This window comes from Stenella coeruleoalba (genome assembly GCF_951394435.1).
Source record: "Stenella coeruleoalba genome assembly, chromosome: 3".
Lineage (NCBI taxonomy): Eukaryota > Metazoa > Chordata > Mammalia > Artiodactyla > Delphinidae > Stenella > Stenella coeruleoalba.
Window position 1 is genome coordinate 143,186,619 of NC_137148.1, and position 72,089 is coordinate 143,258,707.

A 72,089-nucleotide genomic window follows, 5' to 3' on the forward strand; every position below is an offset into this window, starting at 1 on the left:
TGTATCTAACTATTAGGAAAAACATGGATGGGGAAGGGGAACACATTAAAAATCTTTTATGTAAAGTAAAGAAAATTTACTTTAAAAAATGAGATTATATCTGTACAAACACAAGATTGAGAAAACGGTTTAAATGGAAGGAAATGTAAGATAATTGTTTTGCGTTACATTATCCTCCTCCCTCCTTGCCTAGCTAGTGTTTTCTACAAATAGATTGCATTTGATCTTGAAATGTGTATGAATACCTACCTATACGCTCCTATCCCTGTACATAAACACATATTTATCAATTTATATATCCACGTACATATGGATCACAACTTAGGAAGCACAAGGTAAACTTATTTTTCCTACCACCTACTATTCCTAAAAGGACATTCTCATACAGAATGCCTGCAACTAATATTTTCACTACTACATCACAGGAATAAAAAAAAGTTTTATTCTTTGATGTATTGACAGTGAGGATCATTACTACTTTACACTTAAGTAAATGATTCTGGGCTATTTTTTCATTGTATGTTTCAATGCTTTCTGTAAACTGAAAGTCTGAGTATATATCTACACTTGAGAAAAATAATGGCCAAGATAAGAGAAAATATATAGAAGTTAAATTCTAATGCAATAAAACCTCCCCTGGAAATAAACTTTTACCCCTGTTCAATTACCTGCTTGCCACCATAGATTTTTTAGGTGACATTCCCAATTTGGAAAAGTACAGTAAGTGGTTTATACCCACAAAACAGCTCATCATGGATGGACTCGCTATATTTACATCTGAGTTACAAACACTTGAAGTTTGCAGCATGAAGCAACCAAAGATTGAAAAGCAAGGGTGTTTCATATCACTCTAAATTATCATTTCCATAGATACAACCTTTATCATTTCTTCTCTGCACTTAAAAAATAAAAACCGGTTAAGGTAACCCCACTGCATAGTCTTCTTCTGCTTGTTGTACACTTCACTGTTACAGAGTGAATCAGCTTGGCTAAACGTACTCATTAGTGCCCAATTTGTTTCTCTTCGTCTCTTTAAAGAAACCTTGCAAGCAGTTGGAGCACTTATTTTATTTTGATTCCACAGTGGAAAATGGTATTCACATAAGTAAGCATATACCAAACAAAAATAAATCATTATTTCTTAGATGACCAATATCAGCAGGAATCTCATATACTTCTCTGCTGGAGTTGATTTCCAAATTCATTGAATAATTATTGGTGCTGCTTTTCATAAGTGAAAAACATCTTTCCCTTTCTATTCTGGTTAACTTTTAAATGCTACCTTTCCTCCTCATTTCCTCAACACTTCTGAGAATTATTTGTAAAGGAGGGGGGAAAATGAAACTTCATATTCAGCAAATGTTAAGGTGGTTAGATAGAGTATAATCCATAACAACCACTCTCCTAGCCCTGAAATTTAAAGTTTTTCTTAGCAGCCTTCAGACAAAGAGTGTCAAGTTAGACTATCAATAAACAGAATCAATACCAATTAATGCCATAATGTTTTAAGGTAAATCTGGAATTTATTAGACTGTTTTAAAATATAGCACTTAGATTATTAAAGTTCTATTTTTCGTTTGCTCTGCCAAGAGAAAAAATACATTGTTGTTTCACTTCCCAAAGGATTAATTGAATTTTGCTAATAAACCTTGAGTAAATTTGGAACAATAGGCATAAGCATTTCTATATTCCCCCCTTAACAAAACTTATTAACAGCAGGTAACTCATATTCCTTGCCTCTCAAGTGAATTTATAAGACGCTGATTGGTTTCAAGTCAGTTTTACTACAGATTAGACATTGTGGCCACGTTACAGAAACTGAGAGTTCTCTACTCGGTTTAGAACTTGAATGAACATTTTTAATGGCTGCTGTGTACAGTGTATTGTATTAGGCACTATTATTGAGAAAACTACCAAATAAGACTTTAAAATTAATTCCAGCATTTAGACTCAGGAAGGGTAACAGTGGCAGGTTGAGATTCTGTCTAATGTTTAGACTCTTTCTGTATGTGCTATTGCTCCTTTGAGGAATTTTTCTCCTTTTATGCTTTTGGTTGATGATCTTACATTTTTGAGCTGCTAATTAGAAGGGAAGCTGAAGCAATTTAAGGAATGATTTTTACCAAGTTAATTTTTTTCTTGAGGTAAAGCCCGAGCATAGTTAATACCCAAACATAGAGCAATGTAACATTTGTACTATTTGTATCTTTCCAGCAAATAGATATTTATATTTATTTCCATATTTACCTATTTAGCTCCTAAAGTGAAAATATAATATTAACATAATTCAAAAAATAGTAAGATAAAATCTAAGAAACATTTTGGAATAAAATATCATAATGCACATTAGTCATTGCCCTTTTATTGAAAAAACTCCTTATTGTTAAATCGATGTATTTGCAAAAAATACAGTCCAGTCCAGATCTATGAACCGTCCAGGACTAACTCAAATATGTCTTTTTTGAAATTAAAAAAAGGTCTATGTAACTACAAAAAAATCAATGTGATAACATACCTTTGAATTATTCTGCCGTGGAATCCCTTTATCTCTTTACCAAGAAAAAATTTTCATATGAATATGAGTTTTAATTAACATGATGGACAGGGTACTTTACAGATATTCTAAAATATCTTAATATAAACTGTTATTAAATAAAACATATTTGAAATTATAATAATGCATTAGATAATCAAATAATTTAATAATACATGAAAACATTTTCAAACAAAATATATTTTCATTAATATTTTACTCATAAAATACCCAAGCCAAATTGTTTCTAAATAAGTAATTATTTCATATTTCAGATATAACCTGAAAAAATGAATTTATGTTCAGTTATTGAACTTTTGAACCTCATAAAAAATCATTTTAAAAAAGATTAAGAAATCTGCAACACAGAATGGCTTACCCCTGAATTTTATCCAGATTTAGTATAATGGAGGCTCTAGAAGTATTGATGGGACATATAATTCATGATTTCATATTCATAACATAGCTGAAATTTAGAATATATTGTTATTTATTGGCAATATCTACTCAAACACAAAGAGACTATTATATAGTTAGGTCAAATTCTATGAGTTTCTCTAACCTTATGGGGGAAAAAAGATAGGAAATTATAGACAAGATTTAGATTAATTTGAGGGTTGAATTGAATATGCTATATGACCCATCTATTTCCTTGTCCAAAAATTAGCAAAATAGCAGATAGAACCACTTGGCTAGAGAGAATGTATTTAGTAGTTGAATGCAAACATGATAGCCATATACGTAGGTGCTCCAACCTAGAGTAATCTTCCATGTGTGTCTCACTTATTGTGTCAATTGTGTATTATTTTAAACAATTTTCCAATAAGCAGATCAACTTCCTAATGTGTGTCTTATGAATTTTTCATGGGGGAAAATGAAAGGATAGTATGATCAGAGAGATTTGGGGAATGTTCTCCATATTTGATACCTTCAGTACATGAAAGTTCTCAGGGTTCTAACAGAGAAGACATCTCTTTATCACAGTGTCTCCCAAAATACCATTTACCAAGCATTACTTATTAATATTTCTATAGAATAACATAGTGTGTGAAATCCCGCCGTATAAAATGGAGTCTACTACTAACTACCTGATAATCCAGTCTACCTTCAATTTCCCAACTTTAGTTTCATCAGGAAATCTGTACAGCAATCAGAATGAACTATGTATTTTTCCCTCCATGAATCCCCAAGATGTTCCTTTCGTGTGCCTTTGTTCACATTATTTCCTCCATATGGAATGTCTATTACCTCTCTCTCTTACCTCTGTAGGTTCAAATCTAAGTGTCTAGTAGGTGTTTCACACATACGCTCACATAGATGATATGCCAGTATGAGATTCTACGTGTGCAGCTATGCAATCAACAATATCAGATGAAGCTTGAACAAACATTTTTAGTGCCTCTGAACATTGTGTATTATGCCAGGCACTATTATGAGGAAACCAGCCAAGCAAGGTTTTTTCCATGTACCACATGAGAGAATTAGCACTGCCGTTTTCACAGGAGGCAGAGAGGATCAAGTTAGACTTAGAGAGAGGGTAGGACATAAGTTGTGTCTCGATTAAATAATCTACCTGTTAACTTTCTTGCAAATGTGAGCAGAAGCTCTAAAATCATAGGCCCCCTGTCTGTAGTGAGTGGGAAGACTTAGAAAGGAGATGGTTTGCTTTGTAGACATGCTTCACCTGCTTTTGCGACTAAGAAACAAGAATCTGTGTGGGTTGCTTTCTAAGCTGTGATTCAATGAATCAACAACTGTTAAGGGCACTAAATCCTATGGTGAAAACACTTTGAATTGAATCCTGTCTCTGCTTATTGTGATATTAGGAAACTTACTTAACCTTTCTAGGCTGGTTTCTCCCTCTGAAAACTGGAATAATAATACCAATTTCCTAGAGTCCATGCATGAGTGAATAATGAACTGTATATAAATACTCAAAAGATTGGCATGTGGTTAAGTTCTCTATGTGTGGAAATATTATTAATAACATTACCCTTCTTTATCCTTTTGCTACTCCTTCCTAAGTCACAAAGAATTCAGTAGCCTTTCATGAATATTCAACACTTTGTCTGAGACTCATGAAGCATTCTTAACCATCTATATTCTTCTTGAAAAGAATAAGATTCTAAATCATTACCAAGGCCAAATTTTAAAAGATGGAACATTTTATCTATAATGCATAATTGCCAATTCTAATTCAGTTACAGTATAAAGGCATTATTTAATTTAATTTATACCTTTGACCATCTCCTATGGCTGGAAAATAATGTCTTCTTTTACATGGTAGTTCTAACCTTTCCCCAATTACCACTGTCTGATGTTCTCAGACATAATTTGTTTTCAGTAAATAGATTTTATTTTAAGAATGTCTATCCAGCCCTTTATATGTTATAACCAGATCTTATTTTAATAACTGTAGATAACAGGGTCCTATTTTTTCGTCTCTTCAATAGTATATTGAGATCATTCTACTTATAACAATTTAATGAAAATAAATGTTTTTGTGTTATTGAATAGAATTTCCATAATACAATGAGTTTCCTGAGATAAAAGCTTCAAGGCTAAGTGAAATGTAGAACAAGGACAATGATTCTAATGGAGAGATGGCAAAACAGTGTTTATCTAGGGTGCCAACTGCGACTCATTGGAAATGGCTTCCAGGATCCCTATATAAAAAGGATGATTCAGGCTTAGGAACAAAGAGTGCCATGATGGTCCTAAGTCTAGGAGCAGGATATGGTGGATCTTGAGCTTATATTCATTTTTTCCTGTCCAAATTAAACTTATGTGTAATATCTGTAGTTACTGGGAAAATGTAAAATATATGAAATACCAAGAATATTTTCCCTTCAGTATTTTAGTGACTCTTCAACCCCCTGACAAGAAAAAAGTACTATATGTAATATTAATCGTGGGCAGACTTTTTCCCTCTTTTAATTTTTTTCTTATGTCTTCTATCTTCATCCTCTCTCCCATTCTTCCGTCTTTTTCCCTTTCCTGTTCTGCTTTTAGATTCCCTTACTTTTCTTTTCTCCATCTCTTTCATTTTCCTTCCTTCTTTAAGCTTTTTTAGCATCTACAGTGTGTGCTTACATATGAATCCAGGTGCCCAGGTAAATCAAGAGTCTGTGCCACATTTGAACAGTAACATTGTTTGGTTGTATCTAATTGCTCAATTGTAAGTAGTCCTGATCACATAGAGGACTCCAGGTAGCTTTTCCTAACCAGGGTATGGATGTTCCAAACTGCTCTTTGCTAACCCCTCCCTCAACTGCCCAGCAAGCTAATGACCCAGGAGGCATCTGTTTCCCACCTGACTCCTCAAGGTCATGGAGAGCTGGCTGCTTTGAAAATGCTTACGTGCTCACCCACCCATATCATCTTTCCAGGACTGCTCTCCTTTATGGAGAGTGAATTGCCTTTTGGTATTCCTAGATATTAATCCAACATCTACTTGAATATTAACACTTTCCAAGCCCAGACTAAAGGCAATTTTTGCCATAGTGTTGACCATATTTTAAAAAGTAATATAGCAGAGGTTATTTTTTGTTTGTTTGTTTGGGCGGGGGGGGGGGCAGGAGGACAAGTAATATTTTAAGGAAATTTAGCATTAGCGACCGACTAGTACCTGTCTCTACGGTAACCAAATCTTAATAATTTTCTATTCTTTGCATTCAGTCAACTCTTTATCTTTCAAGTAAAATTGCTGTGTAACTCTACGGATGTTTTCGGAACTCACTCATCAAACTATATTGTTGTATATCTTGTATACTCTGTTAGCATGCACTTCCTTGAATATAATTTTTTCAGCGATTTTTCTACACTTGTATCAACTGAACTCTGTAAATCCCCTTTTATCAAATTCTAATGAGGAAAATCAAATGCAAAGTAATTTTGTTCCCCATTTCATCAATGGATAAGTTACTGTTACTGATAAATTGTTCTGTGATATGGTCTTAACCCTTCTTCTCAGGTAGAAATGGGAGCGAGAAAAATTATCTCTACCTTTCATATGTTATGGTGGTAAAGGGTGTGGGAAGCCTTTCTCTATTGAACAGTTGTTGTTTTTTTACTCTGCTGTATAATAATTTTATTTTTCCCCTTCTGAAAATGAGTTTTGTGCTCTTCTTGTGAAGATGGGTAAGGCAGTGGAGGAAAGTTATTCAATTTTCTTTTGGGAGAATGTTGTAGCTACAGAGAAGGGTCACAGCTAGAGCATCATTTGGTGAGTTTCCCTAGAATCGGATGCCTTCTCTGCCATTTACTTGACATGTACCCTTTGGTCAATCTCTTATGCTTTCTGGGCCTCAGATGTTTGTTTCAAAACTTTAGTTATACCAAAGGAGAAAATAATGGAAAAGAGCATACTCTTCTCAAAAAATTGAATATTATTAAACAATTTCTTCCACTCTGAAAACCCTACATATGGAAACCCAAGCCCTTTCCTCACTTCCCCACAGGTGATCATTTTTATAAATTCCTATCATTTTTTACTTGCTTTTCTCATCCAGTGTTTTCTGAGATGGGGTCATACACATCGATACATGACTAGATTTCATTCCTTTCAACTGCTTATAGCATTATATTACATGAGTGAATCATTTATTTGACCATTTACTAATGATGAATGTCCATGTTATTTGCAATATTTTGTATTACACAAAATGATATGATAACCATCCTACGTACGTGTGGATATCTCTCCATTGGTTGATAACTAGAAATGGATTTGCTAGAGTACAAGGATGTCAGTTTTTAATTTTAGTAAGTATTGTCTAGTTGCCCTCTAAGTAGCTATATCACTCGAGCTTCCACCAATAGTGTAAGAGATGTCCATTTCCCTCCAGTCTTAGCAACACTTGATACTATTGATCTTATGAAAGTTTGACATTTATCTGCCAATTTTATTAGAAAATATTATATCATTTTACTAACATTTCTTGATTCTGTTTTTATTTAAATCGATACAATGAGAGACTTAGGTTTCTAATAAAATAATAATTAATTAATTTTAAAAGAACTTAAAATGTATTAGAGATTTGAGATCTTTGAGGCATTTTTCAAAAATAGCACTATTTGCTTATGTCTTGGAATTATTAGTTGGGTAAAAAGGGAAACTGTATAGTATGGTCAAATTTCATTGAGAGCTCTCACCTCTAACCTTCTCAGTGCAAAGGGGCCTGTTATCTGTGTAAGCATCCCTGTTGAGTTTACCATGGGCTGGTTATGAAGGTGTAGGAATCCTACCCCAATTATTCAGGTATCTTGACTTGGAGTTGTGCAACTTGCTTATATAGGAATGGTTTATGAAACATTACCGTTTCTGGGCTAAAAATGAAGTTGCTGTGCATACAGAACTTTGAAAATGCACAAAATGTCACACTGCCTAATGGCCTTTGAAAATTAGCCATTTAGGTCAAGAGGGAGATGACGATAAGTTTTGTAATTCTGTGAAAGTCTTTCAAGTGGTCAGGACATTTCAATAGCTTGACATTTTCTCCATCTGTTCTACGTTTTGAAATATGAAACCCAAGAAAGTGAGCACCCATGCAGTTCTGGTTGGCTTCTGTATGGACTTGGTAATGCTGGTCTAGCAGTGGTCCGGAAATTACCATGTAGGTGTCAGATTCACACCCAAACTTCTTTTTGTTAATAAAGTTTTTTCAGGACAACTAAGAAAAGCCCACTTGTTTAGGTCTTGTCTATGGCTGCTGGCCCTACAAAGGCAGAGTTGAGAAGTTTCAACCGTGAGGCCATCTGATACAAAGTAAATTATTGGCTGCCTGGCCCTTTACAGTAAAGGTTTACTAACCCGGGGTCTACTACACACGTGATCTGAGTAGACTACATTCTGAAAGTTTGAGAACTAATTTGTGAATAGATACACGGATCCTGTGTTTTTATTACATTGAAACATTTAAAGGACTTTGAATAAATCTCTCAGCAGATGGATTATAATGGTGGGAAATTTACAGTGAAATTTTGTTGATAAAATATTTTTTGTTTGTCCTAAAAACAGGTGAGGATTATAGTACAAGTACTTCTGAAAAACATCTTAACTGGTGGAAAGTACTAATTTAAACAATGTCTTTTGTTTGCTATTATTTTCTAGTATATTCCTGAAATAGTATCCCCTTTAACTTGAACAAAGGAGCTTATTATACATGGTGACTCTTTAACTTTTAAAAGTTAAAAAAAAGACAGCTAAATTATGGTTTATGGATTTTTGTAGTGTTTAACGGTAAAAAATCTGTCTTCTGATTCCTCCAAACATACCCCAGTAAGTTAATTCATTATGTTCAAAAAGGCTTACTTAAAATAGCATTAAATATTAGTATATTCATTGGCAAATAAATGTTTAATAATTATATTTTGTATTTCCTCAATTCATAATGACTGGTATTATGGCAATAGATAAGTAAGGTAGTCTCAAGAGATTTTAGTAATGCAAGAAAATAACGCCAGCCTCAAATTTTATCAACATAGTCAAACTATAATCAAAGTCTTATTTTTTTATATTTCTACACATCCAGTGTCCAGTAGACTTGTCTCAAAGTCATACATATGTACACACACACACACACACACACACACACACACACGCACGCACACTGTCCTGAACTCTGCCATGGTAAAAGAATTACGTTGGTGACTTTCATATGTAATAGATGAGTAAGCTCTCAACCAAGAAAAGTCAGACATTTGGGGACAATCAGGTTTCAATATGAAACTAATGAAATGTCTGGACAAAAATCAGAAACTACTGTTAGCAAATACCTAAAATAAAAACAGAAGTAATCACACCTCAAACAAATGAAAGTTAAAAGAAGCATCCCAGCTTCAACCTCATGTAGAGAAAGAACTCACCCAGAAGTAGGTTACTGACCCGAAATAAATAAAACCAGATTTCTATTCCAAAAGTTGCAACTCTCCAACTTCCACTAGTTCCTGTCATGTTGTTGGCAGTAATTTTCTTCAGAAAACACACTATTAAGAGTTTATGCTGACCAGGAATAGGAGAGGAACTCCGTGTCTTTTCTAATCTATAACCAAATACCTTGTGCTAGGTAAAATCTCACTGAACTTTTGCAGTAAATGAACATTTCGGCAAATATTAAAACAAATTATTGTACTGAAAATGTGTTTCTAGAAAAATAGTCACAATATCAGTATTATCAGATTCAATGTGTACACTGAATCATACATATTTTTCCTTATTTATATTCAAGTGATCACTGGCACAATTTCCCTGTGCCTCAGTTTACCCACTTGGAAAAGTGTATATAATAATGACACCTACCTTATAGGGTTGGGGAGACAATTAAGAGTTATTACACATAAAGCACTTTTAAAAGTCCTGGTATATAGTGTTCCATCAATTTCACCTGCTTGTAGTAGTAGTATTAGTAGTAGAAGAACTAGTAATAGCAGTTAAAAGCATCTTCAGATGTCCCAAATTTCCCAGTTTAGAGTGTAAACAAATGATACCAATATTAACAGATGCACTGTCCTGAGTCTTCGTTGTAAGAGAAAGATGTAAGCCATTCATTTGTTTATTCATTCTAGAACCACTAAGCAGGCTTTGTCCTAATTCTGGGCAGATATATTGGACACAAGCACAGTTGCACAGTTGTCTCTGCTCTCAATGAGTGTACATCCCAGGAGGGGAAACAAATTAAAAGCAAATAATTTCAAAGCAATTCTATCTAAGACAGAGGTAGGAACTATGAGGAACTTGGTAGCAAATAACTAAAAGCTGTTACAAAGGGACTTCATACATCCATTTTTATCCCCCCAGCCACCCTGCAGGGTTGGTCTTATCATCCTCATTTTTCATATGAAAAAAACGTGATGGGGATGTCACTAACCTAGATTCATGCAGCCAGGGTATGGCAAAGGCAGGATTGATGCTAGGTCTTCAGGGACCAAAATCCATGGTTTTGCAATCCCTCAGACTTTGCTTGCCTGGATCAGGGTACTGAGAGTGTTGGCTAGGACATTGCTTACTCCATGGTGTGGCTGCCCAAACCATCCCTAGTCTGGACGCCACAAATGGAGCAGAAAGAAACATGGAGAGAAGCCATTTCATTTTAGGACTCTTGACTGCAGCCTGTTCGTCTGGCGTGATTTCTTCTCAGTGCTTATGTATATGCTAATCACTATGGCTCAATGTGTCCTTGTAAATAACAATGCTGTGGTGAAATGTTTAATCTTCCCTGGGGTTGGTGGACCTCTTCAGCAGTTGGTCTAGTGATAAGCTGAGCAATGGGAGTGTAGCTTCTTGTTTTCCTGAAACCACGTGTTGACAAGAGTAATGAATGACTGATACTGAAATACAAGTGATTTGAGTTGGAATGAAAAAAATGTAAACAGTTTGAATTCTGTTTTTGGCTGAGTTTTCTTTTTCTTTTTGTTTTCCTCTCGGACTTTAAACTTCGAGGGACCGGTGAAAGGCCATCTACTCCCTTTCTCGTCTGTTGACTGGATCTCTTCAGACGGAAGAGAATAATAAATTATTATTCTGAAAATAAATAATAAAATAAATTCTGAATAGTCCTCTTTAGCCCTCCCTCCTGGTGCCCTATCTCTAAAGCCTGGACAAGAGCTACAAATATAAATAGTGGCTCCTTGCCCCAGTTTCTGTATTTGTTTGGCATCGATTAAATCACTCCACCTTCTAATTTGGAAAGTTTATCATTTAAAGCTCCATCCACACATCTCCTGGGCCAAAAGTGTGTTAATTTATTATACTATTCTAAATATATGACTTGGAACTGATATTTCACTATCCACCAGCAGTGTTTCATGAAGTCTGGAAACCTACCTTCACCTTCTTCTAATTGCCTTTTGCCTGAACTATTATCCTTAACCATTTCTCAATGTTTTATTATGACTGCTTTCAAACACACAATAATGTTGTAAGAATTATTACCTAAACTTTTTGGAGAGTTGATACCCATTTAATGTCTAACTTTGGTAACACAGCTATCATCTTGATTTTTGCACTCACCCCATCTCAGTCTTTAAAACAAATCCACACACACACACACACACACACACACACACACACACGGAGATGCTTGCCAGGGATTAGAATTAACAAACGGTCAGGAATGTGGGCTTTAGAACTTATTAGACCTGGTTTTAAAGCTTAGCTACATTAGGTAAGCCTCAGAACCTCTCTAACTTCCTACTCTATGGAATGAGGAGGGCAAATCCCACTTCAGAGATTACGTGCAGATTACGTAAGGCAACGTGTATTAAAAATCTGGCACCATCCCTGGCCCATAATAGGTACTTAATAAATGGTAGGTGTTTCAAATAATTACTACATGATATGTACTTAGTTATAAAAGTAAGTTGAAATTGCCTATAAATTGGTGTATGTAAAATGTGCTAAAATAGTTTAAACTTGAGTAATTTTTTTCCTAGTTAATTTAACGAGCATCTCCCTTGATCCTCACTGAGCTACTGAGCTGTTAGGACCCAGAGTTGAGCGTGCATCTCTGACCTGAGACTCAGCCAGTAAAGTTTTATCTCCAGTAAAGAGGATCAAGGAATGCTTTGCAAACATGAGCAGCAGCACCTGACCCCACTGGAATCGCATGGAACTGCTTCCCGCAGAAATTCTGGGCTTCCTCCCAAATGCTCCATCTGAAGGTGAATGCCTAGTGCAAAATGCCGCACATGTGACTGTCTCCTAAACAGTTAATGCAGAATACTGAAAAGAGCCCCTGCCCAGGCTGTCTTTCTTAATGAATTGTGACAGTGCACTAATCTAAGCACAATTGGCCTGGTGTCTCTCATTGTGACAGCAGCATTTCCACCAAGGAAAGCAGCAAGGGTATTCTGAGATTGTGGCTTGTCCGGCGCTGAGTTTGATTTATGAAATGAGACCTAGGTGCCTGGATTGAACAGATTGGCTTGCAAGAGACAGCTGTAGTGGAGGAGCTGCTGCCAGGTATGGGGAGTGGAAATAGAGAAAAATGAACAGTGGGATAAAAGTTCCTTTCCCAGTCCCCACTTATCAACATGAAACATCTGTTTCAGCTACAGTGGTTCCCAGTGGCAGGCAGAATTATTGATACGGTGAAATCACCGCCTCTATGCATCACAATGGTTTGCCCCTACCCCACCCCAGCCGGCTGCATTGTAATAATTCATTACTGTACTAGTGCTACCAAAGACACCGTGCACCATTGAGAGGGGATTAATGCCACGGCAATTGTGCAAATGGGGAGGGTCGGGAGGAAAATTTTCCCCAGGAGCAATAAATTCCTGCCCACTGTTCTGTTTTATTGTGGATGAACACAGCAATGATACTGGTTGGAAAATGAGCAATATGCTTCTGCCTGTCTCCAGTTGTGTTTAATATTCTTTTTAATGGGAGAACATAGCTTTTATTTAAACTAAACATAATGAATGCATTTGAAGATTTGGATCGGTGTTTTAAAAAATCTTGCTAGCTCATATGTTATGTAAGCACATGCTGCTATAAATAGGAAAACAAATATGCTTAGTTCAGCTTTTTGTTAGACGAAATTTGATTAGGGATGTGCAAAAGTTGATGCTGTCAGCCAACACGTAGCACCGGGGGGCCATACATACCATGTTAGAAGGAAAATGAAATGCATTTATTATGAAAGAAACTGATTTTGCAGAAACATACCAGGAAAGTTTACATGCCTAAATAAGTAGGAACTAGGATGCCTTAATTTCAGTAATATCACTTTATAATGCAAGGTGGCAACCTTGCATGAGTTCGTGTGGCAGCTGAAGAACAATTAGAAGGTTTATTAACCAAGTTCTCATGGTTCTTAGCCTATTCTAAGTAGCAGAACAATGCAAAAAGAAAAAGAAAAAACAAGAGCGTATCACTTGTGAAGATGCTTTACAAATGCTTTTCATTTTTAAATTAATCTCCCAACTAAAACTGTCACGTGGCCAGTTTAGATGTGAAAGCTAAAGAACATAGGCAGTGCTATACGGTTTGCTCTCTGCTTTTATTGGAGCACCTGGCACTGGTCCTTGAGATGAGAAAAATAGAGTTTGGTGTTTCAGACAACAACGAAGTTGAGCTTAGGCAAATTAATAAGCAGATCCTGCCTGTCAGCCTGGGCCCTGAAGAGGTTAACAGACTCCAGTGCTGACAACGTGATAATGAGGATTTATGGTGAGTGGGAGGTGAGGGTGTGTGGATGCTCCCAGGCTCCCAAGTGTGGTGTCTCCAGGCCCTCTGCAGACACAGCACCTCAACAGGAGCGAAGATTACCTTCTGGATTGCAGCAACAGCTGAGCCTGGCTACATTGTGGCTAAATTCACAGACACTAAAGATGTGTAAGTGTAGGGGTGTGTGTGTGTGTGTGTGTAATTGTATTCTTTGATATTTTGATACTTTGTAATTTCAGATATACCCCGAGTTGAACCACATTTTCATTAGGAAAAGAAAATATTCCCTTTGTCTAGTATGAGGCATATTTGGATGGGATGGGTGGTTGGATGGATGGACGGATGGATGGATAGATAGTAAATGCAGTTCATGTAGCTTTCAAATATCTTCATGTTCTGTCCCCGACCTACTTCCCTGACTTCAAATACTACACCTCCTTTTTGCTCCCTCTTTAAAAACTATGTATATATGTATATAAAGCTATTTTTCTTTTCCTCAAAAATGCCCACTCGCTTTTAGCTCAGGAGGCTTCGTACTTGCTTTTCCCTATGACTGGGACACTCTTCCTGGCTCTTGACCAGGCTTGTTTTATCACCGTTGAACAAAAACCCCAGATGTCTCTTTCTCTCCTTCCTTCATCCCTTACCACAGGCGATCATGCTTTCCTGCTTTCTTTTCCTTATAGCTCATTATTTTCAAAACGTATCGTGTTTGCTTACCTGTTAATGACCTCCCTGCTGCCAGAATATAAGTCCCATGAGAGCCAGGACCTTGTCTAACTTCCTGTTATTTCCCTTGCACCAAGAACTGTGTCTTTTATTTGGTGCGCATTAATATTTCCTGAGTCTGTGTGGAGTGGGTGAGGAAGTAAGGCTTTCAGAACCATAAGCTATTCTGTGACTTTCCATATGGGTGTACTTAGATTCTGAGGTCTATAGCTTCTTCTAAGTAGGCGATTCTTAAGAAATAGCTAATGTTGGGAGCATTAGGAAAGGAAGGAAGTACCAGTGGTGCGGCAAGTGATCTCAGCTCACACGGGGGTGCTCAGGTTCAAATCAGAATGTACGTTCTCAACTCTCCCCTCATTTGCTGTTGGCATTAACTCAGTTTAGTTTTCACAACTTTCACTCTGTGCTAAATTGGGTACCTTAATGGGTGGTGTGACTTATTAGTCAAAAACTAGAGGATGTTTCTCTGTGGGGTATTACTATTAATAGCACATCATATTTCACTATTCCTGACTCTTTCATGTGTTGATATCCGTGGTTAATGTAATATTTTGCAAAAATACATGGTTTCCATTTTTTTATTTTTGAAAATCAGTATTTCAAAAATTATGATAACTGCTGCCTTTTACATTAGAAAATGAATTGCTAAACTGTTTCATAAAATGTATTCCTCTCCTACTACAGAAGATGTCAATAAAATCATAAACACACACTTGGGAACAGAAGTGTTTACCTGCACACACTTAATTCAGACCGGTTTTGTTTTCCCTGAAGAGGCAAGTTCGCGTGTCGTTTCTCATATTTAAGCGACGATATCTTGACCCCAAGATTGTCAGATACCTGCCACAGGACTCGTCCGTGAGACGACTGTGGAGGAGGCTGTACTGAGCCCCGTGCACATGCCACATGGTTTCAATTACAGCTTTATATGACTAGACAGTGTGGTGCCAGGAAGGAACGATTGAAATTTATGCAAAGGGTCTTTGTCTTCGTGGTGCAGATACCTGGGTCTCTGCTTTCAGGATCTCCCTCTCCTTATGATTATTAACGTTTGTTTTATCCTTGTGAAGACCAGTCTCTGAAGTTAGAGATTCTGTGTTGAAATAAGAGAAACCGAAAAGAATAGCCTGGGTCCCTATACCCATCCTGTCGTGCTTTTTTTCCTTCAGTTTCCACACTTGTCTGAGGCCTGTAGGGTGACATTGCCTTTCTCAAGGGTGCTTTTGGGAGCAGGCACCAGATAACAAGTGTTTTTCCTAAGGCTGCAATCGGTGAAGGTTTCCTCAAAATTTGGGGAGGGGGTGTGATGGCTTTTTCTATGACTTAAGAATTAAATCAGAGCACAAAGCATTACCTACATAGTTCTTTGAAGAGGTATGATAGTGACTTATGAGAAAAACAAAGCTTAGGTCTAATAAACCATCTAATAGAATTGAAAGCATCAGCTCAAGTCAGTTATATGGTTGCTTCCAGCTTCCGGGTAGGGTGATGGACAATCTTTTTTTTTTCCAAAAGTTCCTAAAGAGTTGACTCTTTATAAATATACATGCACTGAAAGTGAGAGATTAACATGGTCCTAGACTGGAAGGTTCTCTGGGGGGAAGGTGCATTATGGCTCCCTTGTCTTTTCTCACCAGTGAATTATACACGACTAGGACATAGTAGGGATTCATGGAGTATTTGTCAGATCTATGCGTCAGTAAATGTTCAATTTAACCTCTTCTCTTATGGTTGGGAACAGAAACCCAGAGGAAAGATGTGGGTAACCCAGGGTGATGGAGCCAGTTGGTGGCTAAAATGGGACTAGAACCCAGTTATGCTGTGATTTTCCACTTTGTCAGTAACAAAAGGTGTGTGGTGAAGATGGAATGTCCTGGGTATTGGAAAGGAGACTTAGGCATATACCTTATTCATAATGGCTGCCCATGTTACTCTGAACCCTGATGCACGGATCTATTTAGTTTAAGGCATCTGTGCCGGTACTAAATCAAATTCACCGACAGTAACTTCAAATTCTTATTATCAGAGACCAATATGGCAGCTGTGGAAATGTAAATGCATTTTTGTTGGTGAGAGGGGGAGCTGAATGAGAAGATGAGCTTTCTGACAGCATGTCAGATTTCCGTGGATGGAAGGAGAGAGAGAGAGAGCACAAGGAAAGTGGGGTGAGAAGTGGAAAACAGCCCAGAGAGGGAATATGACAATATATTGTAACTGCCTTTGGAAGCTTCAGTTCCTTATATAACTCAGTAAAGTAGAGGCTGGGAACAACAGGTTAAGTCATGTTTTTAATAGAGTTTTAAAAGCTTTCCAGTTCTTGTAGAGACTCACAAATCCTCTTTCTAATGCATTTGTTTTCTTGAAATGGCCCACTCTTTTTGTCTCAGAAAACCCATCTTCCACCTCTAATTGAACAAAAAAAAAAATGGTTAAGCATGCCCGGTCACTACTGTTTGAGTAAAAAAAAAGACAAATCTATCTTTTCCCCTTGATAATGAAACATAGCGTTTGGAACATCTCTGAATCTCATTATAAAATAAAAGAAGGAAACTTCAGAATGACTCTATCATTAACTGCTTGTGTGACTTTGGACAAATCATATTGAACTTTCTGTACCTCAGTTTCTTCATTTCTTGGGGAAGTCATTAAATTAGAGGCCCGCCAAGCTTCCTTTTATGTCTTTTATCCCCATGTAGTTCATAGGCCAGGGAGAGAACAGGCCATAGAGTCCAAATCTACCATCAATTCAGGATCAAAAGAACGGATAATTTAGGGACTAGAGTTATGAACTGTAAATGGAGTCCATGCAAAAACATCAAACTCAGTTCAGCTGTCCACTCCTCTAAGCATTCAGTTTGCTTCTATATAAAATTTGAAAGGGAAGTGGATCTTTTGGTCTGGAGGAACTCTGATTCATTTTGGAATATTCACTAGGTGAATCATGCTCCAGCCAATTACCAACATGTTTTAAGTCTTCCTCCATCCCTGTCTGTAATGGTTTTAAGCTTTATTATTTGCCATCCCTTCACTGTTTAGGGACACAGGTAATCAATGAAAATGTGTATTTCAAGAATATGCATGTCCCCCCGCTCGTAGTTTATCAAAGTCACTTTGAATCATTTCAGTTGAATTTTCACTTCTTGTAAATCATCAGTGTCTATAATCATATTACAGGGTCACAGGGGATCACCAAGAAAGGTATATTAAAGGGATGGCAGAGGAGTAAGTGCAATGCTTTGAGTCATTCCTGGGTAAAGGAGAACAGAATTTGTTCTTGGGAAGCGGGTAAGGGTGGAAACATTCTCTTTCGTTTCCAATAGGCGTACTGCTCACTGGCAAACCTGAAGAGCTGTACCAGTCAGGATGTTTACTCTTTCAAATGAGAGGAACTGCAGTTCAAACCAGCATAAACATGAAAGGGAATGTAATTAGGAAGATCAAGGAGTGAATATGGATGGCTTCAGGCATGGCTAAATACCAGGGTTCAAAGAACAATGACACTAGAAATCTCTCTTTTCTTTCTTCCTTCCTTCCTCCCTCTCCCCCTCCCTCCCTCTCCCCCTCCCTCCCTCTCCCCCTCCCTCCCTTCCTTCCTTCCTTGCTTCCTTCCTTTCTTTCTTTCCTTCTCTCTCTTTCTTTCTTTCTCTCTCTCTCTTCCTCTCTCTCTCTTTCTTTCTTTCTTTCTCTCCCCACCACCCCCGTTCTCCCCGGCCCACCTACCCACTCCCCCAACCATTAATTCTGTTTTCTTCTGGAATACGCTTGCACTCAGGCCAGCTTACCTTGGAATTTTGGCTAACGGTAACATCAGACCTGTACGATCTATATTCTACCATAGTTCCAGCAAAAGTCCTGGCACTAGGATTGGCCTGGTTTTAGGCACTTTCATCCCTGAATGACTCTCATCATGATCATCCAAGTCTGGGTTACATGTCCATGACAGGAATCTGCAATGGAATTTTCTTTCTCAAACAGTGTTGCCTAAAGTTAGAGCAGGGCTGCTTCTTCAGTGAATATAGGAATGCTGTTACCAGAAATAAAAGAGGGGGTAGGAGAAGTATGCATATGTCAGCTGCAATTGTTTCCCCCCAGAAAACAGAATTTGTGTGTTTGACCCACAGGAGTGTGAAGCAAAGCAATACATGATCGTAAATTAATCAATAGTTCACCTTCTGATCTTTTCTAACTCAAATTTATCTATTCTTCCTGTATTCATGTCATTCTTCCAAATGTGACATCGATCCATTGATGTTGGATTCTTTCTCTTGAGAAGCCAAAGAAATTCCCTATTATACAGAGTTTCTTGTTCACTGATAAACACTAGAACAAAGGAATTTCTGAGTAGTCAAACTCAAAACATGCAATTCATCGCTTGGGTTTTGTTCCCAGCTTTGAAGTGAAAATACAGCTCTTGTTTGAAACAGATATCTCCTCTCAATCCAAACAAACTATCAAATTTCCTGAAAAAGGCTGTATGTTGAAATGCTTCATTTCTGAGTGTCATAAGCATGGCTTATCCCCTTGTTGCTGATATGGGTGTATATTTTTCAAATGTATCTCCTGGGAACATTAAAACATTTCATTATCCATCTTCCTTTTATTTTTTTTTCCAAGTGATGTCTCTGCCAGATATGAAATGCATGTAATTCACTGTTGCTTTTAATTTGTCAGTACATTAATTTTAGTTGATAAAGAAGTTAACTGAATCTGCTGTCCCAGTTATCTTTGATAATTCAGGTTCATTTGGCTCTTGCTTTTAAAGACTGTTCTGTGTCTCCCCAAATCTCCTTGTGTTTATACAGCTTTTAAGTTGTCATTGACCCAAGAGAATATTCAAGGGTGATTATAGTTTTCAAGCTTGTTTGTATGCAATGGCCATGACCTTTTCTCAGAAGACACACAGCTGCTCTTAGCTGCACCTTGACCTCTAACAGGCACTTATTACAAATCAATTTCATAGATTCTTCATAAAATAATATAGAGTGTCTCTGGTAGCAAGATGATGAGAGGACACCAAGTTCTTGTCCTTAGGAGGTTAGAAAGAACAACTGAATCATGAAGTTTGAATGACTGTTGAGTGGTCTTACTTCTTCTCGCTGGCTGTCCTTAAGAAGAACTATTGTGCCCTAAATTTTGGAGACAACTTCTTTAGTAGATGCCACATTGATATCTGGGCAGAGTGGAGCCAAGGTGTTCATTCTTTGGTTGAAATCTCAAAGTTGGCTATACGGAGTTAGGCATGTCCTTGGAAGAGATGCTCCACTGTCTCTGGTTGCTTAATTACACTCTAGTCAAATGGGGACCTCAAACCACTTTGAGTATCCTTGGGAAAGGAAGGAGAGCTTAATTCTTTAAATGACTTAACCTAATCCCACAAGTGTATAATGGCCTTTGTGGTTTCTTCTATAAATTTACCACTATGGAATGTACACTTAGTAGGTGCCTAGTAAGTACCGATAAATCAAATTGAACTAAATCCGACCTGTTTTTTTTTCCAACTCTATTATTTTTACTAAGTACATTTTTAGTTGTCATGAATACACACACACACACACACACACACACACACACACACACACACCTGTCGGGTTTTTTTCTTTTAATAAATCTAGATTGTTTTTAGTAAGCATATTTCTTTTATTTATTTATTATTATTTTTATGTATTTATTTTTGGCTGACTTGGGTCTTCGTTGCTGTGCAGTCTTTCTCTAGTTGCGGCGAGCCGGGGCTACTCTTCGTTGTGGTGCGTGGGCTTCTCATTGCAGAGCTCCTCTTGTTGCAGAGCTCGGGCTCTAGGCACACGGGCTTCAGTAGTTGTGGCATGTGGGCTCAGTAATTGTGGCTCACGGTCTCTAGAGCGCAGGGTCAGTAGTTGTGGCGTAAGGGCTTAGTTGCTCCTCGGCATGTGGGATCTTCCCGGACCAGGGCTTGAACACGTGTCTTCTGCATTGGCAGGCGGATTCTTAACCACTGCACCACCAGGGAAGCCCCATCTGTGGGGTTTTTATGTGCTCTGCCACTGTTCCTGAGCTTTTACTGTGTTGTTTAGTAAAAACATCATTTTTAGACAAAATGTAGACTACCTAGAGGTAACTGGGCTTCAAAGTGTTTATGCACTAGGATATTAATTTCCATTTCAGAGTATTCCTTTTTACACAAGATGGATGTTCTGCTTTCAATTTATTAGCTGCATAAATGAGCTTATCTATTTCTAATTTTGACTTAATATAAAAAGCATAAAATTTTAGGTTTCATCCATCTAATTTTCATTTTGTATAATTATTTCTGGTAAGCTGATTTTAGTTTATGCCATCTGTTCTTCAGGTTCAGGCAGATAATATTAAAGGTATATATTGGCCAATATCTGAATATCCACATTCATAAGTCACGCCACATTTCTGAGAAATCCATAGTGGATTCTGAGGCTGCTCCCTGAGAGAAGACTGTTACCAGAGCTAAATACAGCAGTGAGAATTCCTCTGTCCGCTGTGCTGTCTCCAGTTGTGTTTGGAAGTGTATGGTTTCTTCTCACAGGCCTTTCTTACCTTAGGCCAAAATGTAAGCGTTACTTTAATAATTTCTTTTCTCCTTAGCCTTAGAGCCATCTTGGAAAGCTCTCTTTTCTCTTCTTTGCCCTATCAGTTCACTCTAAAGTGCTGGAGAAGCAGAACACCTCAGGTATGTTAGCAAGTGGGTCTGTTACAAGCATACCAATCACTTGAAAAAGCGTGGAATCCTATAGCACAGGCGAAAGTTTATGAGATTTAGATAATTCAAGCTCATTTGCCTCCGGCTTTTAAAGGCTGCTTTCCGCCTCCCCAAACTTTATGCACAATGGTTAAGTCCTTTTTGAAAGAGCCCATGCCTCAGCAACTTTGAAAACCGTAGACACACACACCCTCGCCAAAAAAAGAGAACCCTTTTTTTCTTTCTTCTTTTGTCAAACAAATGAACAATCACTTTAGAGACTTCTTCCAGAGTTAGTGTAACACCCCTCCTTAAGTCACAGCAAAATTTCCTACTTACCAAGAAACTTTCTGGCAAAATATTTGCTAAACATACCTATTGCAAACAATGCCAAGATTTTCAAATGTGATCATTGATGAAAAGAGGCACAGCTAAGACAGCCAGTTTTTTTGTTCATGTGATGTATCATTTTGCTGGTTGTCTTCGACTTGGTGATAGCATTACCTCTTCAGGCTGCACAGGTCAAAGTATTAGTCTTCTGCAGTGACCCTTTGCCGTCCCAAACTTTTAAATTATTGTAAAATAAATATTGTTAACTACGGTAAAAAAAAAAAAAAAAGCAAGTAAGAAAATATTCTAATTTTCCTCCTTATTTCAGAGCAGTCAACCTTTTAGTTATAATTATGAGCGATTTCAAAATGTCAAGCAAGTTAAAAGGATTTCATTGCTATCTTTAAGAAGATAAAGCTGACATCATATACAAAAGGAGACATCGCAACAGAATTTTATTAGTAGTAAAAACACTAAGAATAATAACAAGAGGCAACATCTATATCATGCTTCATATTTGCCAGGTCCCTTCCTAAATGCTGTATGATATCCACACGTGTTAGCTTCCAACAATGTTATGAAGAGAGTACTGTTTTTTGTTTTGTTTTGTCTTTTTATTTTTTTTAGAATTTTATTTATTGTTTTATACAGCACGTTCTCATTAGTTATCTATTTTATACACATCAGTGTATACATGCCAATCCCAATCGCCCAATTCATCACACCACCACCCCCACCCCCCCACTTTCCTCCCCTTGGTGTCCATACGTTTGTTCTCTACATTTGTGTCTCTATTTCTGCCCTGCAACCAGGTTCATCTGTGCCATTTTTCTAGGTTCCACATATATGTGTTAATATACGATATTTGTTTTTCTCTTTCTGACTTACTTCACTCTGTATGACAGTCTCTAGAACCATCCACGTCTCTACAAATGACCCAATTTCGTTCCTTTTTATGGCTGAGTAATATTCCATTGTATATATGTACTACATCTTCTGTGTCCAATTGTCTGTCAATAAAACCATAATTCAAAAAGACACATGCACCCCAATGTTCATTGCAGCACAATTTACAATAGCCGGATCATGGAAGCAACCTAAAGGCCCATCGAGAGTACTGTTTTTATCCTCAATTTGAAGATGAGAAAAAGGAGTCAGAGAGGGTTTACATAAGTGACCTAAAGTAGCGCACTGGGGGGTGAAAAGGTGGAGTCAGAATTCGAAGCCAGGCAATCTAGTTCCAGAATCTCCCCTCTTATCTGCTGTGAAATGCTGTCTAAGCATTACAAACAAGTACATTCAGGTTCAAGTCACATTTTCATTCATTCATTTATTCATTTTTTTTAATGTGGGATAATATGCGTAACATCCAGGTGACAATCTTAACTATTCTTCAGTGTGCAGTTTAGTGGCATTAATACATTCACATGTTGTGCAACCATGACCACCATCCATCTTCAGGACTCTTTTCATCTGTACCCACTGGGAAACTCTGTACTCGTTAAACAATAACTCCCAATTCCCCTCTCCCCATAGTCCCTGTGAATTATTGTTCTGCTTCTTGTTTCTATGATCTTGACTGATTTAGGTCCTTCATATATTAGAATTATATAATATCTGTCCTTTTGTGTCTGGTTTATTTCACTTAGCATAATTTCCTCAAGGTTCATCTTATTGTAGCATATGTTAGATTCTCCTTCCTTTTAAAGTCTGAATAATATTCTATTGTATGTGTATACCACATTTTGTTTATCTATTCATCCTTTGATAGTTCCTTGGGTCGCTTCTACCTTTTGGCTATTATGCATAATGCTACTATGAACAGGAATGAACAAATATCAATTTGAGACTCTGCTTTCGATTTGACCTGGTATATACCCAAAAGTGGAATTGCTGGATCATACGAAAATTTTATTTTTAATTTTGTGAGGAACCACCGTACTGTTTGTCATAGTGGTTGCATCATTTTACAATCCCACCAATAGTGCATAAGGGTTCCAGCTTATCTACATCCTGTCAACACTTGTTATTTTCTGTTGTTGTTAATAGTAACCATCCTAATGGGTGTGAGGCAGCAAACTTTCCTTTTTAATCAGTCGTGTAAACTGGTACACACACGTTGAGAACATAGCCAGTGTCACTCAAAAGTAAATTTCCTAAGTATTTTCTTACTTTTTGTTTGTATCTATAGTTTACAAACTAGATGGGCCCCCAGATCACTCTGCATCTCACTGTATATAAAGACAATCACAGTTATTCAAATGTTTTATATATATATATATATATATATATATATATATATATATATTAAAAACACTTGTTTTATATATAGATACATTAGACTTTATGTATTTAACTTTTGTGTCTCTCATGGAAAATAGGACAAACATATTTAAGCATAAAGCTTCTCTCCCATTTCCAAAGTATGGAATTTTCAATTCAGAAGGAGCCATTATCTCATGTCAAAGTTGAGGAAACTGAAGTCCAGACAGGTGAAGTGATTGGTCCCAAGTTGCAAATCTAGTTCGAGCCTGATCCAGCCTAGAATCCTTTTCTCGAAGCTTTCTCCATCCAGTGCCCCATCCAACCTCTGTAAGATATTATCCAGTGTCTGTAAGATAATATCTATAATATCTTACTATGATATCTACAATCTGTAGCATTACGCATTATATTATAGATGTTAATAAGATACTTTCAGTTTAAGATCATTCCCATCTCCCATATGGAGTTCAGATGTGAGCCAGCTCCCACCAGTTCTCCAGTTATACTGTTTGCTATAGGTATATTTGTTTTTAGATTGTGAATTGAGATGCATATTCAGCTTAAAAACTGTGAAAGGTTCTTTTAAAATTTCATTTGCACTCAAGATGCTGAGTGTGAAAGACATAAGTTCATCTCTAACTCTCCATAGTTCTTAGCATAAAGATGATGACCCTGACATGTCACTGATATTTTTAGAACTAATGGCAAAGTGTCTTTTTTTTTTTCCTTCTGCTGAATACACCACAGACAGCCACAGTTCATTGGGCTGGAGAGTTTCAGCTGTATAACTAAAAATAGATGCCTCTGTGAAACACTAACAAAGACAATGTCAATTTCCCTAAACCACCAAAAAAGCATGTTTTAAAACAAATCTACTGCATTTCAGTTGTGCAGAATGTCTACTTTATTCGCCTCCTGGCTGGGCTTTTAGGGGACTCCTTTTGTTTTAATACCTTTGGTTTTCAAATCCATCACTTCAGGATCCTGTGATTTGTGCCACTCACACTGTTGAAAGAAACTTCAGTTGTTCATGCCCTTGCAATGAAACTGTAAACTGAGCTTTCCTTTCAACCCACAAATAAGCAACTAATAAGTTAGCATAATGCACCTTTTGGTAGGAAGAAAGCCTAGACTAAGTGTAGTGTTTTGTCAGTGTCACCTGAACATCCCTCCAGGCTTGTAGCACTATTTTAAGCACTCTGTGCCCCTATTTTTTTGCTTTTGTTGGGGAGGGTATAAATTTTTTCAGTTCATATTCAAATATGTTGTTGTGTTTTTTAAAAACTATTAAGATGTATAGAAGTCCAGAAAGTCTTTTTTTTAATGTTCTTTTTGGGGATGCTTGGAGTCCCTTCAGGGATACCACTGTGCTTTTCCCATATTTGGAAGAAAATAAAAGAAAGACATGGACTCTTTGCTTTACAGAAGCCACATTATCAGAAGCTGCTTCCTTGAGGTCCATGTACCAGATGGCCTCAAGAGGCAGCCTGCTTCTTGGATGTTCTTCTAGCAATTAGAAGAACCCCCCGTGCACCCCCCAACAAATTCGAAGATTCATAGGAATACCTACTGAAGTCACTTTCATTGGGGAATGATGTCACATTGTGATGCCAGTGTGTTGGTTATTTTCCAGCAAACTCAGCCTTTCCTAGATATTTTATTTCATGTTTATAAGAGATATTATACTGCCCTGAACTCTGATTATTCAGCACCATATCTAATACATAGGTGGGCACTCAATAAATATTTTAGAAAAATATGTGGTACTTATATTGCATGTGCCTTACTTATATCTCAAATACTATCTACAAAAATTAGCAGCCAGGGTTTTATGCCAGATAAATAAACATCTGTACAAAGCATAAGCAAATGTATCTCTACTATAAGGTATAAATTAATTTAACTATTTCTGGTAATATGATTTGATTCTAATTTATGAATTGTATTTTGTTTGTTTCACCTAGAAGTTAACATTCTTGGTAATTTCAGATACGTATTGCCTATTGATGATACAGCATTTTGCAGTATGCTTGAGATGAATTTAAGTTTAACAGATTTGAGTGATTGATGGCCTGTGAAAAGCTTAATAGTTGTAAGTTAGAGATAGAAATAAGCTGCAGAGCCCAAAAGCAGTGAATCCTCAAGAGACAGATAGGACAGTCAAGTTTCATAGCCCCTTGACTGGTCAATTTCACACACGGAGATACACAGACATGCACACAAACATACACACATAGGCACCCCTTCCTTGGATTTTCTTCAGATTAATACGGTCCATAGGGTACTGAAGTAAATAATGAATGCAGTGAACTCCACAGTCCCCATATAACCAAAAATTTTAAAAAAATAAGATGCTACTTTTTCATGGAAATCCGGAAAGGGGCAAGAGAAAAGGTAGGAGAACAAATCATATTTTCTAGTTTAATTTCTGCAGATCATGGATCTTAATGCTCAAAACAATGAACGTATACTTCTCTCCTTCTCAGCATTACTGCTGCGACTGCAAACATAACCAGGCATGCATGCCTACTGATAATAACAACAGCCAACATCCATTTATCATGTGCTGTGTACCAGGCACCTTGATAAGCCCTTCACGTGGGTATTTTTGTTTAAGCATCGTACCAGTCACATAAGATGCGTCTCATTTTTATCCGCATTTTATACATAAGGAAAACACAGCTCAGAGAATAAGAGAAACGAGCCCAGTGTCATAAAGATGGCAAAGGACAGAATCAGAACTCCAACCAAAGTTATTATTTCACTCCGGACCACCCAGTGCCAACTGGCTAGTTGTCGCCCAGAGGACAGGGTTTACTCCAGGGCAACTGATTTGAACTCAAAGGCAAGTGAATGCCTTTTCAGTAAAATATGAATATTCTTGGATCTTAACAAATATTTAATTTTATACACGATTTATTTGTTTCATTTCGACTTCTCAAGAGTGTTAGTTGTTTGGTTCCTTTCTCAAGGTCAAAGAGCTGTATTTCATAGAAGAAAACATTTAAATCATGAATCTAGAATGTTTACTGTGGTGGTAAGGATGTAGGCCGGCACATGGAAGCTCACTGAAATTTCAAGTAGGAAGGATGAAGATGGCTGAGCACAAAATCCCAGGGAGCTGCCCCAACTCACTGTTGGATAAATGGGGGGCAGAACTGCTGCAGGGGGAACTTAAGGACAGTTTTTTACCTTCACGGTATGTGATTTCATTGGGGATGCAGAGTAGTATTTTTATCTCAAGAGACTTGCTTCTTATCAGGAAGGAGTGAAGAGTTTAAGCCATGAGGAAAAGCACAAGTGATCTGGAGAAAAAGTGCCTTCGTAAGAGCATTGTTTTCTTTTTTCCCTCCCATTAAGAGAATACTGCAGAAACAGAAACAGACTCACAGGCATAGAGAACAGATTTGTGGTTGCCAAGGAGGGGTGGGTGTCGGGGAGGGATAGATTGGGAGTCTGGGATTAGCAGATGCAAACCATTATATATAGAATGCATAAACAACAAGTTCCTACTGTATAGCACAGGGAACTATATTCAATATCCTGTGATAATCCATTCTTTTTCCTATTTTTATTTTTGTATTTATACTATATTTCATATCATATTCATATTCAGTTATATATACATATAACTGAATCACTTGGCTGTACAGCAAAAATTAACACAACATTGTAAATCAACTATACTTCAATAAAATTTTAAAAATAAAGAGAATACTGAAGGGTTAAGCAGGTAAACCCTAATGCCATCTACAACCTCATATTCCTGGAGAGCATATCTTTGACAAGTGTGTATCCTCTTTCTATATATGAGTAATAAAGAAGTTAACATCTGTTGCAGTCTAATCATCTATCTGGATACACAGTTTTTATAGCAGTTAGAAGGAAAAACAAGTAAAACTCTTCAGTGATGAATTGCCAGTGTGAGCCTGTATCATGAGTACCATATTAGGTATTTTTTTATGTTTCCCGTTATCCAGTATTATTGATAGAAGCCTTTGAATTGAACCCGTTTTCATTATAACATTAGGGTGAGGAGCCATAAATATGCTTACCTTAGTATAGGAGACCAAATCATTTGTAAACCTGCTCTGCAAAAATTGAAGACAGACCCTGTCTTTTCACAACAGGCTTGACTGTATTAACTTATAGGAGATTATGGTCAATCACCCTTGTAGAAAAAAGATTGGATACTGTTTCAGCTTTCAAATCCCTTTTATTAGTATTAGCAAGAGACTCATTTCTTTCCAAGTAAATTCTCTGGGGAAAAAAAAAACCCACATAACTATGCATTTACTGGAAATGTACTGAACTATTCACATTTAATTCAGAAAATCAGCATGCATGGTACCTATAGTTGAGTCTAACTTATGATCCATAACTCCCCCCCGCCGCCACAATGTGTCTCAGACTTGCCATGTCACATTGATATGGTTACCATGGTTAATTATTTAAATATTTAATATTTTAAAACCCAGATCTCCCCAAATATTTCACGTGTCTCTAGTTTGGCCGGTCACACATTATTAGAGGTGCTTAAGTTGCAGGTGATGTCAAGTGCAGTTTCTTTCTCTCTGGTATCAGTGGTAAGCACATTCAAGGTTAGGTGCAACTCACAGCTCTTTGGTTTGGTAAATGTTTACATGTCTGCTTATTTAATGACTCTAATACGACTCTTTTTATGATGTTGGGTTGCAGAAATAGTGTGAGAAGTTATTAAAGGTGAATGTATCTCGTTTTGTTCGATAAAAAAAATAATCAGCTCACATTTTCTCTTGAAGCAGTTTTTGTCCTCCTGTTAGATGAGAAGAGATGGTGAAAGGGAGAAGCATGAACTGAGTTCTTAGTCTGCTCTAAGCATGTACTCCACAATCTGCATGGTTTTACTTGAACTTCACAATCACCCTGTGAAAGTGTTATTATTCTGATTGACAGATGGTCAGCATGGGAAGGAACATGCCCAAGGTCACAGAGCTACTGAATGACAAAGCTGGGGTTTATCAGTATCGGCCTTAATCCAAAGTCCATGAATGTCCAGGGAGAATGACTAAATAAAGATTCTGATTCTTAATGATATTGATCTAAATGTGATCTTTCTTAAGAAAGAAAAGATCTAATGATGACCGATCTCACATCTAAACCCCCAGTCTGGCTATATTTTCTATCCTTTAGACTATAAGGTTATTGACTGTCCTTGAAGAGGAGGTAAAGCTGAACTTACCAATATGGTTCCCTTTGCCTGGCTCTGAAAGGTCCCTAAAGGTAGTTTGACATTTCAGTGTTCAGAGACAGCTGAACTCTTCCTCCTACACTCCTAACTCCCCTTCAGCCGTCTTCCTGTGTGGCTGAAGAACACTACTTCCTACCTACTGTCATCACAAGACAGCCCTACTGCTCCAAGTTCAGTTGGTTTTTGGAGAGGCACAGCAAGAACTTTTCATCACACTCATATCTACCTAGTCTTACAGTTCCACATGTCTGATATCCATAACAGAAAAGAGTAAATTGAATTAATGGAGTCCCAAAACCTACACGTGTCTCAATACATACAATGTGACAAATTTCTTGTTGCTATTTTTTGGAGGATTCTCATTGACTGTAATTATATTAGTCATTGACATCTTTCATTGTGATAACATCTTCCAAGGAATACATTTACAAATTATAGCTAAATATAGTTTTACTCTTCCTGTTAGGTAAAAATAAATAAATGGATATGGAAGTATTTTTTACAAACTTAAAAAAATTTTTTTTCATATTTATTTAATTTATTTCTTTATTTTTGTCACTGCATTGGGTCTTAGTTGCAGCATGCAGGATCTTCGATGAGGCATACGGGATCTTTTTTGTTGCGGTGCTCGGGCTTCTCTCTAGTTGTGGCATGCAGATTTTCTCTCTCTAGTTGTGGTGCACAGGCTCCAGGGCGCATGGGCTCTGTAGTTGTGGCATGCGGGTTCCAGAGCGCATGGGCTCTGTAGTTTGCGGCACGCGGACTCTCTCGTTGAGGCACGTGAGCTCAGTAGTCGTGGCGCGCCCCACGGCATATGGGATCCCACTCCCCGACCACGGGTCGAACCCATGTTCCCTGCACTGGAAGGCGGATTCTTTACCACTGGACCACCAGGGAAGTTCCTTTACAAATGTTTTGACTTCCAATTTTCCAAAAATATTGTTTTCAATGGAAAATGATTTTGTGAAAGCGTATCTTTAACTTTTTCTTTCAGGATCATGAAAATCACTTATTCATGTATGGGCCATATTCTGACATATTTGTACAATGTCACTAATGGTTTTCTTCTTTGAGCGGCGTCTGCGGCGTCTGCCCATCCCTTTCGATTGTGTGTGAGGAGGCCTCAGCTGAACAGGAATTTGTGGGAAGTGTTTTGGACTTAAGCCTTTTGCGATTGTATCCTTGTGTTATATGTACCATCGAGGCAAGCATCACAGGATGAACCAGAGGGTGCCCAGCCAGTTTTGAAGAAATGAATCCTAACTTTGGATTCAGCAGTTAGTACAGCACCTTGATCCTTAAATCACATGCTCACCAGAGTTAAAATAAAATTTAGAAAAAGAATGGAAGATAAGCTTTTCTTGCTCTCTTTTGAGGAGGGAAAATAGTGCCCTTATGCCTTTTCAGAGGAGTCTTCAAAGATACCTTTTAAAACATTCCACCTTCTAAACAGAACCCCTCCTAAACATCATGGAAGCTGGAGAAAGTATTCATTCCCTTTCATAGTTGTTACAGCAAATATAAGCCTGGAATTATGAGGAAGATAAGAACTTATTTTATAGAGTACCATGGTACTGAATCAACTGAAATAAAATTTTATGTGTTAGGTTATTCCACTGGCCCTGCATAATTTATGTATGTGGTGGAAGTTTTCATACACTATAGCATTCAGGTTGATTAAATATTTGGCCAAATCTTATATTTATGGATAGTTTGAAGTAATGAAGTAAACTAGAAGCTTGATCAGAAATATAAACCCATACACTGGCATCTGTTCTATTCACATTTCATTACAGGAATTTTTCTGGAAGGATGGCCCACCATGAGTGCAAACAGGGCTTTTAGGAGTTCTTGAATTTTCAGAAATAAGAATATTCTACCTTGCAACACTAGAATGTCTGTGTGTGCTCTTCTCAGAAATTAGGCATAAGATGAACTCTAAAATATTAGACATGGAGGAAAGGGAGAAAAATAAAACTTCATGTGTTCAGAAACTGTCCACTTTGTATTAAAAATCTGAATGAAATAATCAGGCTCTCTGTAACCCACTGACATATATTTTTGATAGCTAGAATAGTTTGCCTATGACAGCATCCTTATTATTTTTTTCCATACTTCTTAGAAATAGGAAACCCAAAATCTACAGTGCTCAGAAAACTATCAGGCAAAGCTGGGTTTCATCCTATTCTTCTAAAATGTGTAGCAATTCTCTCTTTGTGATGGAATCAAGCATCAAACATAGATATTTACTGTTCTAATACCGCTTTCTCACGTAGGCTATTTATAGGAACAGTACATTGAATCACTGGTTGTTGTATGCATTCCCACCATTTCTTCCTCGTATCAGTTTAGCAGTCTTACCATTTAATATGCACAGGAAGAGCAAGCAAATAGTCTTTTAAAATTGTGACACTTCCATGATAGAAAACACTTCTGTTAAACTCAGTTGAATAGTCTACTTTACCATATTGAAAAATTATGTCACTTGTAAACATCTCTGTCCTCCCAAATGATGCATAATTAAAATTCTTTAATTCTGACTTTCTGTTTTCCTGTATTAAAAATGAGAAGTGCCTTTAGATTTGCATAGAAACTTTAAACACTATCCTAATCAAATTATTCCATCAGACACTCTACCAGGAGTGTTTAATCTTGACAATAGATAAAAAGTAAAAGTTTGTGTGTGTGTGTTTTTAATCTGAAGTTAGATAGGAAGATCATCAAACCAGGGATTAGTCCTAGCACTGCATCAAAATGCATATTTTATGTCTGTGTAATTAGGTTTTAATAAACGTGTTTGATGGTTACTTTAAAAACATATTTTTCAATGCAGAAATAGCATCGTATAAACTACAGTAAAAAGAGACTCTTGCAAGACTATTTGTTTTTTAATTACAGTCTGATGATGATAAGCATTTGTTATTTTCCCAAGTAAAGATTAATGTTATAAATCAATTTTCTAAATCTGAGGCTTAAATGCAATATGTTAGACACAACTCTGACTGTCTGTTATCATCAAGTCTGGCGTTTCTGGAATATTTGTCGTTGTGTGTAACCTTTTAATTGGGGCCACAGTTTTTAAAGTGCTTCCATGGTTTATGATGCTAGTGTTAGACTTAATGAGTCATTAGCCATTAACAAATTACTTCTGTGATTATTTTTCTGATTGCCAGTTAAGTTTTTATTTCATTCTTAGCCCTTTACATTTTTAGTTACAATCCATTTTTATTGGCAATTGAAAACCTAAACTATTTTAGCAAAAATATGACATCAAGATTCTTTTAGCTGTGTATGTTTATTAAAAATAAACTATACAGGATAGAAACTTGATATGGGCACAGTCACAACTGGAATCTTATGTTTGTTTTACCAAACAAGAGATTCCTTATTTCTATTTTGGAAAAACTGCAAATGAGTTTTGTTTCATCAGAATCTTATACATTTACCATATTTTTAGTATTCATTATCTTCCTTTATACTTCTGTCTATACAAGTCATATTTTCCAAAAATGACTTATTTTAAATAAATGATCTTTACAAGTTTAATAGTTAAAATCCTGTTATAGCCACAATAAAACGTTGCAATGATCAGTGAGCCCCAGACAGTCTACTAGAAACGATAACTTGTGTCAATCATTTGTGAATAGAAAGCTTTCTGCATGGACTGGAACCAAATGGGCATAAAAATTTTCTGCCATAATGAAGCTTTAATAAGCCAGTGATATAAGGTTTTGCAGTAATGGATGGTGACCAACACGGAAATCAAGTTAGCAGACCTTAAACACAGAAATTATATTTATCTATATTGACAAATATACTTGCTTATTTTATGTGGCTGCAGTGCAATTATAGATCAACATTGTTCTTCCAAATATGTCAGTAGAGCCTTTGAATTCCATTATGATTCTGATATTCCACGTTATGGTGCATTCAAAAATTAAGTGCAGTATTCACAGTGCTTGTTTTTGGCTTAGAGGTGGGGTAGGGTAGTTCTTCTCAAAATCTATTTGCAGTTAATTTGATTTGGTTTTTATTTTTGTGTTTCAACTTAGAGAGAAAGAGTCTTTCCCAATTGCGGGACTAAAGGAACACAGTGTAATATTTTCTAGTTAATCTGATCAGAATATGGGTCTAAGAATGACGGTATGTTCCATGGAGGGGAAGTTAGAGGAGTTGCCTTTACTCAGTGCTCTGAAAAGAACCAGTCAGTGCCTTGGTATGCTATCACCAAGTATCCCATGACCTGTCATGGAGGCAGGGAAGCAACACAAGGTGATTATAGCCATTTACAATCAAGTAGAAAGGGATTCTGCAGTAAAATTAAGAAACTACTAATTCTTTTTAAATTATTTATAGAGGCCTAGCTAAGGAGGTCTATCTTCTGGAAAGGGGTTATCAGTTTGGTTGTGGAAATTTGATGAAAGATCAAGGATTGAATTGTCAAGCCATCTGTGTTCTTTTTCTGCTGTATCATTAGAAAGCTGAATGATTCTGAACAAGTGCTTTAGAATTGCTGGACTTTAATTTTTAGGGAAAGTGTTAAAAAATATATATGGATCTATAAGACCTTGGCTTTTCTAGAGAGAATTCCTTCACTCAGAAAGCATTGAGTCCATATTATAAAGATACTTCTACTTAATGGCATGGCCTTGTTTCCTAACTCTGCAAATTGGCAGTAGTTCTTCCTTGTTAACTTATACAGATCAAGTCAGACTGGGATATTTGTCAGTTAGACTTGTAAGTACAGTCATAGTTTGTTGTCCCTTTGGGTATGAGCTAGCATTCTCTCCCATTAAGTAGGGTTTTCCGAATGGTTGTAAAGAGGGAATGGGTTTTTAGCTCTTTTCTAAAGAGGATAGATAGATGATACATAGATAGATAAGAGCATGGTGGTGGGAACAGAGAAGTGAATTACTATAGTAACAAAACTCTAAGAATGAAAGTAATACAAGGTGCATTACTATAAGAATTCTAGTTCAATCATCTCCAGCAAAAAAAAAAATTTCGTTCTGAAGTATACAGAATATTAAAGTTGATAAGATAATTGCAATTTTATGATTTCAAGATGGTTGCCACCTATTCGAAGTGTCAAATAATTACCATACACATTCAACAGAACCGCATGAATGCTTCCTGTGGCATTCCCACAGCTCTTGTTAGACACGCAGGTGTGTGGTGATAGACACATGCCTGTGGTACCTATAACAGTGAAAAAGTCAAGAGAGATTTTATGTTAAAAATCTAGAGGAGCAAAAAAATAATCTCCAATTCACAGCATTGCAGTACAGTGGAAAAAGAACTCAATTAAGTGTCAGGAGACAGTAGATTGAGTCCCAGCAGTGTGATACAAGGAAAATCACTTTCTTTCTCTGAGCCTCAGTTTCAGGGAATCTTTTCCTTGACATGCCACTCCATTCCTGGCAAAGCAGGCTGGAGACCCCATTTGCTCATCGTCTTTTGCTCTTTAGACCTTGTGTGGTGTCTGGAAGTTGATGGTAATCAAGCCACAGAGTCGAGGTCTCCTATGCACTATTCTCCCTTTAATGTTCAGTCAAGACTTCCTGCACTTTCTTTTTCACTGAAGATGTCCAGTGTAGAAATTACAATTCCAGCTATCTGTGGCCCTCAGCTGGGCATGTGGTTCTTTAAGGGAATAGTTGTAAAAGAGAAACTTAAAGGAAACATCTCAAAAGTTAAATCCCTGTAGGGTTTTCACCACGTTAACTCCCCCTTTTATACCTTGGATTGGAAATATAGACTGTGTTCTAAGTGTAAAGTTAAACACTGTTCTGAAGCCTTCTGTTACAAGCCTGCTACTTTTCTTGCTGCAATTATTTAATCTTGTTTTGACAGTGGACAGAACACAGAATTTGTTGGACTTTTATTTCAAATTAGCAGCTGTCTGGAATAAAAAATTCTCATTACTCTCCATCATGCCTAAAATGGCCTGGTTTGCTTGACTGAGGATGTTATATTATTGGTTCAGGAACAGAAAGGGTCTTGCCTTGGTGGCTTTAGAGTGATGGTCAAAGAAGGTGGTGGTGGCGATGGAGAGGTGACGGTTTCCTCCCTCTCTGTCATATCTGTAACGTTCCATTTATCTTTCTATAAAGGCTTTATCTGAAGAAAAATTAAAAGTTAAAAAAAAAACTTCATGCTAAACAGGAAGTTTAATTGGTTCTGCTATTTTTGGAAACCAGAAGATAAATGCTACGTGTGAAGTTAATAAACCATAATTGGAATTTGCTTAAGAGCATTCTTTCATTCCACATGGAGCCGTCCACTGCAGGAAGCAATAGGACCTGCCTGGGATTCAGGAATATGTAAGCCCCTTTCCCAAGAACAGCCGTGACTTTCTCCGTGACCTTGAGGAATTTAGTAACTTCTCTGTGTCCCTGCTGGACAATAAACAAATTGGGGTGCAAATAGAAAAGCTAAAAACAAACACAGTAACAAAAAAACTGAATGCTTTTCAGATCTTGCATGATAACACTATCATACGTGTGTTAACATTTACCAGTTTCCCACTTCTGTATAGTACTTTCTCCAAAAAAAGAAAGCTTAATATCTTTATGATTAATATTGAGCTGGGCACCTACATAAACTTATTGTGAGTAGTAAGTGCCCTTTAGGTTTTGCATATTATATAGATGTGACTGTCCACCCTGCTGGAGCTATTTGCCAAATGTATATAATCATTCTCATTGTGTTATTGTTAATGAGATAAATAGATGATAGATGTAATATATACCTATATCTGTATAGATATGTAGATATACAGTTGACCCTTTAACAATATAGGTTTGAACTGCACGGGGCCACTTATACAAGGATTTTTTTAAACATTTTTTTAATACTATAAGTGTTTTTTCCTCTTCCTTATGATTTTCTTAATAGCATTTTCTTTTCTCTAGTTTATTATTTAAGAATGCAGTATATAATACATATAACACATAAAATCTGTTAATCAGCTGTTGAAGTTATCAGTAAGGCTTCTGGTCAGCAGTAGACTATTACTTGTTAAGGATTGGGGGATTCAAAAGTTATAAGCAGATTTTAACCTCTATCCCCCATGTTACTCTAGGGTCAACTGTAATCTCTGGGATAAAGAGGTTCACTCCCCTCCTCATATATTTATGTGGGAGCAGGCCCTGGGCCATAGCAAATACTTGATGAACAGCAGCATATGGAAACATAAAGAGCTTTGCAAAGCACCTGGGTTCCGATTCCAATTCTCATCTTACTAACTGTGCAAGTGTGAGCAGGTTCTCAAACTATTTGACTCTCAGATTCCCATCGGTAAAATTATTTTTTTCTTAACAGCATTCATAAAGGACTACAGATTTCATCTAGCTTGAATATAAAGTGATCTCAAGAAAAAAAGCTGTCCCATTAGCCAAAGGATGAAATTTTAAAAATAAAAACATTTTTGGCCAAGTTATTTGTGAAAACTTTTACAGGTAGATGAAATAGTCATGTACACTTATAGTCTTTATTTAGTTATACAAAATTTTAACTGTACTGTATATTTGTTCAAACTGTAACACAATACCCATGTGATAGTTTTAATTACACATTCATACTTAATATTAATGTCTTTGTTAACTAATGCAGGTTTTCAGAGCTCTCATCTTCACTTCATTCTGAGGGTTCTGGGATATAGCGATTCATTAATTCATGCATGTTATCAATTTTATTCCAAGCCACAAAAATCCATTACAACTCTTAGTTTTTTCATTCATTCCATAGGCAAATGTTTATCTCCATAGGAAGCAGTTACTACATGTTTTTTAAGAGAGATGCATAAAATATTTATCAACATGCTTATTTGCAGGCTGTAGAAATCCTGGAAAAATGATAAAATCTACATTATTTTTAAAGTTTCTCTCCCTTTTTTCAGTGATTACAGTGTAGTCAGTGGACCTCCAAGAGTTTGCAAACATAGCACCGTTTGAGATGCTAATGTATCTTCCGCAAGCATAGTATGTTGTGAAAGTAATGTAATTGATAGGACATGCCATAAAATTATAAACAGAAATATGTGCAATACCTGCTTTCTAAGAGATATCTCTTTTGGTGGGCACTTATCTTAAGCTTAGGTTTATATGGAAATATGTTTAATGCAAGTAAGATGACATAGTTAAAATTACTAAATAATATGTAGACTGCTAAAGAATGAGCTACCTAGAATGTACCTAGAATAGCATTTCTCCAAATTTTAGTTGCAAGATCCCTTTACACCCTTAAAAATATTGACCCAAAGAAATTTTGTGTATGTACATTAAAATTACGTCTATCAATATTTACTATATTAAAAATTAAAACTGAGAAATATTTAACATTTATTAATTTTAAAATAGCTATAATAAACTCATCACATGTTAACATTAAGAACATGCTTTATGAAAAATAAGTATATTTCAAAAAATTTAGTAGAAGAATGACATTGTTTTGTTCTTTCTAAATATCTTCAATCCTGACTTAGTACAGCTGGGCTCATTGCTTGAAACATATGAAGAAAATCTGGCCTCATGCAGATATTTAGATAGAAAATGAAAACTTTATTAGCCTTTTCAGTTAATTATGGATAATCTTTTTTGACTTTATTCAAAAACTCAACAAGTGGTAGTTTCTTAAATATTATTTCCAGTGTGGGATCTTTTTGAAATCATATTAATAATTTTTTTACTCTATTAAATTAAAATCCATTGACTTTCTTGAGCTTGGAATGGATCTTTTTTTCTTACGCAGTAACTTGTAACACCATGTCTTGGTCATTCAGAAAATATTGGTTCACTGAGATATGCAGATCTTCCACATATTGAAACATTTCATTATGAAATGTCAAAAAATCACAGTTGTAAATATCACCATCAATCTCATCAGCAACGTCTTGAAGCATTGGAAAGCTGAGCATTGAAATGCTCATGGTGTGGGTTCATGGTTTGCACGAAACTAATTTTTGCTTGAAATCTTGCATTTTATCATTGGCAACAAATACTACTACAGTTGACTTCCTTCAAGTGACTAAGTCACTTCATGCATTTTTCAGAGAGCATCTGTTAAATACTGAAATCTGAATAGCCATAAGTTGTTTTTCAGTAGTTATTTTAAGTAAAAACAATGTCCCATAGGAAAAAAAATAGTTCACCCATAATTCAAACAATCACATAAATACTTTTCCTCAGTCCAACTATTGGATATTTGTTTGCAACAGAAAATGCTTCATGTATATTTACCATCACATCACATAGAATATTTTTTAAAGGTACTCAAAGGTCAATAAGTAATAAAATCAATAATTTTTACTGCTTCATCAGGGGCATTCTTGAGTGAAACTATCATTTTTTTCCCTGCAAGTAAATGATGATGAAAAACACAGTGACTGCTAGCACCACTTGGTGCCACTGCCTTGATTTATGCTAAGATACCACCAGTTTTAGCCTCCATTGCTGTTGCACCATCTGTGAAAAAGAAAATAATGTGTAAACATTATTATGAAAATAGTTTTGAACTTGGAGACCTTCAGGGGTCTCAGACTACACTTGAAAAACCACTGACAGAAGAAATTAAATAAATGGTATTTACTTGTAATAATGTTGATAGCTGACATCTTTTGTTTACATGTGGTTTCATATTACTGCGTTGTTCAGTGTTGATATCCACAGAGTAATTTTGATTATTTAGTCATCTCCTTATTACCATTGTGTATTCCTGTTCATTCACCAATTTTTCTCAAGGTGGTATCTATACTGGGCCTTCACATCAAAAATGTTCATTTTGTGAGGCTCTGTTAGGCTTATTGGTAAGATATTTTTATAAATACCATCTTGCCCAACCCCCACCCCCCAAAAGATAGGTTAGACATATAGATGGCTAAGAAGGAAGGAAGGAAGAGAGGCAATAAGGAAGAAAAGTGGGGAGGAAGGAACCAAGGCAGTAATGAAGAAACAAATGAAGGGAAGACATGCAAGAAATAAAGAACTGAGATGCACACTTAAATGCTTTTCGTCTGGGTTGACACTGAAGTTTGGTCAGGGAAGGTCTTTGAAATCACTCTTTGTTCAATTCAGTAGCTACTCTTAATCATTTTGCTGAATTAAACCTAAGTGTCATGTGTAATCCCGTTAAATTTATTTTTGTGTGCCCCCCAAATAAGAAAACCAATATGAAGTTGTGATATAAGGTTCCGGTGTGTTTGGGGAAGAACAAAACAAACAAGTATCAATGACCATGTTTTTAAAAATTCAGACTCATACTTTGGGGGAAGAACACTCTCAATGAAAACATAGCTTGTAAGAGCTGCTTCTGCTTCTTCGTCTTCTTTTGCATTTGTTTTTACATAGAAGAATGTTGCTGTGGTTAAACTCATTGTACTAACAACTGCCAATGTGTGCCTGTGACTGAACTCTAGGAGAAGGCTCTGCCAGGAAACTGTCTCCTAATGATATGATCTGCATATTTTAATGAGGCCAAAAATGTAGGTAACTGTATAGACTCTGTACTCTGCTCATTCTGGGGTTTTCAACATTCTTGTAGATTGCACATTGTTTCCATTTATTAACATATGATAACTGGAAATGGGTTTCATATCACCATCCCTCAGCCCTATATGGCTTGACATTTTCAGAGTTCAGATGAAATACTAATAACCTGTCTGTGCTTACTCTATTTTATGCTTATTCTAATGATGTCCATTCAATCAATGAGAGGATAGCATGGCCACTACATTTAATAGCACAGAAGCAACTTGTATCTATTTACAAAAAGTAAAGCTATTCAAGGTATTAGGAGTAAACCTTTTTAAAAACGTTTTTACCTTCCTCTCACTTTTATGGTATGAGTGCTCGATTTTGTTTTTTGTTTCACTCCAACCTCAAATCCCTCACTCTCTTTCTCTCAGCCCTACCGCCAGTGTTCATTGAGCACCTGTTAGGAGCCAGGTGCTGTGTAATCACTTTATATTCATTATTTTATTTAATCTCTACAATATTACAGAATAAGCATGATTACTTACAACTACCTGTGTGTGTGTGTGTGTGTGTGTGTGTGTGTGTGTTTACACAGGTACACTTGTATATGTGTTGTGTATAATAGGGTGTACATATGCTGGTACATGTGTGTATTTGTGTATATCAAATATGCATGCAATTGACATGATGTGTATGTTACTAAGTCTAGTGTGGTAGATATAAGTGGAGACAAACTTCATGATATTGAGTAAGCTGTCCAAGGGCACACAGCTTCTAAGTTAGGCCTTGGATCAAACCCAGGTTTATCTAAACCTCTGGGTTTATCATGGCTTTTCTCTTAGAATATTTGGAAATAAGACCTTTTTCTGTGTTTTATTCCACTCAACCCCCAAATTATTTAATTAAGTCATGTACAAAACAGGAAGAAATTTCTTCATATTTTATTTCTCTGAACACAATTAAATATAAAAGTATAATGTTTGGGGTTCTTCTATCCTAAACTAATAACAAAATTTCATGAGGAACAATCTTGAGTAGATTAAGCCTTTGACTAAGAGTCGAAGAACTGGACTCATTTCCTTCCAGATAATTTTGATGAAAATGGTTAGTAGGTCACTTTTTAGAAACAGCATCAAAGATATGGTCAAAATAGGTAAATTTCAATCATGAATAAATAATTTATGATTAAAAATATTATCACCCAGACAAAACATCTGAAAAGAAACAGATTACAGTATCCTAAAGGCAAAATTGACTCTACCTGAACATAAAGTTTTTGTTTTCATTTTTTAATGTTTTCTTGGCACTTTGGATTTAGTGGTATCACGACATTTATTACTCTGCCTGTGGCAGCCAATTTATCTGCATTTCCTAAGTATATTGTGGATTTTTTTTTCGAGGCTACCACTGCAATTGATTTTTTATTGTATATAGAATCCTTTGCCATAATTAGATCTCTAGGAAGTTTGTTGAAATGAATAAATTAAAAGACTTTTAACAACTCAAAAGAAAAAATGGAATCATGTGCCTAGGGAGTAGTCCATTTTAACACATTTTTACTGAGATGTAATTGACATGTAACATGATATTGCTTTCAGGTGTACAACATAATGCTTCGATATTTATATACATTGCAAAATGATCACCACAATAAGTCTAGTTAACATCCATCACCATACATAGTTACAGGATTTTTTTCTTGTGATGAGAATGTTTAACATCTTCTCTCTTAACAACTTTTAAGTATGCAATACAGTAGTAACTATAGTCACCATGCTGTACATTATATCCCCATGACATTTATAACTGGAAGTTTGGACCTTTTGATACCCTCCACCCATTTGGCCCACCCCATGCTCCCTGCCTCTGGCAACCAATAATCTGATCTATGAGCTAGGGGTTTGTTTGTTTTTTCTTGTTTTTTTAAGATTCCACATATAAGTGAGATTAAACTTTATTTGTCTTTCTCTCTGACTTATTTCACTTAGCATGATGCCCTCAAGTTCCATCCATGTTGTCAGAAATTACAAGATTTTATTCTTTCTTTATGGCTGAATAATATTCCTTCGTATACATACACCACATTTTCTTTATCCGTTCATCCATCAATTTTAATACATTTTAACGCATGTATGGTTGGCCAGGTGATTTAAAATACAGATTTATGGACATATTGCAGAAATTCTGAATCAGTAGATCTGGGATAGGTCCAGGAATCTGAATTTTTTTCAAAAGTACCTCGGGCATTTCAGACCACACTTCAAGGAATGTAGTGTTACCGTAAACAATTTAAGAAGTGATTGAGAAAGGTCCTGATTTGTGACTGACTCGCAAATTTCCTTTCTCTGCTTTGCACATTTAAATCCCTGTTCCTAATAGATAAGCTTCATATGGAACACTTAATCCAGGAGTCACTTGTACCTTCTTTTCCATCCCAACTTGAGGCTTTCCCTGGTTACCTCCCTTACCTGATCGCTCACTTTCCCTTTCTCTCCATCAATGAGTGTAAAACATTCCCATGATATGAGTTATACAAATAGCTGCCTGGAATAAGCATTGATTACTTTTTATGATAGTTTTATAAGAATGCACACCTTTTTACTAGATATGAAATTACTTTGCTGAAAAAAATTATATCTCACAAAGAGGTGAGTGGAAGAGGCAGACTATGTATGTAAATTATTAAAGAGGAAAATCTAGAAATGTCATGCTTTGTAAATGGAAACCATACAATGTTTGCCTGAAACAACTTCTAAAACTCTAATTCTCCAAATTTAGTCCTGTTAGAAACACCTTGAACTCAGGAATCTGCATTTTAACAAGGAACCTAGATGATCCTGATGTATAGAGATGTTTCATGAGGAACTTTGCACTAAAGATACGGTGGAAGCAGATGGCTAATGTGTTTCAACACGCTTTTCATCTTTAAGCCTCATCAAGTATTTTCCTGCTCAAAACTCTGACTAACCCTTCCACATATCGTTTGTGTTCTGCTAAGGCCTCAGGTAGCCAGTAAGGGAAGAAATAACATATGAACATATGAAGATAGGGATATAGAACTTTAATAGTTGGCAGCTTTATTTTTAACATTCTAAATATTTAATGTTATATCTTAAAAGGTTAAGATAATGGATCTGTTTAGCATAATTCCTGACAATCTAGAATTCCCATAAAAAGTATCCAGAGGTCTGGAGGATGTAACATTGAGTTTAGCTCTCAAAACCTTGATTTTCTTTCTAATGCTGTAATCATTTCCTTCAGATTGTCTCTCAAATGGTTTTCACCGTCTGGTTGTGTGGTTTCTTTACCCACAGAATTAATTCATAGATATACTAGAGACATCATTTTACTTAAAGGTATTTTCGTTTTTTTGGAAGGATATATTAATGTATTCAGTGCTCTCAGAGATGGTTACTGGATGAAGTTTACAAGAGAGGCTTGCCTACTTCTCGAGTAGGGATCAGCAAACTTCAACCCACAGACCCAATATAACCTGCTGCTTGTGATTGCCTGGTCCATTAGCTAAAAATAGATGTATCTTTTCTTTCTTAAACATTTTATTTTGAAAAAAAAATCGTTTTTTACATTTGTGATGGTTTCGAATTCAAAAGCAGAATATTTTGTAACACCTGAAAATTATTTGAAATCCAAATGCTAGCGTCCTGTAAATAGAGTGTTATTGGCACACATCCACACTCATTTGTGTATGTATGTGGTTGCCTTCCTACCACAGAAGACACTGTTCTGTAGTTACAGCAGAAGCCATATGTGTCGCTGACTGCTGGGCGCACTATAAACCGCAGTTGAAGCAGTCACAACTCGACGGCGTTTCAAGAGCCCCATGTGTCACCCATCCGTGTGAAAAACCACTTTCAAAGATAAAATACGAAAAATCTCATTATAGATCAGTATTAACAGATGAGCATTTGCAGTAAATTTTGGTGATGTGGAATGCTCACTTTGAATCCCAGTTAAGCAAAATGTGAGCACACACATGAAAAGGATTTCAGCCTTTTCATTCGTTTTGCAAAAAGGAATACTCCATTATTAGGATTATATTTTGAATTTTGTCAAAAAATGGGCGGACATTTGTTTTCTTTCTTGTTAGGTATCTACATAATATCCTCAATTTTGCTGGTTGGTCAGCAAGTCTGAAATATGTCCTGTTTGGTTCTATACAGAAAAGGTTCCCTGATCCCTGTTGTTAAATACTGAATGCACAAAAACCGAGGTGCTTAGTTTGGTTATGGAAAATGTCTCGTTGCGATAGAATTATCTTTCAAAAATATGATTTTCCCTGATTATATAAGTAATACACGTTACCAATACAAAATTTGAAAAAAGGCTACAAGGTGTAAGTGAAACTCCACCCCCTTAATCTTTACCACCTGGATATGAATACATCCTGCCAGCATATCAATATATTTCCCTCTAGATCTGTTTTCAAATACTTTTATATATTTGAAAACTTACCATAAAAACAATACTCAATATTACTTAAAACTTTATAAGTAGTTTCCCATACCATTTGCCAATCTTTGTAAATGTTATTTTTATGATCTAATATTATTCATTCATTTGGATGTGCCATAATCTGAGTTCTCCTTTAGTACGATCATTAAGATATTTGGTTTTAACTTTCTTCCCTTTTTAATAATTTTATGGTGAATAATTTAGTTGCTCAAATTGCAGATTATTTTATCAGAGATCTTCTTCTATTGAAATATAGTTGATTTACACTATGGTGTTAGTTTCGAGAGTACTGCATAGTGATTCAGTTATTTTTTTCTGATTATATTCCATTATAGGTTATTACAAGATGTTGAATATAATTACCTGTGGTACATAGTAAATCCTTGTTGCTTATCTATTTTATGTATAGTAGTTTGTATCTGTTAATCCCATACTCTTAATTTGTCCCTACTACCCTCCCTCTCATCTTTGGTAACGCATAAGTTTGGTTTCTATGTCTGTGAGTCTGTTTCTGTTTCACATATAGATTCATTTTTATTATTTTTTAGACTCCAGATATAAATGATATACAGTATTTGTCTTTCTCTGACTTATTTCACTAAGGTCCATCCATGTTGCTGCAAATGGCAATATTTCATTCTTTTATATGGCTGAGTAATATTTCATTGTATATATACAATACCACATGTTCTTAAGACAATCATCTGTTGATGGGCCCTTGGGTTGTTTCCATGGCTTGGCTCTTATAAATAGTGCTGCTATGAAAATTGGGGTGCATGTATCTTTTCAAATTAGAGTTTTCATTTTTTTCTAGGTGTATACCCAGGAGTAGGATTGTTGGTTCATAGGTTAGCTCAGTTTTTAGTTTTTTAAGGAACCTCCATACTGTTTCCCACAGTGGCTGCACCAATTTACATTCCCACCAACTGTGTAGGAGGGTTCCCTTTGCTCCACACCCTCTCCAGCATTTATTATTTGTAGACATTTTGATGATGGCCATTCTGACCAGTGTGACGTGATACCTCATTGTGGTCTTGCTTTTGCATTTTTCTAATAATTAGTGATGTTGAGCATCTTTTCAGGTGCCCGTTGGCCATTTGTATGTCTTCTTTGGAAAAAATGTCTATTTCCAGAATATTTTTAGATGATATACTGCCTTCATTTATTTAATATAAAATTTATTTGAAGGATTTGGATAGCACACCTTAATTTTTATAAACATACCCTATGGGCAAGTCAAGCTACCCATTAGTTGCTTGATAAAACAAAGGTTGCTTGATCCTATTAAAGCCTAATAGTAAAATGATAGTTAAGATAAAGGCTCTAGAGCAAGCCAGGGGCCTTTAAATCCCAACTGGGTGACCTAAGTAAAGTAATTAAGCTCTGGAAATTGGAAATAACAGTGGACTTTATCTCATAGGGTAACTGTTTTCCCAGTTAAAGTAAAGGAGGTAGTATACATAAAGTGCTTAGATCAGTGTGTGGCAATCAGTAGGAGCTCAGTATGTTAGCTGCGATATAATAAAACAGAAATATTCAGCCCTTTTCTCTCACTTAAATTGAGAAATACACACCTGACTTTTGAAAGGAAATCTTTCTTCTACTACATTAAATTCAGCTTCTTCCCCTCTTCGCACTGTCAAACTTTCAAAAGCTGCAGAAATGCCATTAATGATATTTATGTTGGTGAGCCAGTCACTTAATCTCTGTTGAATTCTCCTTTGCCTCACCTTTATGGATTGTTGAGAGGATTAAATTAGATAATACATGTAAAACACTTAGCCCAGCCCCTGTATGGAGTTAGCCCACCTGTACCATGTCACATATGCCAATAATAACAAACATTTAAAGTCTACAATCAGCCAAAAGATGCCTTCTTGCCCCAGTGGCCTTCCAGAAAGTTCCCTAATCCCCCTTGGTAGAGAGTAGAATCACAGGATTTTATTGGAGCAGTGGTAGCCTCAGCTGCACAATCAGATGAGTGGGCTCTGCAGACAAGCTGATTTAATTAGGGGTGTGTGTGTGTGTGTGTGTGCGCACGCGCGCACACGTGCTTTTTAAGGAAGTAAAAAATGAATATAAATGGGTCAAATGGAAGACTTAAATTTCAGGCCCACAGCTGTTCCATGGCTCCTTTCGGCTTCTGATGTCAAGTTCCTCCTAATAAAATATTAAATGTTAATAAAAAAATGTTAAAACCACTATTAGTTTTTGGTCAGGTTCCTTTTATACTTCTGTTTAATTCAAACAAGCTTGTGGGCACATTCTTTTTCTCCTGCTCAACTTGAAATGGTTACAAACAAATAACCTCTCTCAAAATCTTTAATCTCTCTGAAATTTATTCTCCAGGAATATTAGCTCACCTTATTTTTTTAAGCAAAAAATAAAGTTCATTATAATTTGTTAATCTAACTCTGCTGCCAAGTTGGCTGTTTTATTTAACAATAAATTGAATACAAAAGCTCCCTAAGGCAGGAAGATAGAGTACCAAGCTCTGAAAGTTTGGCAGTTTAATTGACATTTCATAGTAGCCTCAGGCGGAAATTAATTTCAACGCTGGTTATGTACACATACTTTTGTTGTTGTATAGGTTAGTGCATGTGTACATACATATACATTTATCTGTCTCGAGGGTTACACTACAAGTAAATTAAGTGTGATTTTGTTTGTTTTATATATAATCTTGCCTGGATCATACAAAATTTCATGTTAGACTTGTGAAAGAAAAGTTATTCTTTAGTAATTTTTTTCAGAATGTGTCTTTGGAAAGCTATGTATTTTTAAGTTGGGTGAACACCACTAGAAAACAAAAAAAAGTTTTACATCCTGTTATGGTTTGAATTGTGTCCCCTAAAATTCATAGGTTAAAGTCCTAACCCTCCTTACCTCAGAATGTGACCTCATTTGGGGATAGCCTCCTTAAAAAGTAATCAAGTTAAATTAAGGTCATTTGGGTGGGACTGAATCCAAAACGACTAGTGTCCTTATGAAAAGGAGAAAATTGAATACAGAGGCATGCTAGAGGAAAGATGATGTAAAAAGATTCAGGGAGAAGATGACCATCTGTAAGCCAGTGAGAGAGGCCTGGAACAGATCCTTCCCTGGGCCCTCAGAACGAATGAACCCTGTTAGCATCTTGATCTTGGACTTCTAGCCTCCAGAACCACTAGACAATAAATTTCCATGGTTAATCTCCAGTGCTCTGTTACAACAGCCCAGGAGACTAGTACACATTCCCTTAAAGGCAGTATAATACTTTATAACAATAATCTACATTAAAACAGACTAAAGAAAGTAGGACAAAAGAGAGAGTTTGATTATTCATTATGTATTGAGGGACATTTGTAAAAAAAAAATCTAACATGTATGAGATTAGTCTTGAATCAATTCATGACACAGAGGCCCCACTCAGGAGTCCCAATCCATCATTAACATCCATCAGAAAGTCTCATGCCTCACAAACTTCTTAAAATGGGAGATAGGAGAGATAACTATGTATACATTAAATGGACCAACTTTTAAGAGAAAGATAAACATCTCTCAAACATGCTGAATTACACTGCATACATTCCATTGCAGACATTCTAGTAAAAAGCAAAAATCTATCACCAGTATTCTGCGTGGGTACAGTGATATTCTGGAGCCTGGAATTGATAATTTTACTTTAGGCAGTTTAGGTCTCTTTACAATTTCTCCCCCAGGGTTGAGGTCTTCATCCAGCTGGTGGCCCTGTTACGGAGTCAACTAAAGGATTATGAGGCTTTATAAGTCCTAATGTTGTTGGGACTGGTAATTCATGAGCAGTAGATGCAGAAGCCACAGGGAAAAGCTCAGAGCACCAGGAGAACTAAAGACAGGAAGGCAAGAGTCTCTATGAGCCTTCAGATTAATCTTCCCAGGAAGGAGCGGAGACACTAATGCTTAATGAACATAAAAACAGACTACAAAAAGCGGGAATGAAAAAAACCACATTATAGCTTTTACTTATTTTGTTGGACTTTTATTTCCAAATCACACAATTGTCTGAGATGATTTAATGCACAATTACATTAAAAAAAATGAAATTAACATGTTTGTAAAAGCAACTGCTAAATAAAGCCATAACATCTTTCTCTGCGCTCCCAAGATAATGAAGCGTATTTTTCATCTCTAACTGTGTTTCTGTATCATGAGGATGGAATTTGGGGCAGGAGGAGGGCATGGAAATAGACTTTCGTTACTAAGAGGCTGTCTTGCAGCTCCCTGGGAAGTGGCTTTTGCCACTTCCAAAGTGCAGTTGCTGAAAAACAGAGCAGTAAGGCCTGTAAAGAACGGTGTCACTATGACACCGAAGACCTCAAGGCTGGAACAAGTTACAGGGGCAAGAGCAGAGCAAATGGAGGGTGGCAGAGGGTACATATTTTGTATCTTGGTACCTACTGGGCTGCAAAATTCTGACTGTTGACTCAAGATGCTGCTTTCCTTTTGATGTAGGTATAGCCACCTTAATAATGATACATACTTGTGTACCTGTCCATATACACAGGTATATGAAGCCTGATAGAGGCCTCGTCCTCCATGTATGTACACACACCAATGTTATATACAACACACATTTGTAAACACACAATCATATTAAAACTGTCTCCAGTGTCTAATTGAAATGCTTCTCCCCCCATCATTGATCCATAAAGTATCCTTAAAATTTCTGAGAAAAAAATAAAATCATGTCTTCTTTCAGAATGATTTTTGTGGCAAATGTGGTATAGTGTAGTGATAAATGAAAAGTAATGATTCTACTCAAAGGTTGAGTAACATCAACATATAAGAGTATCTACCATATTCCAGAGCGGTGCTTGCGTTGGGGATAGAGATAAACTCATAGGATTTTGCTCCTGCCCTCCGAGAGCCCACAGTCTGTCTGATAGTTTTATTTTTGTTCCATTCCTTATCTAACACAAGTTACTAGTGCATGGATATATGTCCAGAGAATACATCACTAAAGGGAAGAATATAATTTAATGCTTTTCTCCCTCTGTCTCTCAACTACTGGATGGGATTTGGTTGAGGACCCTGTATAAGTTGGAAGTGACAACCCCATCCCCTGTATGCTTTGCCCAGGCAAGATGAGCCTTATCAAAGGACCAAATCTGTGCCTGGTGTACTCCTTTTTATATTATGCAAGATTTAAAATGGAGTGGGAGCAAAAAAAAATCACAGGAGCAATTATACTTCACATCTATGAATAAATTAATGAAAAGTTTTATGTAAAAGTTCAGAAAAAATATACATATATACATATGAAAATATCAAGAGATTGTTGTGGTATCTTAATGGGGAAGCAGAATAACTTACAAGTTAGATTGGACTTCTGATAGGATGACATGAAGACATCTCGTCTTACACAGTGCTATAGTGGAGGTTTGTGGAGATTTTTTTGTTTGTTTTTTGAGTATTCAGGCCATGATCTAGTCTAATTCCAGTTATCTTTGGTTTGGGGCCTAGATATTAGCGTCACTTTAAAAAGTTAGCTGTAAAAATATTAGTTATTCAGGCTAATATCTGAATTTGCACAAACATGTGGGGTATTATCTGTGAGAAAAGAAAGCACCAGAGGAAACCAAAGGCCTTCAAGCTAAACCAGAACTAGACAGACTTGTGTGTATCTATGTGTGTGAATATGTGTGCATGTGTGTAGGTGGGAGTGCATGTGATTGCGTGTATTTGTGTTTGTATACATGTTTGTGTATTTATACGCATGTATGGATGTTTGTGAGTCATGTATGCATGTGATTGTGCGTGTTTATGCATGTGTTTTGTATGCCTGTGTGTGTGGTATGCATGTATGATTGTGAGCTCTGTGTCTGTGACTGTGGTTCGATGCCTTTTCAACTCCCATGAAGTTTTTTTTTTCTTCATTTATTCTTCTGATTAACTGTCTTAGTCCATTCAGGCTGCTCTAACAAAATGCCACAGACTGGGTAGCTTATGAACAACAGAAATTTACTGCACACAGTTCTGCGGGCTCTAAGTCTGAGATCAAACATGGGCCCTCTTCCAGTTGCAGACTTCTCACTGGATCCTCACATGGTGGAAGGGGCTGGGGATTGCTTTGGAGCCTCTTCTGTAGGAGCTAATCCCATTTAACAGGGTTCCAGCCTCATAGCTTTAGCTCCCAAGGACCCCACTTACTAATACCATCTCCTTTGAGGGTTAGGATGTCAACATATGAATTTTAGGGAGACAAAAATATTCAGATCATAGCATTAACTCAAGGAATTTCTGCTTTCACAAACCTCTTCTGTTACATCGTTTGCCTAGTTAAGTACCAAATAAAGCACTATATTAAATATAAAATAGCAGATAAAAGTACAGGATGGTTCCTTAGCTGTGTTACTCTTGAAAATTTCAGGTGGGATACCTCACGTAAGTCTGGGTTACTTATTTTGTGTTCAGCTGTTTTCCTCCACATCTCTTGCAACAAGATATAATGCGAAATCTAAAGAAATGCTTGATGCTTTCTTAACAGAGTATTTTCTGGTCCTAAAATTTGTAATCTGTAAAATTATTGTGAAAATATTTTGAAATATTTGAGAAGATGAAGATTGCATGAAACCCCACAGAATTCACAGGTACTATTTGAATAGATAAACAGAACTGCTCACACCAACCTGAACTGAGTATTAGGTCACGTCCCTTCTTCCTGCTCCAGGAACTTTTCTCTCTCTTCTTTCATCATCAGTTCTCTTTCTTGGAGCTTAACTATAAGTATGAACATGCTTTTATGTCGCATGTTATTTTTTCAAAATCTATTCTTGATCCCACTTCCTCTGCTAGCAATGGCCTTAATTCTTCCCTTGTCTTAATAGGAAAATGCCTGGAAACAACTGTCAACACACTGTCCTCTCTCCCTCTCTTAAAACACATTCTTTTCCACTATAACTGACCTTGTAAAGGTCATTAATAACCTCCATGTTGTCCATTCTCAGTCTCATCTTACTGGACCTATAAGTATCATTTGATCCAACAGATCACTCCCTTCCCCTTGAAATATTCTGTTCCCTTGGCCTCCAGGATGGTTTTGCTCCTAACTCATTAGCTGGTTTTTCTGAGTCTCCTTTGCTTTGCTTTTCTCTAACAAGAACAAGAGTTTGTTTTCTCTGACCTCTTAGTTTTGGAGTTTGCCATGGCTTACTCGCTGGAACTTGCTTTTCACTACTTAATATCTCCCCTGATTTGGTGATCTTACCCAGTCTTGTGTCTCTATTTGTATGAGATCCAGTGTTACATGAGATTTACTCTGAACTCCATACTAAAATATTCAATTGCTTACTTAATATTTGTACTTGAAAGTCTAATAAATATCCCACACTTGACATGTTAAAATTGAATTCCTGGTCTGACCATCCAACTGGCCCTAGCTGCAGCCTTCCCCATCTCTGTCAGTGGCAACTCCATCCTTCTATTTTCTCAGGTCAAAATATTTAAAGGAGTTTCTGACTCATGTCACACCTCATCCCATATCCAATTCCCTCAGTTATTATAATTTAGAAATATCTCCAGAATCTAACTACTGCTTACCACTTGCACTGCCATTACTCTGGTGTAAGCCACCATCATTGCTCCCCTGCACCATTGCATTGGCCTGCTTTCACTCTTACCTCCTTCAATCTCCGTTCTCAAAAGTGGCAGCCAAAATGATCTCTTTAAAAGGTAAATCAAGCCATTGCCCCCCTTCATTTCAAATCCCTGCAATGGCTCTCCATTTCACTCAAAGTAAAGGCCATGTTCTTACAAGGACCTATGCAGTCTACCCTGTGCTGAGCTTTTACTACTCTTTCCCATTTCCTTTATGCTCCAGTACACCAGCCTCCCTGCAGATCCTAGAAATCTCCAGGCATGCCCTTACCTCCAAGCCCAGGCACTTTCTAGTCTCTCCGTCTGGATTATTCTTCCCCTAGAAAGCCACAGCCTCACTCCCTCACTATCTTCAGGTGTTTGCTCAAGTATCATTTTCTCAGAGATCTTTCCTGACCAACCCGTTTAAAATTCCAGCACTTCCCTATGGCCTTCCCACACTCCCCATCTCCCAACCTGCTTTGTTTCTCTCTATGAAACTTATCACCTTCTAACATACTATTCAACATACTTGTTTATTGCTCTTATTGGCCTCTACACTATATGCTCCATTACGGCAGAGATTTTTGTGTATTTTGTTCATTGCTGTCCAAATCCCCCATGCCAAACACCATAGGTGCTTGATATATATATTCTTTTCAGAAATAAATAATAATATAATTGGCATTGTACTATATATGTTACATGTGGATGTGATTTTTTTCCCGCTTAATATTACCCAAGAAAGCTCCGATTTTGCTAGGTATTTTTATCTAGTTCAGTATGATTTGTTTCTGGTACAATAGTATCCCATTTGTATTAATGTTCCATCATTTATGAGATCCCTATTACTGGATATGTACATAGCTTGAATTTTTAACTAATAGAAGGATATTACCTACATAAATATCCATCTGCATAAATATTTGTACATCCTTCAGATTATTTCCTAAGAATTATTTTTCTGGAAGAGGTAATTTGGACCAAAGTGTGAGCTGATTTTATGGGTTCAGATGTGTTAACTGAATAAACCTCCAGAAAGTTGGCATTTACTCTTCCATTTTAAGTTATAAGGATACCCTTTTCCAGCACACTGAACCACATTTTATATTGCTGCTAAAAAATCTTGCCAACTTGATATGCAAAATGCATATGAATTTTAATTAACTTTTTATTTTGGAAGAATTTTAGATTTATGGAGGTTGCAAAGATAGTATAGAGAATTTTCCCTAATGTTAACATCTTACATAATCTTTGTACATTTGCCAAAACTAAGAAATTAACATTGGTATATTCCTATTAACTAACTCCGTCTATTAATGTTTTGAGTTATTTGTTTTTACTGGGTTGAATCCTACCTTACCCATTTGTCATTTGTATGTCTTCTTCCATGAAATGTAATTGTATGTCATTTGCCAGTTTTTTTAAGTGTATAATGTATTTTTGATGAATTAACATTGTCTGTTTTAGATATGGTAGACTAAGATCTATTGAAAGCAGTGATCATTTATACCTGCATGTCTCAAAATGTCTATCATATTATCAGTAATTTCTCCAAAATTGGTAGATGTTTTATGACAAGGGGTTGCCTCATCCTAAGTATTTGGGAAACACTAATATATAATATAGTGCAAGCAAGGTTTTTTAACCAAGATTAAATAGATTGAAGTTATTTCTTGATTTATTAGTTAATGATTTATTAGTTAAATCTCTGTTACAAGGGACAAAAACTCTAAGTCAACTTGCTTAAACACAAAAGGGTAATGAATTGTATGATGTAATGATAAGTCCCAGGGTAAGGTAGCTAGATTCAGGAATCACGTGTTGTCATTAGGACTTGGTGTCTCTCTATTTCTCAAGTCCACATTGGCTCCACTTGTCAGGATAGTAAGAGGGCCTCCAGCAAAAATCTCATGGATCACTTATTTGTTCCTAAACCAATCGCAGTGACACGAGGAATAAGCTGTGTTCAGTGGCTTTTTCCAGGGGCAAGTGTCCACTCCTAGAGGTAGACAGAATCTCATGTACTGACATCAAAAGAATGCATATCCCTGAATTAAAATTGTGAACTGTTTCCTGGGGTGAGTATGAATGTCATGCAGTTAAACTAAATGTCTGCTGTTACTGGATTTCACAGATGATCATTAAGAAGTCCACTTTAATTTCAGATGAGACCACTCAGTATCCCAAAACTGTCATGAGCATTGTTTTCAATTACCTGTGACATAAGTAGGATAAACTTTTTTTTTTTTTTACCCCATTTTACCTATGGGGAAACTCAGCTCAATGATACATAGTTAGTGGTGCTAAAAGCTGGCTCTTATTCCTTATTTACTGATCATTCTTTCCATCTGTAACTGCATTACTTAGAACCATTACTTGTAACCACACAGAAAATTTAACACTCAACATCAGTTTTTACGGTGGTCCATCAGCTACTATGCCAGTTATTAATGCCTTTTGTTCACATGTTCTAATGACCCACTATCCATGGCACATTTCACAAACACATTTGAAAAATTTTGAGGCTTTCACCAAAAGGCTGTCAGCTGTTACCCCAATGATCTACTGCTTAGATATCCTACTGTGAATTCCCTGGTCTTTCTTTTGTTTCGCTATATACCTACACAGTTGTCAAGGATACCCAGCTCTCTATTGTCTGAACAGTCCACAAGGTGTTTTATTAAAAGTCCCAATTAAACTTGTACAGCCATTCACCTGTACATTCATCTCTTTACTCTCTCACACACCCACACTCAGCTAACTACCTGATCTAAAAAATACCAAGGGGTCAGGAGCCATCAAGAGAATGAACAAAGTACATGGGATCTTTGGGTATCGCATAATAGCTGTGGCAATGTTATCTCAAGTAATTGCTGCCCTAAGAAAGCAGAACAAAACCAGATTGAAAAGCTGTAAATAAAGAAAGCGAGAGAGCAAGGGGATGATGGGCAGTTTTTCAATTTTATGGCTATTGCATTATTAGTGTTTTAAAGACTAAAAGGGTGTTTTCAATGTAAAACTTATTGCTTGAGGTAGGGCAAGAGAGAATTTGGTGAGATAGCAGAGAAGCCTTTAATTTATATCATCATAAAACTGTAGAAATCCTTGAAATTCAAATTGCATTATTTACTTTGTAAACGTCTATTTATATATAGTTAATTTTCAAATTTTGAGGCAGTATAGAGTAGTGGATAAGAGCAACTCAGTGCTCTGTGGTGACCTAGATGGGTGGGATGGGGGTGTGGGAGGGAGGTCTGAGAGGGAGGGGATATGTGTATACATATAGCTGATTCACTTCGTTCTACAGCAGAAACTAACACAACATTGTAAAGCAACTATACCCCAATAATAAAAAAGAGCAGGGGTTTTAGAATCAGAGATGATGATGATGATGATGATCATTTCACTTACTACTTGAATGTCCTTGAAGAGTGCATAACCCTATTTGAGACACAGTTTCATGATCGAATTACTAAACTTACTAATTATAGCACCTACACTGTGATACCTTATAAGGATGCAACAAGATAATGCATGTAATGCATTGACTACAGCCTCTCCACAAAGAAAGAATCAGTGTATTAGCTTTCTTTCAATAATGCATAATGTTATTAAGAAGGTTGTGAGCAAATCATCCCTTTTATTTTATCTTTAGGCTTTTGTAATTTTATAAAATTTATATGACTCTCTTTAATAATTTGTATAAAGCTTTGGATATTCTCCAGTAAGCTGTCCCTGGTACTATGCAGAGGTAAAAAGCAGACAGAAAAAACAAGGATGCTTAGTCTCTGGAAGAGAAGGCTCATTGGTCATGATAAAGAAGAGGTTACACTTATCCTATGTGGTCACAGGGAAAAGAAATAGATGTGTGAATAGAATGTTCAGGAAGACAGATTTCGGTTCACTGTAATATGATTTTGAGTCACCCTAAAATTCAAAATTAACCTACAATGCTAAAGTCTACTTCTAGAGAAAGTCAGCTCCTTTTCCCTAGAGAATTCCAAGTAGAAGCTGGGCAAAATCTTAGTCAGGAAATTATAGAGAAGATGCATTTGTGGAAGAGGGAGTGAGCATGGGTTAGGTGAGGTGGTGGATAGGAGCCCTTCCTGCTGTGGGAGTCCATGATTCTGGTTTTTAAATAAAAGTCAGATATTTTTGTTTTCGATAAGTGTGTATTCATTGAATCACTCATTGAGGAAAACTTTATTGATACAACAAGAAATGTCATGGAACCTTGTTTATTAAGTGTATACGTTATGGAGTCTGATACGCCTGTGTTCAGTCCTGGTCTTGGCATTGAATCTATTATGATTTGAGCAAATGGCTTGACATCTCTGAAGCCTTTATTTACTCATATTAAAATGAAAGTAATAGTGGGACTTTCCTGGTGGTCCAGTGACAAAGAATCCAGCTTACAATGCAGGGGATGTGGGTTGGATCCCTGGTCAGGGAGCTAAGATCCCACATGCCACGGGGCAGCCAAGCCCATGAGCCACAACTGCTGAGCTCGCGCACCTCAACTAGAGAGTCTGTGTGCCACAAACTACAGAGCCCACATACTCTGGAATCTGCGCACCACAACTACGGAGCCCGTGCGCCCTGGAGCCTGCACGCCCCAACCAGAGAAGAGAAAACCTGCGTGCCACAACTAGAGAAGCCCACGTGCTGCAACGAAAGATCCCTCCTGCTGCACCTAAGACCCGACACAGCCAAAAATAAATAAATAAATACATAATAAATCTTTTTTAAAAAGTGGAAGTAATAGTTTTTACCTAAAAGGTTTCCTAGGAGTATCAAATAAAATGTAGCACGTAATAACCTTAGCACAGTTCCTGTTATCTATTATTATGCACTCAATAAATGTTTGTCATTATTATTATTAATATTGAATAAATGAAAGTACATTTATGTGTGCAGGATCAAAGGTGAATTACCTGCTATCTTTTTTTTTTTTTTTTCTGCGTTGAGTCTTCATTGCTGTACGTGGGCTTTCTCTAGTTGTGGCAAGCAGGGACTACTCTTCGTTGCAGTGCACGGATTCCTCGTTGCGGTGGCTTCTCTTGTTGCAGAGCATGGGCTCTAGGCACATGGGTTTCAGTAGTTGCAGCACACAGGCTCAGGAGTTGCAGCAGGCGGGCCCTAGAGTGCTCGGGCTTCAGTAGTTGTGGCACACGGGATTAGTTGCTCAGTGGCATGTGGGACCCTCCCAGACCAGGGGTCGAACCCGTATCCCCTGCATTGGCGGGCAGACTCTCAACCACTGCGCCACCAGAGAAGTCCTACCTTCTCTCTTAACTTTTGAGAATTTTGTCAGCGAGAAAGACTTGAGCACAAATATCTAGCATCCAATGGAGTAAATAATATTTCCATATGTTTCTGTAGGAATCTACTCATTTGCTCAGCGTATATGTGTCTATACCTATTAACAGGAAGTATAGACTCCTGACATCAGGGAGTTGGTGTGCTATTATAGTGGACGAAGAATGTCAAGCTAATAAACCATTTAAAATAGGGTGGAAGGCATGGAGAATGACATAGAGATAGCAGGTGTGGTCAGGACCTACCTGGCCGAGAAGGCAACAGGATCTGTTACTTGGGTGATGGAAGAGAGTTTAGAGGGAGGAAAGACGGCTACAAGATGGACTCGTTAGGTAACCTTCATGGCAAAAAATGATATTAGAGTTCATTCCTAAAGGATGATTAGAATTTCATGACTTATCCATTATTTGATTCAGTCAACTAGTGCTTCATATGTATGTGAGACTCATTATAATTAGTATTGGAAATTCAAGAGAGTAGTCTCCCATGGAGCATGAGATAAAGAATAGGCAGCTGTCTCTGAGATGCAAGAGAGCAACAATAGTACCAAAAGTAAGAAAGCACACTTCTTGCAGAAAATGTAACAATTAGTTGGTGGGAGAAAAGGCTGGAAAAGTAAACCTAAGTTTTAAAGGTTTAGAGGATGCAGAACTTGATTCTTTTTTTTTTTTTTTTTTTTTTTTTTTTTTTTTTTTTTTTTTTTTTTGCGGTACGCGGGCCTTTCACTGTTGTGGCCTCTCCCATTGCGGAGCACAGGCTCCGGATGCGCAGGCCCAGCGGCCATGGCTCATGGGTCCAGCCGCTCTGCGGCATGTGGGATCTTCCCGGACCGGGGCACGAACCCGTGTTCCCTGCATCGGCAGGCGGACTCTCAACCACTGCGCCACCAGGGAAGCCCAGAACTTGATTCTTTAGATATTAACGAATTAAAATCTTTGGACAGGGAAGTAATGTGATCAGATGTTTGAAAAACCAACTCAGGGACAGTAAGGAAATGGTTTCAATACTTATGTGACTTCTTTATCATTCATTCATTCATACATTCATTAATTCAGCAAGTACTGACCCTATGTGTCCAGTCCAGGGCAAGAGGATTAGTAGGGGGTTTCCCTACTAATAGACAGAATTACAGATACAAGCAAGTATGAAACAGACATATTTGAAGCCAATACATGAAGAGGACTATAATTTCAAGTGAAATGAAGGTTTAAAGAAATAACTGTATATGTGTTTTCTCTATTCTTTGTTAGAAAAGTAGAAGATTCTTTTAGAAATCCAATTATGCCATTTTTCTGTCTACCTTAGCCTGTTATGAGCAAGGCTTGAAGTTGGACTGAACAGATGACCCTAGATAAAGACGCTAGGATAACAAAAACCTAGTATATTCAACCAATTGCAATAATTCATATTTTTAAGATTTCATTTAGACTATTATGAATACTTTTAATATACAGTCTCTAAAATTTATGAACTGTAGTTAGATGACATTTTCAATCCACAAAAGCAAATGAATTTATTTAGATGATATACAATCTTTCTAATGGTGGGACTTTTTCATATAAAGCTTTTATTTTAATAATTTAAAATGAACACCACACACATTTATTGAGAAGCCCTCAAGGTCAGATTTTTCAAATGCCACCCTCCGTTTTGTAAGCTAATGCAAACTCATAGTTAAATAAACTGGTAAGTAATCATACTGCTTTCCTTTCAATATCACAAAGTAATGTAAAGTTTCCTCTATAAAATTAAATTTTTGCTTAATTGAGAGTAGACAACCAGAACTGACATAAATATGGAGACAGAGTCAGCAATAGCAAAATGGGAGTTGTGCTTGAAAATGCTTTGGCAATGCTTCTTCGGCCTACAATAGCAATCTTCTTTTAAAGCAGTCTGTGATCATAGGTTCACAAGGGTAAGACAATAGTGGTCAGGTGTGTTGTATGACCCAAAAATGATTAGGGCAAGAACAATAATGCATGTTAAGGAAGTTCCCAAAATAACTGCTACCAATACTCTGTGGAAATGCCTTGGTGTCTGCCCTTCCTGGTCCAGATTGTTCCTCTCTTACGTGGATCCTTTCAGGTGTTCAGCATCCTTGCAATGAAACCCCTGTCTTGTTTAGGATAACTTAAATTAGTTTTTATTGTTTGCAACCTAAAAACAAAACAAAACAGAAAGAACTTAATCCTTACATTTCTTTTATAGTTAGAAGCAATAACACTTCGAATTTTTAAAGTTAGCCTAAGCAAAAATTTTAAAATGGGACCTAATCAAATTTAAAAGCTTTTGCACAGCAAAAGAAACCATTAACAAAATAAAAAGACAACCTATGGAATGAGGGGAAATATTTGCAAATGGTGTAACTGACAGGGGGTTAATATCTAAAATGTACAAACAGCTCATACAACTCAATATCAAAAATAAATAAGTAAAACTCAATCCAAAAACGGGAAGAAGTCCTAAATAGTTATTTTTTCCAAAGAAGACATACAGGTGACTAACAGGCATGTGAAAAGATGCTCAACATGGCTAATTATTAGAGACATGCAAATACAAACCACAATGAGGTATCACACAACCACCACACAGAAGTCGGAATGGCTATCATCAAAGTCTACAAATAATAAATGCTGGAAAGGGTGCAGAAAAAAGGGAGCCCTCCTGCACCATTGGTGGGAATGTAAACTGATGCAACCACTATGGTGAACAGTATGGAGGTTCCTTAAAAATCTAAAAAGAGAACTACAGTAGGATCCAGCAATCCCACTCCTGGATTTCTATCCAGAAAAGATGAAAACTCTAATTTGAAAAGATACATGCACCGCAGTATTCATAGCAGCACTATTTACAATAGCCAAGACATGGAAACAACCCAAATGCCCATCAACAGATGATTGGCTTAAGAAGATATGGTACATGTATACAATCGAATATTACTCAGCCATACAAAAGAATGAAATAATGCCATTTGCAGCAACATGGATGGACCTAAAGAATATTATAGTTGGTGAAGTAAGTCAGAGAGAGAAAGACAAATACTATATGATATCACTTATATGTGGCATCTAAAAAAATAATACAATGAATGAATCTATATACAAATGAATCTATATACAAAACAGAAACAGACTCACAGACATAGAAAACAAACTTCTGGTTACCAAAGTGGGGTGGGAGGGGAGAGAGTATTAGGAGTATGGGATTAAGAGATACACACTACTATACATAAAATAGATAAGCAACAGAGATTTACTGTATAGCACAGGGAATTATATTTGGTATCTTGTAATGTAAGCTGCAAAAAAAAAAAAAAAAGCAGTGTGCTGAATACCTGAAACTAACACAATATTTAAATCAACTATACTTCAATTAAGAATATAAATAAAGAAATAAAAATAAAGTTAGCCTAACATATAGTCAGTATAAACTGTTTTTCAGCTCAAGAAATAAGCCATTGGTTGCAAACTGTTTCTTGTGACTTCAAAGCCAAGGTTCATTTTTCAGTGGTTTTAAAATTTTGCAGAATATTATATAGGTTCTCTCATACTTTCCTCTACCCTGTACTACCCCAGAGTAAAGAGCATTCCTAGTGCAAGCAAAGGAAATTCAGCCTTGCCACAAATATAGATGATCTTGAACTCTAAATCAATTGGAATGGATTTTAAAACACAGCTAGGACAAGTCCTTTTAGAAATTAAGTTAGGGCAGACAATAGTACTTCCAGAGTAACACTGTGATCTTGATGTGATTGATTTCAGACTATTGCTTGAAATATTCACAAAATTCTCCTTCCTCTTTTAGCTCTGAACTGTTCAAGGGTATGTTTATTAGCAACAGGGAGAAATGCCTGGTAGCTTTAGAAGATTGCCCTGTCTCTTTGTATTACTTCTTTCAACTCTGATGTTTACTTCAATGTTTAAAATGACACTGAGGGGATCTGTAGCTTCAGATGGATTTTGGTAAGCGGAAACCTAATGTCCCTGAGACCGAATCCTTTCCCGAACAACAGGCAGTTATTAATCACGTCCTCTTTGTCCATTATACGTCTTCCCTTTTTTTCTGTCGTTGTTTTTTTCTTTAATGATACACATTAAAAATTAATGTCTGTGACAAGATTTTAGAAGAGTATCCACTTTTATTTTGTTAGCAGGTGGGATCCAAGAAGAATATCCTGCAGAAACCTCCATTACAATGCCCTTCCTGACAATTCAATTGTAAGATGCTATTACTATTTATTAATTGCTCGGGCTGCACTGTCATGGTTTATGATGTTAGCACAGACCCTGGATTGAGTTACATCCTTGTATTCAATTAGAGACTGTGTGTTATTGCACATATTAACGCTGTCGAACCACAGATGCTAGCCGTCTGTAGGTTTGCTTTTTTTTTTTCCCTTGTAGTCCTCAAAAATGGGGCAACTTAAATCAGTACTCCTAGAAAGACTTAAAAAATAAAATAAGCACATAAGCACATGAGTTGCAGGTTTAAGAACAAGGGCCATGTAAAATTTAAATTTGAAAGACTCTATCAAAAGTATTTGCATAATTAGAATTGGGCAGCAGTTTAATCCATCTTGGTGGTCACTTGCTGCTGAAGAGGAGTATATGCTCGTCTGATTTCTGTTTTCTGGTTATTGCCGGTTTCTCCTGTCAAAACACTGTTCTCTGGCTAAAGGGAGGACCAAGTTATAAGATCAGAGTGACCAAGTAGGATTCTATAATTATAATCAAAGGGGATAAAATGTATCCGGATGAGGAAAGATGCATGAGTGACAAACCAGTCCTAACAGGACATTGAGGAGAGAAGGAATCTGCCCCTCACTTCCTTCTATCCTGGCATCTGATGAACTATTGATACTTTGCGATACAGAAGTATACCTCCCAGTATAATTCACAGTGAAGTAGAAGCACATGAAAGATGCATGGCCTACAGCAAGGTCTATTTCCTTAGACTCTTTTCATGACTTATTCCAAATAGATGTTTTCCTACAAAATAGGTATGTACTAAGATACCTCAGGAATGCCTTATCTTTGTCGGACCATCATTTACCTTTGAGAATTCCACATTCACCATGGTCAGTTTTGTCACTTAACGTCAATGTGGATTGAAGCTTTCCTGCTTTTGCACAATCATGGCCTCCTCTTTGAAAACATGAGGCGTACACCCCATTGCTCTGGCCAAATGCCAGGTTAGGTAATTACATTCTGTTACCTAAAGACCCCCTGTAGTTTCAATTAGAAAAATCGTTTTACCTCACTCTTCTACCTGTGGTGGTGTATAAGGATAGGTACTGTGCGGCTAAACAGCACACTTGTCTCACCCCCGAATAAGCTGCTCTTTTTCATCATCTTTAATTAATATTTATTGGGTACCCACAGGGTGAATGGCTTGGGACAGGGTGACTTGGTAATTAAGTGTTCCCGAGTGCCAGTTGTCTCCTCTGAGAGTGAATATGGAGGACCCAAGTTTGAACAGTCTATTCATCATCACAGAAATAGCATCCATCCTTGTGATACGGTGCTACCTTGCTCTCTTCTGATATCTGTCCATCTGGTACACCTCTAATCAAAAATGTCCTTCAGATCATTGGATCCTAACAGCTTCAGAATTATGTCAAGACACTCTTTGTGGTGACCAGAGAGTGTGAGCTGCCTTTCATATCTGACCAATTACAGATTACAAATCTCTGCTCTTCTTGGGGGGCGCGGAGGGGGTGAGTTTGTTGTCCTAATGAGCAGCATGCTTTTAACGTTGAACATGACCTCCGTGTGTCTAGGATTACATTGTCATCTGTACCATCTGCTAGCCTTTTTTGCTATCTAGCTCTGTTCACTGGAGGCAGAGGCTCTGGAAACTCTTAGAAAGCATCAAGTCTGATGCTTTTCTTCCAGTTTCTCCAGACGCTATCTTGATTTGTAGCCTGATTTTAGGTCTGTCTCTTGAATGACGTTGTATTTCAGTGACCACACTTACTTTTGCCATGTTTCAACCACTTTGCTCACAAATTTGGAGATTTCAGGTTTTATAGCTTAACTTCTAAGGGGGTGTGACATGGCCGTGAGGAGTAAGCATTTCAGGGATTATCTTTTTCAACCAAAGAGGGTTCATTCTTATACATGAGACATCAACCCTCTGGTCTAAAGGTTTCATACTACACAGCTGCACACTCATGCATCCTGACGCAGGCTCTGGGGAGGTGGAGAGAGGAAGCAAAGCACTTGCTCTTTGAAAGCTTCTACCCTAACACTAAGTAGACAACCCTGCACAGACGGCATCACACAGAGCCTTTAGGTTCTCTCAAGGATGATGGCAAAACATGAATTAAGAAAAACTATACTTTTCATATTTTATTTTTAAAGTTTTATTCCAAATTTGAAACTGTCTTATCACCTTGTCTCCTTGATTTCGGGAGAGGATGACCTGTGTGGGAGTGTCATTAGTGAGACAATGAAAATATTCTCTCTTTGGGGGATTATTTTAAAATGTAGGATTGTTTATATTTTATTACAAAACCAAGGGCGAGAGCTTCACGTGCAATGGTTGTAAAAAAGATTTTGCTTAAAAAAAATAAAACTGGGTCTAATGCAAAAACAAAAATTCTAAAGGGTATTAAAGTACACCATAGCTTCCAAAATACATGTGCTTTCTCCCCTAGTTCAGCCAGTCCTCTTTCCTTGCCTGTTTTCAACCTGCTTCCCCTTTCTGGCCCCTTCCACTGTTTTACCTGGAACTTTTTACTACGGCTAACAAGTGTCCTGTATCTTTAACTTTGTCCTGGGGCCCTTCACTGTCCCACCATCATATGGCTTTCACCACAGGTCCTTTATCAGGTCTCATTCCTCAGTTGCAAGCGACGTAGACAACTCTGGGAAAATGAGCAAAAGAGGAATTTAGTGGAGGAATGTGGACACTCAGAGGATTGCTTGACAGGCTAAAGAACCAAGTGCTAGAAATGGGCCTGGGGAATGTGTGCAAAAAACTCCTGTTTTAGAAATGCTTTCTGAAATATTTATAGATAACGTAATGTTCTTTCTAGAATTTGCTTCAAACTTTTCCATTGTAGGGTGAGGGTAGATGGGGCTAAAGGAAACAAGAATCATCATGAGTTGGTGAGTTCTGTAGCTGGATGATGGGTACGTGAGAGTTCATTTGCTGTGGGGCATGTTTGAAATTTCCATGAAAAAAAGTCAAAATGAAAAGATGGATTCAACGCTGCTGCTCCTGGGAGCTTCCCAGTGACTTTGAACTGACAGAGATGGGTGTTATGACTCTTTAGTGGATCTAAGATGCCCTCTAAGGAAGACACAGTTAGTTCATAGTATTTGCCCTGCTCTAATCCAGTCAAGGTGTGTGTGTGTGTGCACGTACGTGTGTGCACGCTCACGTATAGGAATGTATGTCCTTTGAAACGAGTATGTATGTAAGTGTAGGAATATGTGTTTGTGTGTGTGTGTAGGTATATAAGCATGTGTGTTCTGTAAGGGGTGTGTGTGTGTGTGTGTGTGTGTGTGTGTGTGATAAGTCTGGCAGTGTTTGAGGTGTGAGAACAGAGGTGACAGGGTTGAAGTGCCTTGTCATCTGCAGCAGGTCTGTCCCGTATTTAATTGGCAACTGTCCTGTTTAATAATCACTTCAGCCTTTGAGGTTTCTGTCCACTGAATACTAAACCCAAAATATAAATGTCCTTTTCCCCCCATTGAGTATTTTTTATTATTGATTTTTTAAGATATGATTTGTATGCTCTCAATCAATGCAATATAATGTAAAAAGATAATCTGCAATGTAGTTTGTTGTCAATAAATTTCCCATATTATGTCTCAAAAAATTTAAAAAAATAAAAAGAAATGGGCAGGAACCAAGGTGACCTGGATGGCTAAGAAGAAGGAAAGAGAGAAATTGTGACCAACTGAAGAACTGCCCGGTTAGGAAACAACAGATAAAATGAGTACTTACCTTATTTTTGTCTCCATCCCTGGGCTAAAGTCCCAGTTCCAGGCAGGCAGTGTCCAATGGAACTGGCCTGCTTTTCATGCCTGGTTTCTAGCTGTCTCTAGAAGATGAGTAGAAGATTGTGGGAGAAAATGGGATCCTCCTGGGGTGTGATGAGATGCAGTGGGTGTTTGACTAACCAGCATCAACAGCTCTGAGTCTCGGGGAGAAGGGCAGTTCCTCCAAGGGAAGACAGCTGTTTGGCTGAAGGAAAAATTCCTGGGTGGCCCCAAATAGTAACTGTCCCTCTCAGTGTTCTCCATGACTCACAACCGCTCATTTTGTTCTCCAGCTTTAAAATCTCTAGTAGCTTTGTTACTGTATAATCAATTCTGTACTCCTTTAATATGCTATCTGAGTGTGGGCTTTTATAAACAGCCCCAATCTACCTTTCTTTTTTGCCTCTCTGGCCATTTTTGTCCATACCCAGGCTGTAGATACTAGTCGTGCAATCATTTATTGTTTCAAACATGCTGCTTACTGTCATTTCTGGATGACTTGAGTCAAGCTTCTCTTTCTACCTGAACCACCCTTCTTTTTCCCCTTTGCCTTGCTAATTCTTACTCATCCTTTTTGATCCCAAATCACACGACCTGTGTTCCATTGCATTTACTTGGGAATCTCTGCGGGCTGGCCTTTTCAGGGTGGGTGCTCCCCCTGCCTCAGCCTAGAGAGTGAACTCCTTGCGGGCAGGGACCATGTTCCTCACCTCCATATATCTTCTCTGTGTGGCCACTGGCTCCATATGACCTGTACCAGGTGATCACCCATCATTAGATTTGCAGTGAGCATCTCACGCTATGTCTTCATGTCGATCATGGACTTTGTACAGGTGCATTCATAGAGCTGTCCTAATCCATATCTTATTAGTGGTCAGTGGCGTAAAGCTCAGTACATTCTCATATTTCATTTGATACTTTTTGCTGACTTCTCCCTCCCCAATCCCCATTCTCCAAATCCTTCTTCCATCTCCTCATTCTTCCCAAATCTCTGCTGATCTTCACATCACCCACCCTACAGTTGAGACCAAGAGTGGGAGCTCTTTTGTTGTCTTGAACTGAGTTGAGTCAGTGTGAGCACTTGTTAACTCAGTTGCTCCCTCTTCCTTGGTGAAGAGGATTTGGGCATTTGGGGTGGCTGGATTTCACCACACCCCCTACTTTATTTTGGTTTTGGGTGGCAAATTAAATTTTGCCAAAATTAATATTTATTGAACGAATCAATTAATTATCACAGCAGAAGTACTGAGGAAAGAGGGGAAAAAATAGGTGAAATAGGAATATGTCAAGAGAAAGCTTGGTTTTTGTTATTACTTCTGTAATAACTTGTGTAATAACCCCTTAAAAGGAACTATTTTTCCAAACTTGATGTTTGACAAAGATAGCAGGGAACTTGGAAGCAAAAATTAAAAAATAAAAAAAAAAAAAGTACTAGGTCATGTTGCTTGCTCTAGATATTTTTGGCATGGCTAAGATGTGCTAGGAATATTTCATTTTTGACATAAACTCTGACCACTTTTCACTTGCAAATGACCAGAATACATATATTTACCCAGGACAGGGTAGGGTTTGTGATCATGATATTGTGATGCACTGCGGCCATGTTAAGGATTCAGCAGACTTATCTGAGCCTAGTGTATCTACAGCCTCTGGTGGAAGAGCTTGAGTGACCTATTTCTTCTTTTTTGTTTAAGAATCAGGAGTCTAAGCAGTCAAATTGTGAATCAGGAGCTAATAGGATGAATAGAAGCTAGAAAACAGCATGCCACAGTTTAATGAAAGAAAAATGTGTTCCATGCTCAAGATACAAATAAAATGCTACTTTCAGATTACAGTTTTTGCAATCTATTTATTTCCTTCATTTTCTCTAACTGCTATTTCACTCAACTACAACTTTTAATATTCACTGGACAAACAATACAGAAAAGCTTTCAAATCTTTGTTGAGCCCCTTCCAATGTATTTTATATTTCACTGTCTATAATGGAGTATTTAGTTATTATAGGACATTAGATTTTGCATGGTTAAGTTATTTCTCTTCTTTTCAAGACGGCTAAGAATATCAGCCTAGAAAATCATGCTGGTTCAGTGGTTGACTTTAGTCAAAAATCACTGAATCCCATTGCTATACAGTGTTTTACAAAGTGTGGTTCTTGGGTAATTGTATTGGCTTCAGGAGGGGATTTGCACTAAAAATGCACATTCTTGAGTCACTCCTAAGACTAAATGCATCAACATGTGTGCTGGTGAACAGAGGATGTGGATTTTTAACAACCTTCTAGAAGAGCCTGTTCACACCAACTTTTGAGGCTTTGCTGGTTTCAGTATTAAAGGTAATAGCAGCACATAATTTACGGAGTTGGTCCCCAAACCTGTTTAGTCTTCTTTTATTTCAGCTGTGCTGTTTTGCTCTTCAAAGCCATGCTGTGTCTTCTTTTGCCTCTTCAGATCAAACGTCCAGCTGTCTGATCAGTGCAGAGCAGTGAGCAACCCACCACCTCAACTTGTATCCCTTCCACTCCCTGAGTCAACCCTCATAAGTTGATTACATACATTTTTGTGTAAGATATTTAAGACTCTGATCTTCATACATTCTTTTTTTTTAACGTCTTTATTGGAGTATAATTGCTTTACAATGGTGTGTTAGTTTCTGCTTTATAACAAAGCGGATCAGCTATACATATACTTATATCCCCATATCTCCTCCCTCTTGCATCTCCCTCCCACCCTCCCTATCCCACCCCTCTAGGTGGTCACAAAGCACTGAGCTGATCTCCCTGTGCTATGTGGCTGCTTCCCACTAGCTAGCTCTTTTACATTTGGTAGTGTGTATATGTCCATGCCACTCTCTCACTTCGTCCCAGCTTACCCTTCCCCCTCCCCATGTCCTCAAGTCCATTCTCTACATCTGCATCTTTATTCCTGTACTGCCCCTAACACATATGTATGGAATCATACATTCTTCTAGGCAGGGCCCATAGCTAATTAAGCTTAAAAATAACATTTGGAAGTTTATATATTATTATCATTTAATCAAAGTCATATATTTTACTGTGGGAAATTTGGCAATACAGTAAACGACTAAGAGCTAAAAATAACTCAATACCCGATAATGCAAAATCTTTACTATTATTATATTTTTAAAACATTGAAAACACATAATGAAAACCTATTAAGAATATAGTCAGTCATACAGAGTGAAGTAAGTCAGAAAGAGAAAAACAAATACCTTATGCTAACACATATATATGGAATCTAAAAAAAAAAAAATGGTCATGAAGAACCTAGGGTCAAGACGGAAATAAAGACACAGACCTACTAGAGAATGGACTTGAGGACACGGGGAGGGGGAAGGGTAAGCTGTGACAAAGTGAGAGAGTGGCATGGACATATATACACTACCAAATGTAAAATAGATAGCTAGTGGGAAGCAGTCGCATAGCACAGGGAGGTCAGCTCGGTGGTTTGTGACCACCTAGAGGGGTGGGATCGGGAGGGTGGGAGGGAGATGCAAGAGGGAGGGGATATGGGGATATACGTATATGTAGAGCTGATTCACTTTGTTATAAAGCAGAAACTAACACACCATTGTATAGCAATTATACTCCAATAAAGATGTTAAAAAAAAAAGAACATAATGTGTATGCAGTTAAGAATAGATCATTGCCAGTGAGGTCGATTGCATGATTTGGTTTAGTGTTTGGGTTTATTTTGCTTTTCCTTTGCAAAGTTAATTTGGGAACATCTTCACAGAACTTAACTTTTGCTTGCCTAATGTGGAACAGATGCAGTTTCAGTCAAATGGAAGCAATACTTTAGCTCTTCTAATGAAAATTGTTAAAGTTTAGAGTATTCCTATTCTCTTATTAGGGTTATATTAGGCTACTAGCATTATTCATTATTTCTAAATAAAGTGAAATGTGGACCCCCATGCATGAAGATATTTATTACTTATTGATATTTAAAGGTTGTTAAATTAATCTTATTTAAATTACTCCTACTGCCAACCACTGTTACAATAATTTATTATATATTATTACTTTAGGGTTTTCTTTTACTTTAATATAGAACTTGGAAAAGCAATATTTTGCCTGTAGATTTTTCCTACAGTTCATTGTAACTGTGACTAATTCATCACAGCTTTTGAGACATGCAAAATCTATAATACTTCACAATGTTGATTTTCTGTTTCTGTTTTCTAAGACTGGCACTTGATTTGAAACCATATAATGAAAAATTACATGCATCTCACTGGAAGAAATACTGCTTTGACCACTTGGAAGTAGGAAGATGACCAGGAAGAGTCTTGTGACTCTGTAGAGGAGGATTGTGTACATGAAAGTCTGATAACTTCACTGAACTTTGTTATGCCTGTCCTGAGTGTTGAGATTAGACCTGCCTTTAGTTGTTTAGTTTTGATCCAGAATTAACGTCTATTGTCATTGCATTCTGTCTTCTGTTATTGGCAAACCTCTGTTAAGTAGCTCAGAATTTCTTCCAAAATATAATTCCTCGTGGAATATCTAGAGACCCCTTATTCTCTTTGTGAGTTACCATGCCTCCTCCTTTTTCTGCTTTCCTTCTTTCCTCCTCTTTTCCTTTTTCCTAAAGGATCTTATACTGCTTTTAGTTGAAAAACATTATACTGCTTTTAGTTATCCCCATTCGAAGAGGCTGGGCAGAGGCAAAAATAGAAGAGGTGGCCTCCATCTTTCCTTTCTGCCTCTTAGCAGATCTTACAATGGATTAAAGAGGAAAACAAATTAAAAGTGGGGCTTTGCATTTATTGGTAAGGATGGATTGTATCTATTCTATTAGCATGGATGATTGAATGCTGCCTCAGTATCATTGTGTTTGATATTCAAGCTGATGCCATCATTTTCTTAGTGATGATTGAAAGCTGCTTCTGTATCATTATGTTTGATATTCAAACTGTTGTTATCATTTTCTTGGTTTGCATGTAGAAAAGACTGATGAATTATTAGTTACATCAAATCTTTAACGTGTGTAAATTAGTCAAGTACAAAATATGTTTATAAAATCCATGGTTATTATTCTACTGTTAGTATTATTTTTGAGGCTTCATGCAAGAGCAGAAGAATATGTAACGGTCTTACCTGCTACTTACTTATTCTAAGTTTAAATATATAAAGTACAGAGACCCTAGAAAAACAAACTGTGTATATGGATACAAGGAAAAGGATTGCTTTGTCAACCAAACTCTTGTTATTATATAAAGACTAATGGAAATAGGAAGGGAGTTGAAAAATGCAGGTAAACTTGTTCTTTAAAATTGTCAGTTTGGGGCTTCCCTGGTGGCGCAGTGGTTGAGAGTCCGCCTGCCGATGCAGGGGACACGGATTCGTGCCCTGGTTCGGGAAGATCCCACATGCAGCAGAGCGGCTGGGCCCGTGAGCCATGGCCACTGAGCTTGCGCGTCTGGAGCCTGTGCTCCACAATGGGAGAGGCCACAGCGATGAGAGGCCCACGTACCGCTAAAAAAAAAAAAGAAAAAATTTGTCAGTTTATATGGAGTCTGGATGTTTTGTAAAGTATATACAAAACAGGAGGGGTACAAACTAGGTGGCCATTCATTCATTCTTTCAAAAAATACTTATTTACTAAGAAATATAGCGAGCCATAAAATAGAAACAGGCTTTGTCTTCATGGAGTTAAGAGGAACAGACATGAGTTGAAAAACTACAAAAGATGTATAATCATTAGTTGTGATAGGTTCTATGAGAGGAAATTAAGGGGATGATGAGAAAATATTAAAGGGGGCATAATCTTGGATAGGGGAAATCTGTTTTAGGGATTGATTTTTAAGTTCAGGCTTAAAATATGAGTAGGAGTTGACCAAGGGACCTGTGAAAAGGAAAGCACTTCAGACAGAAATATCAGCATGGCAGTGACGTTGAGAGTGTTCCCTTTGTATGTATCACGTGCTCCATCGTGTGTTTTTAGAGTAGCATGTAATATTTCATACGGACTCTAGCAAAATTTTTTTGGATCCATGTAATACTGAATTGACTATTAGAGTAAGAACAATGAGATACGTGCAAGTAATTTCATGCAATTGGACTTATTCTTTCTACCTATTTACACACCCCTTCATGATTCTTCTAAGAAAGTTCTTTGTATGACTTGGAGAGAATGGCTTTAACTACAGCTAACTTTGTGAAAATTGGTTTGCAGTCCAGGTTGGAATAAAAAGATCAGAAACCACGTGTTGATACTGTTTAAAAAGGAAAAATAATTTGGTATCTTAGTGTTACAAATATGTTGATGTCTGAAGTTCTATTTAAAGCTATTTTTAGTAAGTAAGACTCAGCAATGGAGTCAGATTTGCTGACATTGAGGTTCATTGGGGTATAATGACACTTAAGGGTTGCTCGACTTCTGTTCCATTTCCTGATGCCCAATCCCATTATTAAGGAAAGGGAGGGTAAAAAAGAAGGGTAACTCTAAAACTATCAGCTTAACTGTTGACTTTACTGAATTCTTGCTTGATTTCTAGTTGCAGGATATGAGTGATTGTTTTTACCATCATTCATAATTGGCACATAGAAGTATTTGCTGTATAACATTTGAAGGTATTTCTAGACATGAGTTTCTGGCTTTGAAAATTAGCCATCATCTTTTTTTTTTTTTTTTTTTTTTTTTTTTTTTTTTTGCGGTACGCGGGCCTCTCACTGCTGTGGCCTCTCCCGTTGCGGAGCAGAGGCTCCGGACGCGCAGGCTCAGCGGCCATGGCTCACGGGCCCAGCTGCTCCGCGGCATGTGGGATCTTCCCAGACCGGGGCACGAACCCGTGTCCCCTGCATCGGCAGGCGGACTTGCAACCACTGCGCCACCAGGGAAGCCCTATCCATCATCTTGCCTCTACTTTTTAAATGTGTCTAAATTAAATAAATCCAAATTAATTTGTTTGTGAATGTTCTATCTTCACTCACATAATTAGCCATCAGACTTAAACAACTTTTCTAGTGCAAAATGTCAGTTAATTATTAATACATATTATTAAAGTGAAACAAGTTGCTGGAAGCATTTTTGAATTTGTAATTGGATTTCTGTATGTTATTCTTAAGTACAAGAAGTCAACTATCAACTTTCTTAATGGTAAACTAATTTTAATTTTGTTACGTATGCTGTGCTCTTGGATAAACAGAATAGCATCTATCTCAAGAAATTAAAAGAAAATATTAATTCAATCTTATTATTAAACTATATTACTCCCAAGTAAGTTTAGTTATTTTTTTTAGAGTAAGTTTCTCATAGGCTTTGGGATCTA